Source organism: Ostrea edulis, chromosome 5, assembly GCF_947568905.1.
Source record: "Ostrea edulis chromosome 5, xbOstEdul1.1, whole genome shotgun sequence".
Taxonomy (NCBI): domain Eukaryota; kingdom Metazoa; phylum Mollusca; class Bivalvia; order Ostreida; family Ostreidae; genus Ostrea; species Ostrea edulis.
In genome coordinates this window covers 21,303,550-21,375,638 of record NC_079168.1, presented here as the reverse complement: position 1 = coordinate 21,375,638, position 72,089 = coordinate 21,303,550, and the positions used below count along the sequence as shown (strand labels likewise).

General features: G+C 35.8%; 3 protein-coding genes across 6 annotated transcripts in view; 2 read left to right on the top strand and 1 right to left on the bottom strand.

Annotated features, from left to right (window-relative positions):
- Positions 1 to 9,660, top strand: part of LOC125650488 (sacsin-like) — a 39,886-nt gene extending 30,226 nt beyond the window's left edge. For all 3 annotated transcript variants that reach the window (XM_048878847.2, XM_048878850.2, XM_048878848.2), the window contains 2 exons: positions 1 to 7,085; positions 8,152 to 9,660. The exon at positions 1 to 7,085 is cut by the window's left edge and continues 3,573 nt beyond it. In XM_048878847.2, the coding sequence (XP_048734804.2) occupies positions 1 to 7,085; positions 8,152 to 8,418 (7,352 nt within the window). In that variant the 3' untranslated portion in view covers positions 8,419 to 9,660. The remainder of the gene's footprint in view (positions 7,086 to 8,151) is intronic.
- Positions 9,661 to 20,182: 10,522 nt separating this feature from the next.
- LOC125650494 (glutamate-gated chloride channel-like) lies at positions 20,183 to 30,543 on the top strand. Of its 2 annotated transcripts, none has more exons than XM_048878857.2 (8): positions 20,183 to 20,263; positions 20,371 to 20,467; positions 20,575 to 20,633; positions 20,874 to 21,097; positions 24,186 to 24,268; positions 24,779 to 24,901; positions 25,094 to 25,458; positions 27,401 to 30,543. In XM_048878857.2, the coding sequence occupies exons 1-8, from the start codon at positions 20,222 to 20,224 to the stop codon at positions 27,665 to 27,667; spliced, it is 1,260 nt and encodes a 419-aa protein (XP_048734814.1). In that variant the 5' UTR covers positions 20,183 to 20,221; the 3' UTR covers positions 27,668 to 30,543. The 2 variants fall into 2 exon arrangements, with proteins under 2 accessions (XP_048734814.1, XP_048734813.1); XM_048878856.2 differs by having other exon boundaries at positions 20,560 to 20,633.
- A 6,244-nt stretch (positions 30,544 to 36,787) lies between these two features.
- On the bottom strand, positions 36,788 to 67,159 carry LOC125650490 (solute carrier family 12 member 3-like). Its single transcript, XM_048878851.2, has 23 exons — positions 66,415 to 67,159; positions 52,233 to 52,370; positions 51,592 to 51,763; positions 51,283 to 51,422; positions 51,056 to 51,169; positions 50,706 to 50,817; positions 46,628 to 46,755; positions 45,380 to 45,613; positions 45,066 to 45,173; positions 44,846 to 44,969; positions 43,763 to 44,020; positions 43,027 to 43,126; positions 41,162 to 41,273; positions 40,723 to 40,857; positions 40,504 to 40,610; positions 40,168 to 40,310; positions 39,921 to 39,996; positions 39,189 to 39,424; positions 38,598 to 38,712; positions 38,402 to 38,488; positions 38,002 to 38,113; positions 37,787 to 37,854; positions 36,788 to 37,296 (listed from the first exon to the last, which is right to left on the bottom strand). Exons 1-23 carry the CDS (start codon positions 67,012 to 67,014, stop codon positions 37,161 to 37,163), a joined length of 3,555 nt encoding a protein of 1,184 aa, XP_048734808.2. The 5' UTR covers positions 67,015 to 67,159; the 3' UTR covers positions 36,788 to 37,160.
- Between the last annotated feature and the right edge of the window lie 4,930 nt (positions 67,160 to 72,089).

The window sequence follows — 72,089 nt, the reverse complement described above, 5'->3', positions numbered from 1 at the left end:
TGTTATGCAGAGAACAGAAGTGGGTGTCTATCAGCAAGTCCATATTTCTGGATGTGAAATTTTTGATATCGAATATTGAAAGAATCGTGGAAGATGCAACGATCAAATATATGGAGAAAAATGGTGTTACATTGATAAGACTTGAAAAACTCGCACTTGAAAGTTTTGAAAATGTGTATGGAAGTCTTCCCGAAGAAATACAAATGAGAATAGTGTCTGTTGAGGCTTTCTATAAAAATATATTTCTCCAAAACATCAATGACCCATTTTGGTGTGACAGCATTTCAAGCATAGTTTTGTATGCCTTAGATAATCCTGACAAGAGCATTCTTTCCCTGATGCAAGAAACTCAGTGCATCCCCACGAGACCTAATGCCGCTTTAAAGAAGCCTTCTGAATTGGTCAAGAGTACTGGAAGTTTAGCAAAATTATTTTGCAATGATGATGAAAGATTTCCTGGAGCCGAATTTGAAACCTCTGCCAGACTAGAAGTTTTAAAATCTATGGGTATGATGGTATCTAAAGTCAGAGAAGACGTTTTACTGGAACGCATTTATTCAGTTGAAAAGATTGCTAATAAATGTGCAATATGCAGTATCCAAAGGTGTATATCAATTCTTAAATACGCAATCGACAACAAAAACCAAGGCGGGAACTGTCAGAACGAAGGTAAGGATATCGCCTTTCTTCCTGTTTTGTCCAAACCGCCTGACTGGATGCTTCCTTGGTACTTAGAAGATCGAGAGTCTATCATTTTTAACAAAAAGTGCGAGAAACATGCAACTGAAAGCATATCATTTGCGTTGGCTAAACCATCCGAACTCTACCATGATCGTTGTAAAAACATTGTGGGTTGTCAAAAATTATTATTGGATAATTCTCTGCTGCGGTTAGCATTTCATGAACAGCACATATTGACGTCATTTGGTGTTTGTTCAAAGGCAAATATAGAGACAGAAACTGTAGTGTGTCAGCTCATTCAGATATCAAATGGTGTTAACCCGTCATCACTTTCAGAAGATGGAAAGCAATCGCTGAAAAAAGTTTGTTCAGATATTTACGAATTCCTCAATAATGCTTGTCAGGCCGAAGACATTCAAAATATAAACATGTTGCAAGAACAACCTTGTTTATTAATTGAGGATGTTTTTGTCAGACCGAACAAAGTTGCTCTTTCCATACCAATAAATTGTTCTCCAGCGTTATATGGATTAGACCGAATTCCTTGGAAAAGTAAAAGTTCCTTCCTTCGATGTATTGGAGTGAAGACAGAATTCGAAATTAAGGATGCATTGTTTGCCTTACAAGATATGTCAGACAAAATACCGGGTAAACTTGATCAAATATCTTTAGAACTCGCATGCAACCTCGTCGAACTTCTTGCCAAAAAACTAAAAGTAAAATCACAAGGCGAAGTTCCGGCACAGTTGAGAATTCCAAATGAAGACGGGTTTTTCTCACCGATTCATGAATTGTGCTTAAATGATAGTACATTGATGAAAAAAGGACAACGTTTAAAATATCCAAATCCTAATATCAAGGAAGCTGACGCAAGAATTCTTGGTGTGCAATCGAAAGTCAGAGGGTCATTACAAGATTATGTTAGAAAACTTCAGCCGTTCGGTCAAAAGGAAGAACTAACAAATAGGATCACAAGAATTCTCGAACAATATCCTCAAAGTGAAGGTATCCTAAAAGAAATGCTTCAAAATGCTGACGATGCAAGAGCAACAGATGTAATGTTCATCGCCGATTTGAATGAGTACGGAACAGAGCAGACGTTTGACGAGTCGTGGCATCCATTGCAAGGACCAGCATTGCTAGTATACAACAATAGTTATTTCACAGAAAATGATATTGCAGGGATCCAGCATTTAGGAAGGGGGTCAAAATCGGAAGATCCTACAAAAACAGGTCAATATGGGGTTGGGTTCAATGCTGTTTATCATATCACAGATGTTCCATCATTCATATCCAAATCTCCGAACGAAGAGGATACGTTCTGTGTAATGGATCCGCATTGTAGATATGCCCCAGGTGCATCAGAATATTCCCCTGGTGCCAGATTTAGTGATCTAAATGATTTACGTGCGCCGTTTGCAGACGTGTTCAAATGTTATCATGAAGATAAGCTTCTTGACACCTCGGGCACAGTTTTCCGATTGCCACTTCGCACCGAAGTATTTGCCAATGCCTCGAATCTTTCCCAAAAAGTTGTAACCAAGGAGGCAATAGAAAACATGTTAGATCTGTTTAAAACGGAAATGGCTGAGTGCTTGTTATTCTTAAAAAATGTAAGAAAAATATCAATTGCATATATAAAGGATGACAAACTTGAAGTGCGTTATACATCCCAATTAACAATGTCGGAAGAAGACAAAAAAAGAAAAGCAGAATTTGACAAATATGTGAACGAGAAAGCAAGTTCTTTTAGGGAAAATAGAGAACTTTATATTTCGAATGAGAAAGAAGTTGCTTATGAAGTTACACTAAAAGATACATCAGATAAGGAAAAGAAATGGTTGTTATGTCAACGCTTTGGTTTCAGTGTAGGGACAGATATTCCAAAATCAGTACAGGAGGCATTTGAAGATAAAACTTTAGGACTTTTACCTCAAGGAGGCATTGCAATGCCTATTGGACACAGTGCATTGTCTGTTGCAAAGGCATTTTGCTTTCTACCTATGCCATGCACAACTGGCTTAACCATACACGTCAATGGTCATTTTTCTTTGGACAATGATTCTAGAAGAGGCTTATGGAAGGATGATAAAATGGAATATAGGTCACAGTGGAATTATCTTATCTTAACCGATATTATTGCCCCGCTTTATGCAAAAGCGATTGAAATGCAACTGACTGCAATGAAATTGGTTCCAGCTGGAAAATATCATGACTGGCAGCTTAGAATAAAATTAAAAGATTTTCATAGTTTTTTCCCAAATTTGGAGAAGGTAGAGGACCGCTATTGGAAACATTTAACCATGGAAGTTTACAAGAGTATTTCAAAACTTCAGTTAAAAGTATTCCTTAGTGGTCATTGCGTTGATAAAGATCAGTATGAATTACAATGTTATCCGCTGTCAGAAAACAATAGCAATAAGTCTCCAGTTATTTTCAATATTGAGTATGCTGAGGATATGAACATTACTGCAATATCGAAGGACTTAGGTATGTGTCTGGTAGACACTCCTGAATGGATCTGGAAATGCCTCGATCAATCTAATTTGCAAACTTGCCAGCTGTCTCCGAGTTCTATGATTGGATTTTTAAAATCCATTTATTGTGCACTTAATTGTATCGTCCAAAATGAGGTAAAATTGGATTCCACTTCGCTAAAAAAGCTGGACAATCTATTGACCTGTATACAGTTTTGCAAAAAGTGCAAGGATTTTGAAACAGAGATTGATGGACTTCCGCTTTGCTTACTGGAAAATGGTGTTTTAATTCAATTCAGTCAAAGTTCACCAGTAATTCTAACACCATATTATGAATTATTACCCAGTTCTTTCAACAAAATGTTGCATCATGGACTGCACACAAATTTTGCAGACGACAACAGCAGTTGTATCATTTCTCTTTCTATTGACTTTTTTGCCGAAAATTTGCTACTTGATTTGAATTATGATACGTACAGACACAAAAGTGTTCAGTGGAATCCGAAAACTGCTGGCATTCCAAATAAGAAATGGATTGAAAATGTATGGAGCTTTTTACATCATATTCTCCGAGATGTTAAAGATCGTCAAGAAATGTTGAAAATGATACACCCGATACTGCTTTGGTCTCTCATTCCAGTAAAACAAACTTGCGGCGCGAAGCGTCTTGGTAAATATGAGGACACTGCACAAAAACTTTTTCCCGTTGAGAATTCATTGCATATCATTGACTTAGAATCATTTCAACCAGATTTGAAAGCTGTGCTACAAAAATTGAATCTACCATTATTGGAAAGTCACTGTTTGCCAGGTCAACATCCATTAAGACAACTTATAGCTTCACGAAATCGTTTGAGCGATGTTTTGGAATGTTTATATCTTCATAAGCAAGCTATTTCTGAGAACGATGCGTTGCTGACTGATGACTGTGATAAAATATTGGAGTTCTTTGCTGGTGATCTTGACACTTTATCATCATCGACAGGAAGACAAAGATGCATAGATATGCTACGAGCTCTACCAATATATGCAACAGTCTATGAAGTGAGAATAAATCTGTTAGAAAACAGAAATATCTTGGTTCTACCTAGGGATATACCTCCTAATGGTATGAATGCATGGGCTGACAAATCTCAAATTGTCCTTTTGCGCCATAATGACAGACTCGGGGGAATTTATGAGCTCTTTAAAGTAACCGAACAGTCACTTTATGAGCTATATGGAATCCATATTTTCCCAACTTTTCACAACATTCCGAAAGACGACAGAATCATTCATCTTACTTTTATCAAAGACGAACTTTTAAAAACGTCCGGAGAATACACGAACGAACAAAAACAACTTATAAGAGGTTTGAAGTTATTGACGTTCGTTCCTACTTGGAATGGAAAAACAGAGACAGCTTCTGGATTCTTTGATCCACAGAATGATATCATGAAAGAAATGTTACACTGCGAAAAGTTTCCACCAGAGCCATTTTCTTCCAAACATTGGAATACATTCATGAAATTGGCTGGAATGGTTTCGGTGATAGATCCTACGCTGTTCATAGAATTTGCAAAAAAACTGGAGGAAGCTGGAAGAAATGGTCTTTCATCGGAAATAGAAAAAAAATCTAAAGTTCTTGTTGAACACCTGTTGCAGAGTAAAAATCTTCATGACGATGCATGCTTGCGGACTATTGGAAAAATAAAATTTGTGTATCCGTATGCTGTACATGACTTTTATTGCAATATTGCTTCACCCCCAAAGGATAACGAGAATGCACTGGTTGCGTATGACCGATCTGTAAGTTGGACATTCGAAGCTGTGGTATGGACGAAACATTCCATTGTTGCAGATTGGGCAACACCCATAACAATGCTTATCGAAAACAAACATGAATTACTTTTTCATCTAGGTCTTCAAGAACCTAGCATTGAAACAGTAATAGAGCACATCAAAACAGTTTGTCTGACACTCTCCAAAGTCTCGGAACCGGATCTGCATAGTCTGGGAATCGAAAATTTGTCAGCATTAATGGTCAAGTTCTATGGATTTTTAGATGACAAATTAGAATCACCACAGTTGGAAAAACTTAGATTTATTCCATTTGTATTTGTGGCTAGAATACCGAAACTTTTCCAGTGCGACAGATTCACACTCTCCTTAAGCAAGGCTCATAAATTAGCACCGTATGCAATGCCTCTACCAGAGAAATATTATGGGCATTTTGCTTTATTTGAAACACTGGGATCATCTCAAGAGGTATCTTACAAGACGTATGCAGATGTTTTAGAACGGATATTCATCGAAGCAAATGATGATTTACATGCAAATGAAATTCAAGCAGCACAGACAGCCATGGGAATGTTTTTTTCATTGATACCGTCTGATGCTGATACAAAACCTGTTGACATAAACATCAAAAAATTGTATTTCCTCTCATGCAACAACAAACTTGAAGAATCGCGCAAACTTATATACCCTGATTCCGAAAATCTTGAAGATGTAATCACAAAATCTGACAAGCAATTTAATGTTTTGGCTTCTCTTAGTGATATGGATAGAAAATCAGTGAGTAAAAAACTACAAAAGCTACCAAAGGATTTTCGACCATTGCTTTTGTCGGAAGCTATTCTCACAGACTGCAATTTACAAGAATTACGCGAAGTGGACATCGATCTTTCCTCTGCCGCAACTATATTTCTTACAAGTCCTGCATTCATCCATGGAATTCTAAGAATTGTTTGCAAAGAAAGAGCGATTGCTAAAGAAGAAATCCCAAATGAAGAAGTCATTAAGATACATCAGAGACTTGCGAGTATCAGTATCAAGATTGTGGAAAATCTTGAAACTGTGTACATATACGAGGGTAAAGTCATTTACCGTGAATCAAGGTTTTCATATGACAAATTCAATGTAAACAATGAATATTTACAATGCGCCATTTATTTTAGAAAAGATATGGAAACTACCGATGTTTCAGATTGGATCCAATTTCGTGCTTACACGATTGCCGGCATAATTCAGAGGTTTATAGATTGTCAGTTGCCTAACACATCAACACTAATTCCAATGATGTGTAAATATATTCATAATCCAAATGAAATTGAAATGTTACTCAATGAGAATAATATACCTCGTCTGGATACAAAATTCACAGCAACAAGCAACACATTACCGACACCAGGAGCACTAGTGGAAGAAAAGTGGTATAACATTCTAGACAACAGATGTCTTACATTTGACCAAGATGACTACGTAGCAGTGTTAATCGGAGTCGACTGTAGAGGGAACAGGGAATTCATATATGCGGTCATAAAAGACACGATACAATTCTCCAATGGCGCAGACCATGCCTCAGACATGTACAGAGAATACTTAGTGCAAGTTGCTCCGAACAAAATGCAAAAAATAAAAGCTTTTGACCTTTATCGATTTAATAGATCATTACAGTCAGAAGCAAGCAACCACACTATCTCTCGACCGCCAGTAGACAACAGATCACTAGATGATATTTTCAAAGAAATTGAAAGAACTCTGAGAAGAGCATGGAGTGAAAGCTTTCCAGAGGAGCAGAGGAAGAATATTTGTAGACGATTGATGTTTCAGTGGCATCCAGATAAAAATCCAGATGATGTAAAAAGATCAACAGAAGTGTTTCAATTCATAAGTAATACTATACAAGCTTTGAAGGACGAAGAAGAAAGTTGTCGTTTAAAAGAAAGTATTCCAAGACCACGTCCGAATGATGACGACATCTTTGATGACATTAGGAGAGTCATAAATAGAGATAATAACATTCATAAAAAACCCTTGAACAAGGATTCAAGACCTTCTGAAGCAAATCGATGGTTAGAACAAGCAAAACATGACATGATATTCGCTGTCCAAGCTAGGGTCTGTGATGGTCACTTCAACTGGATTTGTTACGTATGTCACCAGGTAAGTACGATTGCTTATTTCTTCTTAGTAAGTACCATTTCAAATAAAATCGCGTAAATATATTCGCCTCTGTACGTTGTTAATTACTTCTACCATAGTTAGATAATTTAACTACGCTCCTACAATCTTTCAACAACTGGTAATTTTTAGATATGATGCTCAGAAAAAAGTGGTTGAAATAAAGCGATTCCGGAATATATATTTTGAAAATAGTCACCAAAAGATCACAGCGCAGGAGTCATACTGTGGAAAACTATGAGCGTGGAACTACCTTTGTTTGTTTTCAGAGCTTGACCACTTTTGTTCTCTCTGTCCCTCTCCTACGCCTTTTTTGGCACCAGGTTGCTCATGTGGTTATCATACATAACCTTAAACGACCAAACACCGGATGGTGGTAAAAAGACTCTTCCTAGAATTTGTCCTAGTAACAGAGCTATGTAAATTTACGGAGAAAGTGTAAAGATTTCTATTCATTAGACCAAATTTATTGTGATATTACTACCTAAAGCCCATCACAGGGACGACCAATTCAACATTTGACGATCGAGTGATTGCTTTGTCTCGGAGAGATTAAAAAAATCTCATGATTATATATCACATAGGACTTATCGTCAGCGTGCTGGTTATGTATGATTTTCATTTTATTCAGTCTTGTTTAGCTCATGGTCGTCATAATGATCTAATTTACAAATGCAAGCTATCACTCGGCTGAATGCTGTTTGTACAGCCAATATTCATATCTTATGAACAGTCATTCAAAAAATTACTCTGTTAGACACCATTCTGATTCTACGCAGAAGTACCCTGAAGTTGATATTAAAAAGATTCTGGAGTCCCTCGTTGACAATAGTCTTAAGATTTTGTGTTTTTCCCCTTAATTTTGTATTCGTAATAGAGTTTATGAAATTGATCACTGTTCGTTGTCTTCGTCTTTTTCATTAGTAGAAGTGTAATGGGCAGACAGAAACGATGATAAACTGTTTTACTTATTTGATGCGGAGCCCCTAAAATGGTTTTTCTTGGATAGTAGTTCACTTTTACATTTCTTCTATTTTACGTCAATCAGGCAGCAGAAAAGGCATTAAAAGGATGGCAATATTATGATGATGCAGGAAAAGTTTTAACTTCGGAAAACCTCTACGATTTAGTTCGCTGTTGTCCAGAGGATCTGAAACGACCGGCAATGGAGCTCCAGGACGTTACCAGTAGCACTCGGAGGATGCGATACCCCGAAAACAGACACAAACCATGCAATGCCTACACAAGAGAGAATGCGGAGAAGGCAATAGAGTTGGCCTCTGCGATCGTTGACAGGGTTGACGAACTTATTTAACAAAAACACTTTGGAAAAGGAATGTGGTCAATTCAGTGCTGCTTGTAGAGATGGATTTTATATATAATGTTATATCATAAAATCATGTGGAACGTATTACACTTTAAACTTCAATGAACGAAACTCCTATCTTGTTTAAGAAAAGTGTATTTGTTTCTTTCATCTCAATGTTATTATGTTTTATAATGTGTAATGATTGGATTATGTATCATGCCAGCTTTATTTTTGTAGTACCCATCTACTGTATATAGTGTAACTTGTATTCCCAATTGTTGTCTGTCTTTTCTTTTGTTGCTGATAAAAATTATCTTTAGTTATATCTTTCTTTTTATGTTTTACAGTTATAGGTGCAGTGGCAATTGTTGTCATCCTTTATCTGACCAAGAAAATGATTGAATTACTGTATCGCGAATTGATGCATTAATATTGTGTACAAATTACACGATACGCTTTGAATTCATATTAATCTATAACGTTATGAAATAATATATGTCGAGCAATTCTGTTGTTATTTTTCTGAATCGTATTTCATTTTTTTACTTGATGATTATCATTGAAGTGTACATATAATTCGTAGTCATCAGATACCATCTATTTGTCACATTCATATTTTTGAAAATGTTTTAGAGTGTACTACAAGGGATGTAGATGTTTCATGCATGGGTTATTATAATAATTGATAACCATCTGTTATAAAGGTATTTGAAGAAGTGTAAGTTTTGTTCTGTACGTTGTGCTTTATTATACATGCGCTTTCAGTACATACAGAAATAAATCTACGTTAAATGTACATGCAGTACATTTCATGAAAAAAGCAATGTATATTCATAAATATGTGCATATTGGATAATTGCATTGCTGTTTAAAGAATCCGAATAATGCTATGAATTAACTGAAAATCTTTTAAATTTACATGTAAAACTTCCATTTCATAGAATATATCTGTGTATATATACATATGTCAGTGTTTATCATAATGATTTTATTGTGCACATTTTCTTACTAATATTTCCAGTCAATGCTTTGAATCATTCATTGATTGATGTTTAATATTTTGATTTAAGGGGGGGGGGGGCTGTTTAGTGTTAAGGAATAATTCCAGTTTTAAGGTGGGGTGGGGATGGTCAGTTCATTGGAACATTTGGTCATTCTTGCACAAATGCTGACAGTTATTCCTAATATTCAAGTTTTGAGTAATTATGTTAAGTAATTTTGAACCATAATAAATACTACTAATTGTAACGTATTTCATTTTCTTCATTTACGTCATGTGTCAGGAAAGGGGGGTACATGGTCCAGTGCCTGTTTTGCCTCGGGTTAGATTGACGCTCTATTAGGAGATAAAATGCGTCACGTGATTCCCGTCTAATCCAGACGATAACACGGCGTCCGGAACGTCTTTGTACAGTGTAATTGTGTTTCTGTCTTACATCTCTTTAAATATAGAACATAAGATCGATCCTTGACAAAACGAACCACTTGTTAGGTTTTTTACTGACTGCCTACAGAAATCGACTTCGCCTCGCCTTCTACAACCCAAAAAAGTTCTGTAGACAGTCGGCAACAAACCCTATAAGTAATATCATGATGTGTTTGTGGGGATTTGCATCGCGTTGGTGACGGCATCAAGTTCGAAATTTTGCAGCTTTGCTCAGCCTGCGTGAAAGTCGTTTACTCTGATGTGTAGCTTGTGTTTACCCCACTGACAAATTTATAAATACAGATGTATTCTGAAACACATATATATTCTGCTGCCCAAATGAGGGTCGAAAACGGTTTTTTTTCTAAAACAAACCCTGGTTCCCAGAACTCAGTAGCCAAATCATCTTTAGGGTGAAGATTGGTGGTGCTCTTTAGATGTGCAATAAGTTTTTGGAATTTTCTTTTTCACCTTGAGGGTAAGATAGGGTGGAAAACAACGAACAAAAACCTGGTGCTCAGTACATTGTGTCATGGGTACCTGTAAAGTGCGAAACGAAATCTACCGAAACGAAACCTAACGAAACGAAACAGATTGTATAACCGAACTCTTTTAATTATAATAATTAAAAATGGTATCTTAGGCCCCTGTGAAAGTTACCACATATAACATTCGCCTCCCCTTTGATGTAGGCTTTCGGCTTGACTGTTACAAAGTTTTAAAAGTTGGAAGGGGGGGAGGGTAAGCACAAAGTACATATCCGTAGTTGATTAAATACCATGTACAATTAGTTTTGGATCCATAAATTTCAGAACCGAGGGTTACAGTCTCAGAGATCTGGGGAAACACATTATACGAGGGGTGGGATCGCCGACGTTGAATCCGCCTTTGGGCATAGATACATTGTTTGAAGAAGCTCGTGTCTGAAAAAATTGAAAGCAGGAAGAGCTCCTAACCTCTTATTTTATCTCTAACTGCTGAGGTGCGAGTACTTTCAATAATGGAAAAACTCTATACATTTGGGGTGTTGCTAAGACGGGGAATTGAAAACGGGACGGAAAACGGAATTTTTTTGATGCAATGATATTAGGAGGAGGTCGGCATTTTGTAAACTGAAAAGGCTTAAAAACGAGGGAATTTTAAGCAGAAATCACAAAGAGAACGGGAGGGCATATTCAGAATCCACCGTTTGATATACTACATACAAATACACAATATCCACATGTATACATATATTTGTCTTTAGAATAAAAATACTGAAACATGTATTTATGTCCAAAAGCGGATCCAACGCCGACGACCCCATCCCTCGTTTAGTGTGTTTCTCCAGACCTCTGACCTGTGAGACTGTAACCTTCCGTTCTGAAATTTATGGATCCGAAGCTAATTGCACATGATATTTATGTACTTTGTGCTTACCCCCCCCCCCCCCCTTTCCAACTTTTAAAACTTTGTATCAGTCAAGCCGAAGCCTACATCAAAGGGGAGGCGAATTTTATTTATATGTGTAAACTTTAACAGGGGCCTAAGATACCATTTTTAATTATTATAATTAAAAGTGTTCGATTATACAATCTGTTTCGTTTCGGTAGGTTTCGTTTCGGTGGGTTTCGTTTCGTTTCGGTAGATTTCATTTCGGTAGATTTCGTTTCGCACTTTACAGGTACCCATTGTGTCATGTGCAACAAGCATATATTTGCTTTAAGGGTTGGGATCGCAACCATTTTAAAGGTATTTGAACAATTAAAAAAGTATGACAATTGAGATGACCCCGAGGGAATTTCCCATCAGAAGTCTCAATGCATCTTGATGTGTGCAACAGAAATATATATGGTTTACGTTTTAGGGCCTGAATTGTTTTAAATATATTTCACAAATTATGAAATAGAGTTTGGGATGACCTAAGGGCACGTGCCCAAAACAATATTCAATGCATCTTGGCATATGCAGCAAGAAATTATATGCTATAGGGGTGAGGATCTTATTTATTTTGAATATATATTTGAGGAAACATGGAATGAGGGGGTGTGGGAGACACAAAGGCACTTGGTGAACACTCGAGGAGAATAATCATTACGTTTTGACATGTGCATTAAGAATATATATGGTTTTATGGATCTCAATTGTTATAAAGATATGTACAGCAAGAGTATATATGATGTAGTGGTGGGGATCTCAACTATTTTAAAGATATTTAAGCAAGGGTGAAATGAGGGGGTGGGAATGACGCCAGGGTACTTGCGCAACAGAATACTCATTGTATCTTGACATGTGCATTAAGAATTATATGGTTTATGGGTGAAGATCTCAACTGTTTTAAAGATTGATTGATTGATTGTATATTGTTTAACGTCCCTCTCGATACGTTTTTAACTCATATGGAGACGTCACCATTGCCGGTGAAGGGCTGCAAAATTTAATCACATGCTCTGCGCTTGTGGCCTTTGAGGAGGGAAGGATCTTTATCGTGCCACACCTGCTGTGACACGGTACCTCAGTCTCATCCGAATGACCACCCCATTCAGTCGCCTCTTACAAGCAAAGGGTACTGAGGACCTATTCTAACCCGAATTTCACGGGATTTTTTAAAGATATTTGAGGAAGTATTAAATGAGGGGGTGGAAATGGTCCCAGGGCACTTAACAGAATATGTAATGCATCTTGACGTGTGCAACAAGAATATATATAGTGACACTGATTTTGACTACGGATAACTCCGTTTACCTGATATGGATGTAGGGTTCACGGCGGTTGTGACCGTTCGACAGGGGATGCTTACTCCTCCTAGGCACCTGATCCCACCTCTGGTGTGTACAGGGGTCCGTGTTTGCCCAGCTATCTATTTTGTATTGCTTATAGGAGTTATGAGATTGATCACCGTTCGTTATCTTCACCTTTCATAGTGTAGGGATGGAGATTTCAACTATTTTAAAGATATTTGAGCAATCATGAAATAAATTTGGAATTCCCAAATTCATACGACTGGTTATCAGTTTTTGGTCGTCCAATGAAAACGCGCGTCTCTGATTACTTTCGAAAAGGTCTTGCATTCTAGCTGTCAACAAAGATGGCCCATCAGTTTTGGTTGTACATGTATGTTGTTTTACGTCCATTCAAGAATGTTTCACTCATGTAGAGGCTGAAGTGCCACAAATGACTTATACATGGCGTTCACGACTGTGACAGTGAGAGCTCTTAATTGTCGACCGGGTATCGTTTCGTAAGCTCTAGTAGTTCATAAGTAACTACAGGAATACATCGATTGGTCATATTTGATTGAGTTTGTACTGTGGATGCACACTTACTCCACTTATTTATGAAGAAGTGTTTTGCACTGAGAGGTGAGTCAATGAGGTGAATTGAGTATTAAACATTTTCCATGTTCTTGGTAGTTGTTTTATAGTTCATGACATGTAGAGAAAAATCCTTTTGAAAAATACTGTCATGATTGGGATCAAATGTTATTTTTCCGTCATATATTTTGATCCAATATCCAGTGTTATCAAAAAAAGTAGAAATACATGCTAAATCTCATAAAGCATTCTCAATATAAGACAATTAACATATGATAGGCGTCACTTTAAAATTCCTATTTTCTGTCGAGATCGATATATATATAAGAATTATCTCTCCTGGGCGAAGTCATATATTTCTTGTTTATTTGTTGTAATACTTCAGATTTGTGTTACTTCGAATTCATTTTCCAAGTCAAAAATCTATTTTTTATGTTTAAGTATTGTTTTAATAATTATGTGAAATAGCGAATAGTAGCCGATTTCTAATTTTTTCTTAAATTATTCACTAAAATAATTTTTGACATCATTAATTAAATGCTTTAAATAACTCATCGTCGGAAACCCACGGTTGATTACGCTTCGTTCCTCTCTCCATCAGAGTGATAGAGAGAGGAATGAAGCGTAATCAACTGTGGGTTTCCGACGATGTAAATAACTGAGAGGAACAATATGTACTGACCCCTTCGTATTGAATTAAAAATGTCAATAATTGTATAACATTTCAAAGAAGCGATAGTTTCGCCAATTATGAAATTGACAGTGTTGTATGTAAATATGCTAAAATACTGTATCAGACTAGCTTCAACTTCGATACATTCGAGGCTAAACACGGGGTGGTGGAATTTCTGTGTGAATGAAAGTAATAATTTTTCATCAATTGTCAAGTGATTTATTGGTGCCAGTTATTTGGTGACATGAAGGTAACATGAAACGTTTTACCTGCTTCGGTCATGATAAAATGCAGTCTACAACATGTGTACTTTATGGAAAGAAGACAAATATCCCCGGGTACGCTACACGTCAGATGAGCTTAGATGACTGTCAATAAACAATGATAAGTACTTTTTCCCCAATGAAAAACCAGATTACACGTATTTATAGATTTTTACTTTTGTTTAGATTTAGATATGGTGGGTTTATTTCTATCTGAGATTGATAATGTTTAGGTTGTGCTCTAAGACTTTTATGAACAGGTAAAGACAAAGGGTCAATATGATAGGGTGATTCCCCTCATTTTTAGAAACATTATGCTACTTGTGTAGTACAGATAGATCTTATATGAATGTGAATGATATGCTAGTAAAATCCACGTCAGGTTAATCCATTGGTTGATGAAAGAAAATCACATCATCCTTTCAAGAAAAATTAAATTGCGCAAAGATTTAAAAGATGTTTGTCCCTGTTTTCAGAGTTAGGTCACGTCAGTGTCAGACTTGAATGAAGGGGGACAACAAATAAACACACTTTAGGGTAGTCTATCCATTACCATGACATCTGTCCGACTTTGACAAACAGCTAAAATTCTATTTGTAAAAATCTTTTTATCACAAAAATTTCTTCATAACGATTAAGTTAATTGTTACATGCAACAAAACTTCTCCAACTACAGCTGGTCCACAATCCTCTAATTGCCTTTTGATTGTTTTTTGCAACGAAATACCCGTCTTGATAAGGAAAAAAATCTTAATCATTGAAATTCTTTATATCTATGCAATACTTTGTATCATGTAAATCATGACTGGGGTCTTTTTTGGGGGGTGGGGTTGAAATTATATCACAAACAACCTCCCAAGTCACCAGACACAGCTCGCATGGATATATTGCAAGGGACTTTGAGACTTTTGAGTGAGCCGCATCACGCCTTTACATAACAGACATAATAGAAAACGTCCACTAAAACATATAATCCTACATGTATTTTCAAAACTCAATTTCAGTACAGAAATATGTAAACAGCATCATATGGAACAGAGGTATGGATTTTTTTCAATTCATTCCGTATTTTTACCGGTCAACGGGGAATTCTAACCCCTGTATATTCTTTATTGTATTTAGGAGTGATAAGTTCTCGTTATCTTCCCTTTTTCATCTATCAAGAAGATAAACTTTAATTCTCATTAGCATTATAAAACGGCCATCATTATTCTAACACTATATATGGGCGATTCATCGTTAATTAGAAGGGGTTGAAGGTTAAGACATACTACATTACCAGGGTGTCCGGGTAGCGTTCTCGCTCTCACCGCTACGACCCGACTTTGGTATCTGTGATCGGCAGCGGTTGTAAGTGAGAGGGTATGGTGGTCGCCCGCTCGGACACATGGGTTTCCTTTGGGTACTCCGATTTCCTTCCACACAATGCCCCCCCCCCCCCCCCCAGCGCCAACATTTAACATTTGTGCATCTATGGATTCCCCTTGGAAATAAGCTTTCGGGCTTTCAGGTGTTATCCTTGGCATGTATGTATATATACCGAATAAACATTTATTTATTTACATAACACACCCGAGCCTCAGCATATATCTATATAGTAGATACATGTAAATGAATATGTAAATTTAACTATTGAACCAACTGTGCAAATTTAGTGAAAATAAATCGATGGGAAAAAAACCCACATCGGGATTACTTTGATATGCATTTCTGATTATTTTTTCTTTCTTTCTTTAAATGTTTCATAAGTTCTACTTCCAGGTGCACAATCTGCACTCTGATTTCTTGTGTGGGGAGGACGTATATGAACATCAGTAGATGAGCACAAGGATGTTGTTCGTGAACTTTTAAAAAAGACGGATGCTAACTGTCGGGTTCAATTATCATGCCGAGTACTACGAGCTGTTGGACTTTGATACGTCAGAGGTCGTAAATAGCAGTGGTTCACATATCAGAGTTTGTGATTTAGGATTCTAAAATAGTTTAACCCAAACTCGTACAATGAGCCCCACAAACGCGATGCTCTATGGAATAAGAAAATTACTAAACCGGTGTATTTACAAGTAACTGCAATTCAATATTAATTACATCGATCAAAACCATACCTTTTTCAATTGGAACTAAAACATAATTTAGTAGAATATTCATCTATACAAGAGGACAAATATCATGAACTATTTAGCAATGTTTTATCACGTGTAGATAAAAATAATGTCTTTTTACATTGTACATACATGTGTATCCAATAGGGGGTCATCTTGTTAGACCCCCTATCGAATGTTTTTATTTTGTGTATATATGTTCTCTTTCTCAATGTTAATTTTATAGATGTATGTAACAGGGGGCCATCTAGTAATTTGCAGCATATGATCTTAATTTTTACTTGGTTTTAATGACCCCCTGTACTGCATATACTTTTCGTCATTTACTAAATAAATGACAATTTCTATTCTCAAACAACGAGTGCAGTCCACTTGGCTAGTGCGTTTGAGCTAAGGATCATAAATAAAGTTATACAGCAAAGGTTTAGAATAAGAGGCGACTTCCTGTTCCAAACACAGACAATCACATGTATGCATGTATATCAATCGCTTGGGTTCAAATTTACTATCACAGAGTAATGACGTACAACTCTAAATGCGTGTAGAGGGTACCTAGGAGCACCGATAAAATAAAACCATAAACCAAATGGTATAAAATTCTACTGCATATTCTGATAGATTCATACGTAATCAACCTACATTAATACCAAAGTTCACAAGTTCATCCCGAAACTCCGTATAATTCCCAAGACATGCAGACATTAAATAAGAAAATTTTACGTGAAATTAACCTGGGCCTTAGACTCTCTTTCCACTAGTAACTTGTTACTTGACTTGTATACAACAGATTTCGGGTGTTGTTAGAATCTAGTCTATCTAATATAGTCTATATCCAAATATATAGAAAATCATCTTGATGAATTTGCAAATACATTGGGAAAGATATAATTATAAATTTCTGATGTGAAAATTCAACATATGGTTTTGGAGGGGGGGGGGGGGGTCTTTCTGAAGTTTACATGCAAACGCATGATTCGATTTTTAATGCATAATTATGTGATTTTTACATATCTTGATGTTGATACTATGATTGGTTATTTTTGCATTTTATATTTACAATATACAATTTGAAATTCGAAGTATGTTTTTGATAATTGATAAGAAAATCTGCTTATCTATTTCATTTGTCTTTCAAAGGACCCCCATCAACATGAACGGCGAAAATAATGAACTGTTACAATGATCAATCTCATAAATCCCACAAGGAATACAAAATAAAGAGTTGGGCAAACACGTACATTTTTATTAGAATAAGGTTTTTCTGTTGTATCGTATTCTGGTGACCGTCTAGACGTACGCACCTCTTGTTTTAAAAAAAAAAAGGGCATCTAAGCACCTCCGTCATTACATGTGTAGCAGCACCAGGTTTATTAAGAATGCAATATACATGAATGTTAAAAACAGAAATCAAATTGAAAGAAACACTAATACTTGATTCTTCTTTGATTTCATTTTTAAACAAAATCTTTGATTAACGCCTTCTTGGATTACAGTATGAATGAAAATTGATGAGAAGTATCTATGTAGATAATGCCGTTAAAATAAAGCGAGAACTGTTGGTCCATTTAGACATTAGGGATAGAATTGATGCATGTATTTGGCCGCGGCTTTCAAAAGAAAACTAACATTGCAAAATCACGATAAGAGCAATACCATATTCTTGTTTTTATTAAGATTTTGCAATCTTATTGAAAACAATAATGTTACAACTTAGTACACGTATTTTACTTGAAATTATCTATCACTCTGGAGTCCCGAGGGGATCCGGGTTAGAATAGGTCCTCAGTACCCCTTGCTTTTCGTAAAAGGCGACTAAATGGGGCGATCCTTCGGATGAGACCGCAAAAACCGAGGTCCCGTGTCACAGCAGGTGTGGCACGATAAAGATCCCTCCCTGCTCAAAGGCCATAAGCACCGAGCATAGGCCTAACTTTTGCAGCCCTTCACCGGCAATGGTGACGTCTCCATATGAGTGAAATATTTTTGAGAGGGACGTTAAACAATATTCAATCTCTCTCTCTCTCTCTCTGGAAAATGTTTATGCATGAAAAAATATGTTGCTTACCTGCAGTATTTACACAACCAATCTGTCACAGAAATAAAACTTCTAATGACAAATATTCATAAAAATTCCAGTCTGTCACAGAAATACAACTTCTAATGACAAATATTCATAAAAATTCCAGTCTGTCACAGAAATACAACTTCTAATGACAAATATTCATGAAAATTCAATATTTTACATTCCCTCTATTTGGAACTTCTTACATAATCTTACTGCGCATCTAGAACAAATGTACCGAATTATGTACAGAAATCAGTGATTTTATAGATGTATGTAACAGGGGGTCATCTAGTCATTTGCAGCATATGATCTTAATTTTTACTTGGTTTTAATGACCCCCTGTACTGTATATACTTTTCGTCATTTACTAAATAAATGACATTTTCTATTCTCAAACTTGTTCTGTTTTGCCTGCTTTGAGCAAAACACGAGTGCAGTCCACTTGGCTAGTGCTCCTGAGCTAAGGATCATAAATCAGTGATTATTGTAAATAATAACTTTTATGTGACATGCGAGGTATTTGTCTCTCACTTTACCCTGACCTGTTGTTATGTCTGGGTGGAGTTATGGCTGTTTTCGATTTAATTTTATCCTTCTCCTTACTTGCTGTATTTCATCCAATCAAAGGTAACATATTTGTCACGTGGTCATTGTCTGTTTGTTTTCTATGTACCAGGAGCCACGCTAGTTCAGAGCAGCATTTTTTTTGGTACCCACCGTCCACCCCTTCTACCTCCATGTACTGTTATCATTTTAGCCATTTACGTTATAACTGACATGGCCTTGATTTCTTGTTGCTACCCACCCTTTTTTGTGGGCAGGCAATATTTTTATGCTAGTCTTTTTACATAGGTGTATGTAATAGGGGGTCATCTTGTTAGACCCCCTATCGGATGTTTTTATTTTGTGTATATATGTTCTCTTCTCAATGTTAATTTTATAGATGTATGTAACAGGGGGTCATCTAGTCATTTGCAGCATATGATCTTAATTTTTACTTGGTTTTAATGACCCCCTGTACTGTATATACTTTTCGTCATTTACTAAATAAATGACATTTTCTATTCTCAAACTTGTTCTGTTTTGCCTGCTTTGAGCAAAACACGAGTGCAGTCCACTTGGCTAGTGCTCTTGAGCTAAGGATCATAAAGCACTTTTACTGGTTTTCATATAAATAAAAGATTGGTTGGTTGGTTGTTCCACTCGAGGATTTTTCACTTATTCAGAGACGTCACCATTGCCGGCGAAGGGCTGTAAAATTTAGGTCTATGCTCGGTGCTTACGACCTTTGCAAAACAGGGAGGGATCTTTATCGTGTCACACCTGTTCTGACACGGGGACTCCGTTTTTGTGGTGCCATTCGTCATTTACGACAAGCAAGGGTTACTGAGGGCCTATTCTAATCCGGATCCCCATGGGAAAGGGGAGTTTCAATGATATTTCTAGAAACTGTGACAGACGGATGAATGAAAAATAGAAACTATAAAAACAATGAATGGATCGCATTGTGAATTGTTCAATGTTATAAACAGAATTACTCTGTAAAACGTTTTTGATAATGATTTGAACCACAGACGAGTGTTCTGGAGCACTTCCCACACTGTGTAAAACTTCCAGGTCTTAGTACATAAACAACCAGATACGGACTTCAGCTAGCGTACTTCCAGGTCTTAGTACATAAACAACCAGATACGGACTTCAGCTAGCGTACTTTAATTTGTAAGAAATGCAAGTCAAAACTTTATCTTGAAGAATTTTAACTGCATTTTGAAAATTTCTTTTCTCAGTACGTGTTATAGCAATAATTTTTTTTTTCACGTTTGAGAACCAAATAAATCAGGCACTCCCGATGACATCCAATAAATTATTCAGTGCATTTGGACAAGTACGATATGTACAACTTCCTAAATATATTCTAACATCACTCGTTTAACGATTGGTTGGAACATAGACTTACGAAAACCTATATATACTACATATTCATCACATGGAACTCTCTCTTCAGTCAAAAGCTGAACATTCTAGAATGGTAAACGTTTAAGCAGGGTTTTAATATTATGTTACTTTAAAATAATTACACGTATTTGAGCATGTTTTTCTGTATGATATACTCTGTGTTTTATTGCATTGTTTTAGATGTCTACAGCCTCTGTCTTGGCCTTTATAGTGCTCTTCCATGACATACAGTATGATGTTCTGTGTCAGGGAGTATTACCTCCATGGGGGATAACAGGTATTGATAAATAGTCGTATATCAAAGTCAAATTAAGTTTGTGATTAATTATATGTCGGTACGTTTAGACCCGGGAATTTAATAAGTGACAGATAATATTGATTTAGGTAACGACACGACAGTGGTTGTTTCCCTTTACGTTACACAGTTCAGAAGTGTGCTTTTTGTAAGTATATTTTTCCTGTTATTACCTGTACAATTTTTACGAAAATAAATAATCGACCAGATCATAGATTCCAAATGCAAAAATATTTCTATAAAGAAAAACTGAAGTATTTTCTCATTCAATAGTCACCTCTAAGGAATAGTAAAGCATTAGGTTTTATTTAATGATCTTAACATATGATTACCTAATGTATATGGTTAATACAAATGAAACTGACAAATTCATACACGACTACTCCAGGACGCAGATATGACCTTTGACATTCTCCAGACTTGGAAAGATCCAAGGTTTGAAAACGCTTCCCGCCATCCAGACGATTACACCATATACAAAGCAGAGGAATTCGAGACTTTTTGGTTACCAGATACATACATCGCTAATGAAATGCCCAATGGAGTTTTCGAGACCACACCCACTGACAACATTTATGCTTACCCAAACGGAAGTCTCTTCTTAACAACGCGGTAAGAAGAATATATTATATGTGATATTATGATGTCGTATATTTAGTCAATGATTTATTCTGGTAGGTTTTAGAAAACAAAAATTGTAAAACTGAAACTATCTGTTTTGAATACATGATATATCAATAATAAGTATAAACCCAATGCTATCTAAATATCAACAGTAGTTTAAATAAGAGAAATGTCACTTACGGTCAGTGACAAACATATTCTAAGACAGGAAATTAGTTTTTAACAATTATGTCTACATGTAATATATTCAGAGCAACAACATATATTCAGTTCTCTCCTTTGTGAACTTACAAATAAAGTGATGCACTGAAATTAGATGCAAACTCTCAATATACATGTACTATCTTTCCTGATATGGGAATATTCACACTTGGGAATGTGAAGTGATACCTGCTGCCTGTTGGTCTCCTAGTGGCCGAGTGGTTAAAGCATCGCGCTCACCTCTGTCGGCGCGGGTTCGAATCCCGCTCGCGCCGGTAAGTAAGAAAGTTTCCCAGTTTAATTTCGGAAGGTCGGTGGTCTCTTCCCAGGTACATTATATCTGGGCTCTCTCTTCCACCAATAAAAACTGGGCGCCACCAGAAAACTGAAAAAATGTTGATTGTGGCGGAATTCAGCAAAATCAAATCAAATCAATCTGGCAAGTCTCGTAAAGGTCACGTAAGGAAAGTGTACGAGGTTGTCGGGGAAATATAGTCATGTCTCAATTTGTATTGATGCAAAATTGTTCCTTGGTGACTATAAAGCAATGTAGCACCTACTGATGGTATACATGTAATGACTAATTATTCAGTGCTGCATCAGTGGCCAAGCGTTTGCCAACAAGGGATTTAATGGTATTCTTTATGATACCAACCACTGATCATGCATTGTACAGCACTTGATAATATCAAATATTACATGTATTAGTGAAAAACTAATAACATGCACATTCTGTTAAAGATTATATGTACGTGTCGAGTGACTATATCTTCCGAATCGCAGTTTAGGAATATGCTGTTTTAACCCCGTTTCTTTTTTCTCTGGGCTATTATGTGAACGAATATTTTTGAAAAGACAGAAACCACTCCAACTACATGTATTGATAAGGAAAGAGAACGTTTTCGAGTGATATATAGTGTACACTTTTTCTAGTATTTGCATTAATACATGTGCGTCCATATGGAATGGGTTAGTTTTTACTTCTTTTTTTCAAAGAAATTGTTTTCAATAAGGAAATATATTAATATGTATACATAGGATATTCCATGTTTTCTTGTTAGATATAGAATGTATTTCACGGGCTAGAAAGGATGTTTTTTTTTATTTAAGTGAAATAAATTCCATATCCAACAACAAAAACATTGAATTTTCTGTTTATTACATTTGTTTGGTTTTTCCTTAAGCACTTTATGCTGTCCCTGTATTGACATTGAAAACCTAAAATGAAGGTGATCTTACATATCGCGGATGAATATTGCGGCAAGTAGCCACAGTGTGTAAATAACAGCTGTGAAAATATCAATTTTTTATTTAATGGATTCATTTATCCACTCTGTATCTTTACTTAATTAGTCAAAATTATGCAGTGAATAAATTCAAACGAAGGTTTATGATAAAGATAAATTCAGCATACAAAAATATGCATGGATACGCGAGACTATATGTTCTGCGTATGATATATTTAGTTGATGTTATAGGGTTTCAACAGTTTCGTTTAAAGTCAGCATTTCGCAAGTTCTATGGTGGTTATTATGATTCAAACTATTAATTGGTTGAATGCTGTCTGAATCGTTTCATTTCCATTGTTAGACCGTTCTTTACATACTAATTTTGACTACGGATTACTCCGTTTACCTGATCAGGATATAGCGTTAACGGCGGGTGTGACCGGGAACCAAGGGATGCCTACCCCTCCTATACACTTGATCCCACCTCTGGTATATCCAGGGGGTGCGCATTTGCCCTTCTATCAATTTTGTATTATTTATAAGATTCATGAGATTGACCACTGTTCGTATTCTTTTCACTTGTTCATGTAAACACTAAATGTAAAGCAACGAAGAAGCCAGTATGATTCACTGAAAGACATGACAGTATTTTCAACGACGTTAGACAAAAACCACATCCACTCTCATAAAAAGATTTGATTATTTTAAAATATTATATACAGAAATGTGATGAAATTCTACTCCGGATATACAAATTCAGGATCGACCTGCATTGTTCATTATATCCAAAGTTCAATAAAACTGATGTTGAACTGGGGATTGACTTTTACTTCAATATAGAGAGTTCAATGTAAGCGACTTCAGTATACGTGGAGTAGACTCCATCAGGAATTGTTTGAATGTGTTTGTTTAATATAACATTGTTTCAAAAGGTTTAACTAGGTACAACATACAAAATGTGTTAGTGGTTGGTATAGGAAGCCTATTAATCATTTAATAGCTAATTAACAGTAAATAATTAATGTTGATCATATTATCAGTAGGTGGTTCAAATGAATCCATTTCTCAAGCGTAAGGTGCAAAATCTACCCTTTTCCGACTTTTACACAATACTATGACACATTCTGGGAAAATCACTTTGCTTTTCGAACTTAGGTTAAATTCATTTACTTGATTATTAATACTTTTTATGTGGATCATATACACATTTTTTGCTTTTATTAAAGCAAACTTTCTTCGATTCAGCTTGCATGTCTAGCGGTGGTCTCAAGACATTTTGATCTCCCCGTGCACATTTTCTTCATGAACACGACATAACTTCACAATGTGATATTTTTTTTCGGTTGAGTGTTATGCTTTGTAAATGTTGCATAACAGGTTGTCAAATGATACTGGGGGTCTGATTTAGGACAGACACTTAGTATCATGAAGTCAATATTTAAAGACATGATATATACAACTGTACACTGTTCGATTGTCTCGTAATTACACAGTTTCTGAATCACGTTTAGTAGAAAGCGATTTAAATGACAAGATTGATTGATATATAGATTCAGTATCTAAACATTTCACTACGAAATACAGTTGAACAACGTTCATTTTGCAAAGTGGAAGGTTCTGAAAAGGGTTTATGTTTTCATTTACAGGCACTCCATAGTATTTCATTGCGATGTGAAACTGTTTGCCTTGCCAATCAAAGACGAGACGTGCAATCTTTTCTTTAAAAGTGGTATAACTCACATGTTTTCTTTCTTGTCATGTTTAACACACTTGCTATGCTCACTATTTTGGAATATACATGCACAGGTTACAACTCAAAGATACATGAAAATGCAAAAAAAATTAAATTTGACAGACTTTTTAAACTTTGCTCAGCATTGCAAGATAAGCTTTTCTTCTTTCATCAGAACATACATGTATTTTAATATGATCTGCATTACTACCGAAAATTGTATATTTAAAAATCCACACAGAGCCAGTCATGATCAGATGGAAAATTCGATATGTGATTATGTGAAATTGTGTAGATGGGAATTCCGTTGAATGCTTAATGTATATTACGGGGCTTGGATTTCTTGAGAGAGAAACATTTTCCCAAACTTAAGTTTAAGTTTTCCTTTATTTGAGCAGTCAAAAGTTTGATTAACATTTCATACATAAGTCCAAGTTTCAACGTAAGGTTTTTTTCTTTGGAGAAATCCAGGCCGGGAATTCGATTATGCATACAGTTTTATTTTAGCTTCTTATTCATCCATTGATCTGAAACTAATGTGGAAAAAAGCTGCCGCAGTTAGATATTCGAAAAATATGGAGACGTACGCGGTTAAAATTCAAAGAACAGAAACAACACTTTGTTCACAAGGTATAGATGTCTACATGTATATTATATATATTGATTGCATTATAAGACGTTTTCCAGAGCTTTATGACTTATACGTATTCGCAGTCGTGTTAAATAGGCCATGGAATTTTACTTAATGTACAATTGAAATATACATCTAAGCAACTATATCAACTATATACCTTCATTTGAATTGAATTTTCGTTTTTGCAGAAGAATCGCAATCCTGTCTCCGTCTGGTGTTGTATGTTCAAAGAACATATCAGGTGATGTTTATACAAGTGTATTTACCAAGCACCTGTATTGTGTTTATCACGTGGCTGGGGTTTTGGATCCACCACACCGAAGTGTCGGGGCGAACTCGGATTTCAACGATATCATTGACTGCTATTATTGCAGAAAGTGTGGCCACTCTTGTTATAAATCCCGACCAGGTTCATATGGCTGCCATAGAAGCGTGGAATTCGGCGTGTTTTATAATAATCACTTTGGCATTTTTAGAATTTGTCATTGTTCACAATTATCACAGGCGACAAGAAAACAAGAAAATGTCGTTAAAAGACGACCAGGGAAAGCAGGTAGGAAATATTAACAACACTGTTATTGATATTTTTCTAGGTAAAACTGATTTCATGCATTGACGATTTCTGTGTATTATAGCACTGCTTTCTGTTTCCCTTATTAATATCGTATCAGTGTTACATTGTTACCTAAGGAAGTGTTTGTTACGGATAAAATATACTACTCAAAATTTGATAAGGATCACTAGGTTATATGTGTGTAATTTACCACTAACATAACAAAAGACATAAATTTGACTCAGAAACGTGTTTACTCAGGTTATGATTGAAAATTCATGAACGGCATGAACTTTTATCAATACGGGATGCTTGAAATCTGATAACAACACCAAAAGGCATTTCATTACAAAAAGTTAACAGCAAACCAGAGAAAGAATTACACAGTACAGTTTTTGGGGATAGTCCATCATTACACTTAGTCGATGAAGTGTCAATACCGGGTATGGCCTCCCCTTGCATCAATGACGGCTTGACAACGTCGAGCCATGCTGTCAATAAGCACCCGGATGTTTCCAATGGGAAGGTTGTTCCACTCTTCCACGAGGGCGTTTCCGAGCTCTGCCAAAGTCGTGGGTTGTGCTCTACGACGTGAAAGTGCAACCTGCAGCATGTTCCATACATGCTCAATCGGGTTCAAGTCCGGCGAGCGCGCTGGTCAGTCCATACGGACAAATGTCTGCTGTTGAAGGTACTGCTCCACCACCCTGGCGCGATGAGGACGGGCGTTATCATCCATCAGGATGAACTCAGGGCCAACAGCACCAGCGTAGGGTCTGACATAAACATCGAGGATCTCATCCCGGTACCGCATCCCCGTCATTGTTCCTCTCTCCAGGACATGAAGATCCGTTCTTCCATCACTGCTGATTCCACCCCAGACCATGATGGAACCACCACCATAACGGTCATGCTCACTGATGTTGGCATCATGGAAACGTTCACCTTGTCGTCACCACACTCGGTGCCTCCTGTCTGTAAAGTCCAAACAATACCTGGACTCATCGGTGAACAGAACTTAAACCCAATCGTTCTGTGTCCGAGTGACATGATCTTCAGCCCAGTCCAATCGCTCCCGCCGGTGTCAAACAGTCAGAGGGACTCGAACACATGCCCTTCTCGAGTTGAGACCTGCATTGTGAAGCCGATTCCGTATCGTCTGAGTGGACACATTCACCCCCGAGGCGTTCAGGAGGTCGTTACGTAGGCTGGTTGGTGTCCAGAAGGGATGGTGTCGTGCCTGAAGAGCCGCAAAATGGTCTTGGCGTTGGGTTGTCGACCACTGACGACCACCCCCATGTCGGTGTGCTGCTGTACCAAAGGTTTGCTGTCGGTTCCAGGCCCTGTTTACAACGCTCTGGCAGACGTTTAGTGCATTTGCAACGTCACGTTGTGAATAGCCAGCGTCAAGCATTCCAATACATCTGCCCAGTTGTTCTGTCGTCAGGCGACGCCTTACACGTTGAGGGGGCATTGTGTTGATAAACGTAGTGTAAACACTCAAGTGAGTTTGAAATTTTAGAAAGAATCAGACACCGATGCCTGAGTGAAAATCGTGCAATGGTAGCAAAAGCATAAACTGTGATGAGAAACGCATTTCCCATGGCATGAAATGCACGTGCAAGTTTGTTGAAGACGTTTTTGATTTCACTTGGACACAATATTGCCAGTCATGCAGTTATTATTTTTTTCAACAGAAAAATATCTATGATCCTTATCAAATTTTGAGTAGTATATGTTGACCTTTCACTTTTCAACGTCCGACGGATAAGGAACTAAAAATGTGATCAAAAGTACGGTTAAAACAACAGGGTTTTGCTGCCTTTTCAGTAAATAATGATTCCCTCGGGGATAAAAGATTTATCCCTTTTTTACCAATTTGTAACTGTATTATAATGCTCAAAAAGTATCTTTAATTATGTCAGAAAACACCTTTTTTCAGAAGAATTCAGAGACGCCAACTAATAGTACCAACAACAACTCAAAAGTTACACAAATCAACAAAAGAAGGAATCTTTCCAAATCCAAAGTATCACCGGAAGTGATCCATGTCGTAGAAATACCAAATGATACAACAGCCGACAAAGGAAAATCCGGGATAGCCCCAGAAACTATAGACCGAATTTCCTCTCTTGTCTATGCTTTGTTATTTATATCATTTAATGTTTACTACTGGTCATTCTTTTTAACTGAAGCGGACAAGAAATGAAAGTTAACAACTAGAAGGGAAAATTTACATGTAAACTTCAATATTTATTTTAAAATATCATTTTCAACCACGTTTGTAGTTGCTTGAGACATTATCCAAAAGAATAAGGGTCGTCGATGCAAATTACCATATGCTTTCAACAGAGCATTTACTTAGGGAATCACAGTGCAATTTGCTGTTTACAAGCCAGGAATCACTTTAGCCTTTCTGTGACCATGGCATGCATTATAGCTATGGTGATAGTGTTTGAGCTGTTTTGTACTCTTTGCTCCCTGTCTTATGAATACTACTCCCGTATAACACTGCCCGAGGAATCGGTCAACATCACTAACTTTTGCTTTGCTGTGCATTTCTGCACACATTAAACTAAAATTGTGAGTATAGATTACAAACTATTTGACAGTGCTTAATCATGAAAGCCGAATCAGATTTAGATTAAGACACCAAGCCAAACGTGGGAGATCAAATGATTCCGCTGCTTTTGTGATTCTCTAAATTAAGAAGACACCTTAATAAATTTCATAGATAATGTTACCAAAAATCAGGAAGTTCTTCAAAGAGTTACCAATATTATATTTGATAACACATCCATTAGAAATATCATTAATTAAAGGTGAAGATAACGAACAGTGTTCAATCTCATAACTCCTATAAGCAATACAAAATAGATAGTTGGACAAACACGGACCCCTGGACACACCAGAGGTGGGATTGGTAATTACATCATTTGAGGCGATCACAACGGTAAATAGTAATCCCCACAGAATATTAAATGACCCTGAACAGTATTCGAGGAAACAACTGTCTCAAATCTTCTGGTATAGCAGGGACTACGGCGGAGGGATAAGAAAACACAGACCGAAACGTCAGACTTGTTCTATCCTCCGTAGAACGACCCTGCATGCCAGTGCAATCGTTATATCTCTCATCGTCTGGGACCCATACCTCAATCAAGAAATGGTTATCCGAGAGATGTTATCGTTCGTTTTGTAAGGTACAAGGACCGCACCCGGGTATATGCAGTTGCAAACAAAAGTAACCAAACTTTTCACAATGAGATTGCATCATCAAATAAGTTAAAATTCAACACCAAGAGGAAGGACGTCATTGCACTCGAGACTAAAAAACTGTAGATCCTATTAGACTTTTAAAGGTTAAGCCTTCGCTAAGAATCTGAACACAATTCGTGATGAACCTGATCTTTCAATCCTTGAGAACAAATCAAATTCTGTGTGTTCATCTAAGCTTTACATCACATCCCAATGAATCTGAAACTGCTACTGGGGGCACGCTATCTAAAATTTTCAATGCAATTATGTGTCCTGTATCTTCTTATAACTCTTACTAGGTACACGGTACATGAAAAAGTGAATATAACGAACAGTGATCAATCAATCCCATGTATCCTATAAAGGATATGAAATGTAGAGCAGGACAAACACGGATCCCTGGAAACACCAGAGGTGGGATCAGGTGCCTAGGATGAGTAAACATTTCCTGTTGACCGGTCACACCAGCTGTGAGTCAAAATCAGTATCTTGTCAAATAAATGATTTTAAGTATTCATTTCTTAAATCTAATTTAAGTATTAATTGGGTCCACTTAGGTTTCCCTGCTGAGAATTAAGTTGATTTCACTCAGCAGACGACATAGGACCAACAATAACAATTGTAATGACGAAACCTCTACCTCGCAACTGACTACCGGTAAGACCCTAGATATGTGTATGAAAAGTGAAGATAACGAACAGTGATCAATCTCATAGCTCCTATAAGCAATACAAATAGATAGTTGGGCAATCACAGACCCCTGGACACACCAGAGGTGGAATCAGGCGCCTAGGAGTAAGCATCCCCTGTCGACCGGTCATGAGATCAAAAGCACAAAATTATTTAGCTCCTAGTTCGTTAGGAATAGTGTGAGCGGCTAACAATTCTGGTGTTTTCTGACACAGCTTACAACTACCGAACCTAGCCATCACGATTCTCCACTCCTTTGCAAAAGTCACAGAGATATTGCCAAAAGTCACCAAGACATTACTTGTGAAACCCAGTCACACAGACAAAGAACCCTGCCTGTGAACTAAAGGGATACTGAGCTATTCTGTTGCTCCGACTTCAAGTTCACTCTCAGAGTGAACGGAGTACCAGTAACTCAATATCGTGCTGTGGCTGTATCTATATATTTTGCCTCAATTTGACTGGAAACAAGAGAAGAGAACGAACAGAGACCAATCTCTTAAATCCTATCCTACACAATTGAGAGTACGACAATCACGGACACCTGGAAAAACCAGGGATGGGATCAGGCGTCTAGGAGAGTCGCCTTCACCTGTTGACCGGTCACACCCGCTGTGAGCCCGACATGTATAACTTGATAGGTAAAAGGAGGAATCCGTAGTCAAAAGGAGTCGTAAAGATTAACAATTAGTATGGAACACGTCAAACAGCATTCGACCTAATGATAGGTTGTATTTGCAAATTAGATCATTATAACGTCTGTAGAATTTCCTAAACGTTGACTTTACACAAGTCCCTGTAACAATATATTTCTCAATAGCCTTTCTAAGTATAAAAGTTGATCATACTTTCATGTATCGAATTAGATGATCTGTGGTGTCTTTTCTTTTGAGCTCATTAATTATGCATTAACTCCTAAATGGTTAATAGTAAATTACTGTAATATGATTGGCTAATCATTTGAGGCATTTCAATTCCACCCTAACCCTAACCCTAACTCTTTTACATTGCATATACGAATGTTAAGCAGGCTTAAAATAATACTTGTACATGATTCTATGGTATAGTCAATATACGTCACAATCGTTATTTTGTTTTTTAAAATGTCTGAAAATATTAATAAAAGCGCTAACGTTTTTCTTTCGTGTTGTTCTTTATATATATATATAAACATAACTACCCTAAGTGAAGAAATATTTAACCACAGAAAGCACAGAAAAGTTAACTTTATTTGGATACCCACTTCGGCCCCCGCCCGGGTTTGAACCCTATACCTGCGGAACTAAATCTCAGCATGTACATAACCTACGCGCTAGACCGCTAGACAACCCTGGCAAATAAAAAGGTTGCTTTTGATGACGATGAAATTCTTCCCACGCTGTCACACGCTACACGGTCATTGACAATGTAAATGGGATACAGTTATTTAACGTACATTCAAGAGGATCATACAAGATATATTGCATATGAAATATTTTATATAAAGCACGGAAATAGTAATGAACTCTTAAATAAACATAACTGCCCATAGTGAAGGCATATTTGATATAAAGCACAGAAAATTTAATCTCATTTTATTTGGATAATATTACCCTCTTCCACCCCTACCCGGGGTTGAACTCACGACCTAGCAGCATGTACCCAGCGTGCTAGACCGCTCGACCATCAAGGGAAGTAAAAAAAAAAACACCTTGTTTTCGATGACGATGGAAGTCTTGAGAGGTTATGATCCTATACTTTGGTCCGCCAATTAATGCAGATTTCTGACCATAGCAAGACATCACAAGGGCAAGATTTCTGACCATAGCAAAACATCACAAGGGCAAATCAATATAGAGAGCCAATGGGGTCAAAAACATATCCATGTAACTGTGTATTTGTAACTACGCAATGCAGCATTTGTTCAATGTAAATGAAAAAATGTTAAAGGTAATTTAACAATTGCAGTACTTATTAGTGTGATGTAAATCCAGTGGGTTGGAATGACTGTGTAAATGTTGTTATACAATGCATTGTCCGTAGAATATTTAAATAGAAATATATATTCGAAACTTAAGTTGTAAGTTTGTTATTATGGGCCGGCACCATTCTCTCACCAGAGGGCGCGTTACGCAAGCTTCACTTACACCTCTGTCAACGCTTGGAATCACGTGACAATATAATCATATGATATAAACAATCATTCTCGTTTCATCTCCCTTTAAAGTTCTGACAACAGGTGATTCATCAGGCTCTTTTTATATCCCACTGGCACTTTGATAAGTATATATTTACCATTTAGCTGTTTGTCTCTTATTTTACAAGGTTTATCGTAGTTTTACAGCCTTAAATCTCTACCACGTGAATGTCCTACATCCATACGCACGAAGTAGTTCCAAATTTAGGATAATAAAACAGCGATTTTAAACAATTTACAGTAAGCATTAATTTAATAGCACCAAAAGCATTTCATAATATGACTAAATCGTATAAGACCAGTCGCATTATTGAGCTACCAATACATTGTTACTTCATATAATTAACGATTCTTTTCACTTAGTTCATTCATATTCGGTTTTGATCAAAATTTCTCTAAATTTTACCAGCCTTCGCGTTGTAACTCACACTTTTAAAGAAAGGAATTCTTTGGAACACCTTTCCTGAAAATATTCAGTTCTAACACTTCTAATAAATTTGGTGCTTGCACCAATGTTTCTTGTTTATTCTTTAATAAATATAAATGCAAAGCTTGTTTTGAGGAATAGGTAAATCCATCATTTGTTCTATTGATTTTATTGAAGCTTTGCTGATTTGTAACCATTGTTTACACAACTCGAAAAGTGCCTCATGTAACACGTCAATTCATCATTCAATGTAAATCAACATTTGTAAGGTGTAGTGTCTCATTGTGACGACAGGGAGCGTGCGGCGTATCAGAGACGTACTATAATATTTGGGAGCTCTTCCATAGGCTTATACACTTGAGTATTTTGCATTCTGCAAGTCTGATATATACACGTATATTTAACATTTACTTTCCTGGGACACCTACTCCATCTTTGTGATTAATATCAACAATAATTATATACATGTATTTAGAGGGGGTGGAAAATATCTGATAGACAGGGGCTCTGGGAACCACCTCTAGACCCCAGTAGGTCCAGGATGAAGCTATATATGGTGCGGTCCAGAATTGGTGCGGCCCCCTGAAAGTTTCGTGTTTTAATGTATTTTGATAATGAAATATGACGTATCTAAAAAGATTAAAACTAATAGTATTTTCAGAACACACATACTGAAATCTAAATTCGGAATAAATAGTGCATTTTTTTTTTAGCTTCATCTAATCATGTTTGATTACGCTGTTGGCTACCAAACATTTGCCCATGCACAACAAATCACTCCTGGATATTTTGCTATTTAGTAAAGTTTCCCCTTTATTCCGGATCTCACAAATGATTTCAGAAGTATGCAAATTGATTCAATTTTTAATCATCATTTATCATTTATCATGTACTGGGCTTGATAAATTATTTTTTTAAATTAAACGTGGGAATTCTATTATATAGTTAAATTACCCCCCCCCCCCAGCGCTTCACAGCCTGCCACTGGAAAATCAGTCACTAATGTATATATTTTGTATGAATGTAGCTTATTAAACTTGATATATTACGTGAATCAAATGAAGAGGTAGACAATTTACACTCATTGTGTAAGGGGGCACCTGCTGTGATTGCAAATACTCCCTATATTAATATTGCTGATATTGTGTGAAATTGAACCATTTACAGTTAGGTGGAAATATCTGCTATGCAGAATAAATACGATATAGTAAACGTACCCCCATGTCATCATCTTTTAAACTTTCCCTTTGGCGTGTGATCCCTGATGAGAATGCAGCTAATAAGCCTAGAGAAAGGTTATGGTGCATTTCTAACATGCATCACGCGCCACCTGACTTCAAAATGAGGTACAAAGGGTAGAATTACCTATATCTCAAAACCAATTTTACATTTATACTTATCAAAGAACAAATTACAAGCTGACAACTTATAAGTTTCGAATACGCATTTCTGTTGAAAGGGAAAGGCAACCCTAACCACATTCTTGCTTTTATGAATAAAATATTACTTTCTGATATCGTAAATGAAAGTCCTTAATAAGAAAAACCCTTGCTTAACTTTGCTTAACGTTCATAGCATTACTAATCCATCAGATATCTTAGATTACCCGCCGCTAAGAGAGCGACCATTGAAGTTTGATTTATGACGTCACACCGTCGGTTCCGGTTTATTTCATCAGCAGCACTGTAAACATGACAAGTCATGAACAGTTAAATTTGGAGCCTTATAAATTTGAGCCCGTTCTTTTGCAAGAAGAAATTAAAAAAAGAAGTTCAGTCGAGTCGCGGACCAGGGAGACGGTACGTTTCTTCATATAAATGTCTCGAACCTCAACTTGTCATTACGCAAATGATGGATCTGCAGTTTACACAGTCTTTTCTTTTCAGATGACTTGACTGGGTCAGGAATTTCGAGAGAAAAAATATATCCACAGCTCTCCTTCGCATTAGTGTAATTAACTGCTTGACAGGAAGGCGTCAACCTATTTATTCGTAAAATCTACAACATGCACATATTTGATGATCTTAGAATCTCATAAAACCGGAACAGACGGTGTGACGTCAAAATTATTGATTTTTGGGGTCTAGTATACAAAAGAGTTCCACATCATGGCAGCCTCTATAGATAGCGGGGATTTCAATTTTTAATGCTTTCAAATTAGTACTGAAGCTTATATAGACCGTATAGTATGCCAAATTTTTATCATACACATAATCCTATCATTTCTCCTGTAAAAAAATATTTTGGGTTGCCTTCCCCTTTAAACATTCAACGGATAACGCATTACGCAACACTGGATTATCATTGCACTAATAAAAAGTACTGCAGCTGCCAAGTTACATAAAAGATTTCTACATTCACGTTTAACATTTCCACATTTACATCGAACGAATGGTGCATTGCATAGTTGCGAATACACAGTTACAATGATATAATGTTAACCCTGTTGGCTCTCCATAGATCCAAGAATAACGTCTTTAAAGTTACAAGAGTTACTGCTCTTACAGGACGGTTATCTTGAGCGCTGTATTGTTCGAAGGATGTTTGGGCCAATGGAATTTTTCTAAGGAAATATCCCTTTGTTCTTGTGAGCGTCGCGTCATTTTCACTTTCTTTCAGGGCGCCGCAGATGAAGCATTATCTTGCAGCTATTGGAATTATTTAAACCACCTCCACCCCTCCTCCTTGTTATGTTGTCATTATGGTAAAACTCTGTCATAATATGCAGTTTCAGACCACACAGAGTATGACTTTGGTCTTATGTAGCGATTACGTCATGCAGTACTCTATCTAATAAGTAATATTCATATGTGGTCATGTTTCATTATTTAAATTTCTCATTATGAAATCATATCAAAATCATATTTCAAACAATATCATGTTGCCAATCATTAATGTTGTGTGATCATTTACAATTACATAATTTTACATTGGAAGTTGACAACTCTTTAATTCAACCACGCTGGTGGCAAAGTGCAACATGCATTGACTCGTTATATTTATTTTATATGTAGACCTAATATGTACATTTAAATTAAGGTGTGGTACATTACGAACGATGGTTGATCAGGTTTCGATATCATACTTCGTTGGGCAGAATTAATCATGGATAAATATAACTGTACATATTTTACTTACCTAGTTTGGTTTCTTTCACCTCTGATTATGATTTGACAATTAGGTACCAAATCAAAATCACTTATCGTCAATAAAAAGATATGAACATAGATTACTAGTTTCAAATTTAGGTTTTTTTTTTTGTTTTCCATGAATTGGTACATAATCTGACACGAGAGTTTTCTTATTTCACTTTGCCGATTTCCCCTCTCATTTTAACTCTGCTTACTTGAATCTATATAATTTTTGTATGGTAAGTTTTGTGTGCGAGGTTTTATGCCACTTTCCCTTTTTCTGAACATCTACATGTGCGTTATTTTCACTTTTGCCTTATGAGGAAAGAGTTTAATGAAGTCAGGTCGCCTGCTGCCTAGTCCATTCACTAGTAAGTGCATTGTCTGTGCATCATGAAATATTGTTTGAATGCACAATGTGATCTTGTAAAGTAGGTACCTACATTTTTGCATTTGACGGTTTTGTTTATTGTTACTAACCACTAGTACAGAACATGATCTGAATTCTAAAGTAAATGTTTTGAATGATGGATGTCTATTGAATTGGTGCAATAAACGATATGTTCCGTGGAGAATGAATCACAATGATACTACAGTACTACACGTTCAATACAACCTCGCATTGGGTCAAATGCTGTCTGACGTGTTTCATACCGATTGTTAAGCCGTTCTTGGCACACTGATTTTGACTGCGGATAACTCCGTTTACCAGATCAGGATATGGGGCTCACGGCGGGTGTGACCGGTCAACAGGGGATGCTTACTCCTCCTAGGCACCTGATCCCACCTCTGGTGTGTCCAGGGGTCCGTGTTTGCCCAACTATCTATTTTGTATTGCTTGTAGGAGTTATGAGATTGATCACTGTTCGTTATCTTCACCTTGCATATGCTGTATATCATTCAAATTTCTTTGCAAGTCAAACGAACTAAATTTTTTCCAAATGTTCTGAACGTCTAGAGTGGAAAATTCTCGAGTGGGACGTTAAACACTATACAACTAACCAGCCAAATCTTCTAGCTTGGTTGCAACCTCCGGGCACTTGGCAGTATTTTGTGTTATACCTAGATAAACCTGTTTGTCTTGACTTCATGAATAGATCACAGATCCCCCGGAAGTAAGTCTTTGAGCGCATTACCGGTCACCAATATCTTTAGTTTTTAATAAAATAATGTTTTCTTATATATTCATTTTTATACGTTTGTTATGTCCAATGAATTGTGAATTTCAGTAGGTAAAATTTACTGAGTATATGTATTATGCCCTGTTCTCATTTAGACATCATTTTAGCAAATAAATATCTCAAGGCTTCTGTCAAACACCTTGACTGCACTGCATGAGCTTGTTAAACCTAAACAACGCTCGGCAAACCATTTTTCTATATGATTTATGGACACAGATGTTACTCGATATATTTCCTTTAAACATTGATTATAATGGAGAACATACCTTGCTTGTTTTTCAACATAAAACACAAGTTCTTTCAAGTAAATTGAAAGTAGATATTTCTGTCCTTTCTTGTAAAAACAAATGACTGACATGTCCTCACTTAAGTTAGTAGAAATTATTTCCGTTATTATTTGAATGTCACAGATGGTCGAAAACTAAGCATGCTTTTTGACTTAGAATAACTATTTTAAAAAAAACAATTTATGTTTACGTTGCTTTATTTGTATGTATTTCTTCGCATATGTACATGCATATGAAACATCATAAAAAGGAACAATCACCATTTTCAAGCAACCATAAAACACAGTGCCACAGATTGTGATTATAGTCGCTTTTGAGCAATAGAACTATATTTACAAATAAATGCTAATTATGAAATAGAACTATATTTACAAGTACATGCTAATTATTATTGAAAAAGTTGAATAGAACTTACTATATTTACAAATACATGCTAATAATGAATGAAAAAGTTCAATAGAATTGCCTTTACAAATATATGCTTCATTGTAATTATGAATGAAAAACGTTTTCTGGTTTTCCCCTCACTAATATTCCACCAGTACTGTTAACTCAAGAATAATATGTGAGAACATTTTCTTGGTTTCCTCTAAGGAATAGTGTAGGTGGCATACCACGTGATATCATCTCTAACCAAGCCATGAATAAAGCTGCTGGACAAGCCTCTCGCTTCGGAACCGGAAGTGTCCTATATAGACGATATGAAATAAAGCACGTGACTATTAAAAGGCGGCACACTACACCCAGAAATAGTTTCTCAAATCAGTAAGAATTGATTTAATTATAAAAGATATGATGATATACAATAAGTATACATGCCAGAAAGGCAAATATATATATATATATATATATATATATATATATATATATATATATATAAATTTGGATAAAAACATGATTTTCAAAAAAAAAAATCATTTCAACACATATGAACAAATGACTCTGAGGGATTTGAACTCGAGATTTGCGGTTCACCAGCCCAATGTTTTAACCAATGAGCTACGATGATAGACAAACAAATCGATCGATATAAAGAATTTCACAAAACATTTAAATCGCCATCTTGTGACGTGGTGTCATACAGAGAATGAGCTTTAGTGTAGTGAGCCACCTTAAAGTAGATTTTCTTCGGATATGAGAACTTGAACAATGTCAATCATCAAAGTTGCAATACTCACATGACAATGAGAGAAGCTTCAGGAGAATGAATCAACAACTGCTCCTTCAATTTAATATTTCTGTAGACCTGTAGTAAGAAAACACGGAGACAAACAAATGAAACTTTTCAATAGGCGAGCAGATTTGTTTTAATGTACATGGTATTTAGGTACGAATACATGTAATGACGTTACATCTTGTGAGCAGTATGCAGTATAAATTTCGATACAAGTACCTTTTGTTTATTTGCAACAAGATCAGAATCGGATATTTTCCATGGATAATCATCGGGAGATTCGTGTGGCCTGAGTCGCTGGTGATGAATTAAGCTTTCAAATTCTTTATACCTACAACAAGGTAAAGCTTTAAGTGAAACAAAGCGAATTTTTACATCAAAGTTAATTAAAAGATGATATTTCAATATGAGCATATTTCAATGCATTATCAAATACGTTCATTTGTTAAAACAATGAAATCTAAAATACCTTATCAAATGTAGATAAGATTCTGTATATGTATGGGTTTTTGAAATTTCAACTTTTCATGATTTTACACGTACTGTGAAATACTTCGTTGAATATCGTATAAAAACCCCATCATTTTTTTTCCCATATTGTGAGAAATGATGAACTTACATTGTGAGCGACGGCTTTTTCCACATGTCTGGTATCACAGTCAGCTGAGAATATTCTATTCGGAATTTTGACAGCAAAGACGACATTCTAACAGGTTTATAAAAAAAACATATGAGACGAAGTGTACCTTAATATTGCTGAATTTTTATAATTACTGAGAGAATGAGATTCTGTTGAAATACTGAAATACATGTACCTGACTTCATCTTGATAATGATTTCCTTTCTTTGTGCCAGCACAAAATATTCGCAATTTACAATTCTTCCACGTTTTCCTCTTCGATAAAATGTATGGTATCAACAGAGTCAAGCCTGCAATTACAAAATTATTTAAAAACATAATTCTCAGTAATTACATGCAATGTCGAGACCAAAAATATATGTCAATATCTGTCAAATGGCTACTGTTTTCATGCAAGAAGAAAAAACTATATTTTATACAAACACTTCTCTCAGACTCACTTTGAAAATACAGTGTAGTTGCAATATATATGCGAAAATATATATTAATTAATCACTTTTAAGACAATGATCATAACATACATATATAATTTTATTGATTAGATATATAAAAAATATACATTCAAACGAATCTTTAGCGTATTCCAACATTTTAAACATTACACCCATTTTGTGCATGCAGTAACTGTTGTGTTGTTTTGGTTTTTGTCTAAAATGATTTGTTTCTTTAAAAATCCTTATTAATTGCATTCTGAACGTAATGAATTTATCAATGCACATGAATTCATATACAGAGAGAACCAGCACAGTACCCAGACCATTCTTACCTCCATCGTCAAAGAGCCACCAGACGTCTATTGTACCGTATTGGTCCTCTTGGAATCTAGAGGTAAGTGCGGCAGTCGACATTGAAGATAACAGAGTGTTTAGTTTAGGTCGATCTCCTTTGGTGTTGCCATTGGGAGCGTCAGGGCTAAAGGCTAGGTTTTCTGACCCCTCCTCCACAGTGTTCAGACGTTTTAACTTTACTTGTCCTCCTGTGTGTTTGGAGCTGTCTTTGAGGCTTTGAAAATAGAGTTTTCTCTAATAAATGCTTGTGTATTCATATATACATGGACGATATCTTTATCATGATCTTTCACACTAAAAAACATGTACACATATATAATACTATACACAACAGGTTTTCTTCATCAAACTATTGTTATATTTGAAGCCGACAAGAATCCCGTATCTTGGTTAAAATGTTAGATAATTTAACTAAAATGTTGATTTGAACAATGAATGTATCAAAACAAACACTAATTTAGTTTCATCGTTTTATATTGGACAATAATTATCGTTCTTTTTATATAGTTGATGAAGACTACCACAAAGAAATACAATTGTTCAATTAGAGATCTAGACTGATAAAAGGAAGGTGTTTTCCCGAGATTCAGTAAAAATTTAATTTTTTTCCCGTAAAGCTAATATGTCAATGTGCATATTTTTTTTTAAATGAAACTCACGGTACTATTGAGTGCTGAAAACAGGACGCTATGGATTGTATTATCACATACCTGTAGGAACCGCTGGGTTTCCTCTCATCAGGGTGTGAGGATGGAGAGTGTTGTTTTGTTGGGTCATCATCCTCATCTAATTTGGAAAAATAAGAAGTTACAAAAGAGTTCCTATTAAGCTTTTGAACAAGGTAGATCTATCATTAAAAACTTTTCACATCACGATTACATATATGCATTATTACATCCTCCTTATATCATAAGTCGGCATTGAATCCGAAATGTTAGGGGAAAATAGAACATCTACCTTCATCGTCATCAGAATTATCGTCATTCTCCTCGAGATCGGGATCATCGTCGTTTATCTCGCTTTCATCAGGTATTCTATTAATATCGAAGCCTTCCGCGATTCTCAGAATTCCCACTCCATATTTCAGATCGAACGCATCTCTGGAATTGTAATTTTACCAGTATCAGTAAACAGAGATATCAAAATTTTTCCTACATGAAAAAAATACATCGAAAACACTTGCAAAATAATAAAATTGTTTTGTAATCTATGTGGCTGGTTTGTATTGATCTATTCAGATTCAAATTAACTGTATAATCATATACATGTATCTAAAGGATAATTAATACAAACTCGATGATGTTAAAGTAATCCTCCAGTTCATCGGGATCGGATTTCTGCCAGTCAGCCTTGTATCCAAGAAACAGTGTGTTGGGGCGGAGCTTACCTATCCCCAGGGCCTGAAATCGAAAGGTTTACCTACATGAGTATACTACAAGCTTGGGTAAATCATTTTTGGAAATTTCAACCAGCACTAAATTTCACACAAAGATCTGAAATATCTAAATTTACCTGAAGGAGAACTTGAGTTCCGATTCTAAGTGTTGGTGTTACCACAGCGTTGTAAAATGCTTTGATTTTCCTACTCTCAAACCACTTATACGCACCATGCGAACGCAGATTCTTTACATGATCAGACATTTCACCCTAAGAAGATAATATACATGTATACTCATAAACTTATGAATTTTCATGCCTTGGGTATACCCACGAAATGAAATCCCCACCGAACTAGGAAAAATATATACAAAATATCCTGCTTATTTTTCTCATGAAGAATATACCCGCACGAAAATGAGTAATTTCACAGTTAATGCACACAAGTACAATGTATATTTATGCTCTGCACATACTCATTACATTTACCCTATATTTCGGCTAATAAAACAAATGTGCATTAAGTAGATCTTGAATAAAACAACCCTAAATCATAGACGTATTAGATACTCACGGTAAACACGTGACCTGTGATTAAAAGACTCTGTTTCTTTGTAATGTTTGCAGCAAAATCTATTAACGCTGGTCGGTTCCTGGGATAACCCGATAAAACCAATATTTGTGGCCTAATAAAACAAAATTTTGAATTGCTTTCATGAAATTGAGTACAATACTGAAATTAGAGAGAAATCAGTTTCTGACCACCTTGATCAGCATAAAGCATAAAATAAAGCAATACATATTGCAGAATGCGATCTCGTGGGGATCCGGGTTAGAAAAGGTCTTCAGTACCCCTTCCTTGTCGCAAGAGGCGACTAAATGGAGCGATCACTCCGAGGAGACCGCGAAAACCGAGGTCCAGTATCACAGCAGGTGTGGCACGATAAAGATCCCTCCCTGCTCAAAGCCCGTAAGAGTCGAACATAGGCCTAAATTTTGCAGCCGTTCACCGGCAATGGTGACGTCTCCGTACGATATATATAGATAGATAGATATTTATCCATTGGCAACTTTAAAAGTTGAAAGTACAATTACTAAGTTAAAAAACATAAGAATATTAGCAACATATAAAAGTGATAAGAATGTACATGAAAATACAAGGAATAATTTTAAAAGCATTTACATATAATAAAAATATTTGGAGATAAATATTAATAACCGGACGTACATAAGGTAAAAAAACCCATCCAAATTAATCAGCAATGAGTCTGAAATAAGGATTAAATGAGTGAAAAATGAGTGAAAGATTCTCGAGAGGGGCGTTAACCTGATGTACAATCAACCAATCAGAATGCGATACATAACATACATCTACATTAGTCCATGTCCGTACACTCCGGTATAGTGACAATGATTTTTAAAAGTTCGTTTTATCTATTTCCACTTTTACGTCCAAACATATGACTATAAGGGTCAACATCTGCACATCAAACAAGCAGGTATAGTAAGTATAATGTTAGATGAGAGTTAGTGCCGTGGATAAATTCACAATATTTACAATGTACATATGCAACATTCAAAAGTGTAGCATGTTTGTTTCATGTGTACATGTTAATACTTGTATATAGTTCATAATTCTTTCTGGTGTAAAATTGCTTCGAAAAAGGAGAAGGAAAGATAATCAAGGGCAACTGAAAAGTGAAAGGTGAAGATAACGAACAGTGATCAATCTCATAACTCCTATAAACAATACAAAATAGATAGTTGGGCAAACACGGACCCCCGGACACACCAGAGGTGGGATCAGGTACCTAGGAGGAGTAAGCATCCCCTGTTGACCGTTCACAGTATGAGTATGAGTATATAAATATATATATATATCTTAATTCAGATTTCAATATAAGTTATCTTTATTATGGCATATATTTTGCTTGAATTATAAGTAGTTGATTTCTTATATCATATCGTAGGTTGTACGCCGATGTATTTTATACTCTGATTACAAGTATTAGCAATTCTTGTTCAATATGGGGATTTCTCAGTCAGAAATATATCGATGATAATTTATGCTCATTCAGTTGTATTTCACCATATTGTACTTTTATCCTTCCAGATATACATTGAATCATTTTGATGCGACAATGAAATTGATAGTTATAAGGACACCCACTATCTAAAGAGGATTAGAAAATCTGTATTAAATCGAGACTTTGGTGAAAACTGAAACTTTTATAATTTGCGATTGAATCCATGAGGAAAATCCCTCAATTTCAAAGGTATTAAAATCTTATTAGCTGTATTCATAAACAACTTGCCACACCTTCATAAAAATTCATAAGAATTAGAAATAAAAACATACATATAATGCACACAACTATAATGAAGTGTATTTCGGTTTCTCGTGTATCAGTTAATTGAATGACTTTAATCAAGCTGTACCTGAAATTCTTGACGTGTTCTTCCACCTTAACCAAACGTAGAGTTCGCTGTAGAGCTTCTCTATAAACGTGAGCCTGTGTGGAAGACCCCCAGTTTACATCTGAGTAAGAAAAAATAAAATAATAATAAATGCAGTTTGAATACATTTTATCAGAGCAATATAAACAATACAATGCGACACTATTACTGTTCTATAGATCATACATACACCAGTAATCATTAGCGTACATTTGATAGTTTCTAAATCATAGAATAATACAAAATCATAAACATGTAATACAAAATCAGCCATTATACCTGTGTTTGAATAATATGGAGTCATTTGGATTAAGACCATTTTGAAGTATTATTCATTTTGCCTGTATACCGTTTCCAGAGTATGGTAAATTTGATTGAATATAAATGCGTTTTGACACACATCCTGCATGTGCGTTACACAAATTATTGGTCGTAACTTATCCGTATCTTATTCAAAATGAGTGATGTATTTCTTTTTCAAAAAAATCGTAAATATATTATGTACTACTTAGATTGTAGATATACATGTACTGTATCTACATATATGTATATGAGAAAGTTGGTAATCACTGCCTACCCATGTTTAGTGAAATCTTTTGGTTTTTTTAATTAGCTAAAGAAAGACACAAGAAAAGCAAATCTTTCACCAGCTAAACATGCTTACATTTCAGAATAACGTTTCCAAGTTACTTTTCAAAATAAAAGATGATAAAGTTACCTGGTTTTTTAGTTCTGACGGAAAGATACAGGGTTCCAACGACAACAAATGTTATTAGAGCAGCCCACCAGTTTATCAGAAACATGACTGCCAAACATATCAGCGACCCGATGAAACTGACCCATTTGTTGTAGTACTTGAAGCTGGGTCTGAACCCAGGCGAGTCGGCCAGGGAAGCGTCAAAACATGAATAGTTGATCAGAACATAGGCCATCAGGAAGAAGTTAGAAATGATAGGTGCAATCAAGTCAAGTTCCCCTGCAAAGTAAGAAATAGATACATTTTGGAGGAATTCTATACCGGTGATAAAGTATTCGACGTTAAGATTTAAAAAACTCACATGCATACAAACAGGAAGAGACGTCAGTCATGGTATTAATAGAAACATGACAAAACAACAATGGAACGGAATTTTAACATAAACTTCCCATATTTATGTAGCAATATTTCATTATCACCTGAATATGGTTTTATTTCTCTCGACTGATTTTGATATACTTAGAGCATATTCTGCGTAGGATCAATTTGTAAACCGAGGCAGACTACTGACAAATAAGTTAATGTTACAGGGGTTTCAACAGTGTCGTTTAACGTCAGCATTTCGCAAATTCTATGGTCATTATAATGATCTACAATATGTTATGAGGATGAATGCTGTCTGACGTGTTACATACCGATTGTAAGACAGTTATTTACATCCTGATTTTGATTACAGAATACTACGTTTACCTGATCAAGATATAGGGTTTACAGTGGGTGTAACTGATCATCAGGGGATGCTTACTCCTCCTAGACACATGTCCTCACCTTGGTGTGTCCAGTTGTCCGTGTTTGTCCTACTCTTGATTTTGTATTCTTTATGAGAGTTATGACATTGATCACAATTCGTTATCTTCGAAGATTTCTCTAAATTATTATTGATCCGTTGTCCTTATATTAAAACAAATCCTGATACAAAGTTATCAAAGCGTTGAGAAACAACTTAAGGACTTTTGTCGTAAGACGTCCATGCCACGCATCCTACTTCTAATACATATGAATCGTCGTAAACATAACCAATTTTAAAATAGGTTTTAAGCTTACCTATGCACACCATGGCTACACAAATGAAGAAAGTTAGGAAATAGCCTCGTCTTGGCTCACCGCCTTTACCATACCCTTTGGCGAAGAAGTGGATTACTGGAAATAGTTTGTCTTTTCCTAAAGCCTAATGAAAATGTCACTTTTAAGTGTATTGCAAAAACGCGGAGAATGCAATTCAATATGGAATAGAAGTTATGTATCTACTTGGAATTAGAAATACCTGAAAAACTTTTGGCGCACCGACCATACTAGCGAGTGCTGATGATAATGTTGCAGAGAATATTCCCGCCAAAATAAGAGGCTCAAACGCGGAAGCTATTCCGATTGCCTAAAAAAAATAGTGATAGGTATTGGTCAATAGCAAGCTCTAGTAAACATTCTTCCTTATGGGTGCTCTATGCCCCCAATTCACTGTACCGCAACTATTTCTTTTGTAAAACATTATATAATGCAGCGTGTCTTTATTATCCTGGTTGTTGTAATGTACATGTAATGAAAAAAGAGATTATCTAAATATCGGTACGTCTGTCTTACCCCTTTATCAGGCACCAGTCCTCCTTCACAGGTCATGTTAAATTTCTGACAATCTTGTACGAGTTCCATGCTTGGCGCCAAAGTGGTGTTCGTGTCAAGTAGGAAATTCAAGACCTGGCTCCCCACTGCCTCCCGTACAATACAGGCACCACTGGTCCAGGCGATACCGAGGTAAACGATGGTGGTGATTATTATAGCTAGAATGGTTCCCTTTGGAATGGCGCTTTGAGGATCCTGCATGCGTTTGAACATGATTTACCACGTTTTTAATTTTCAAAATTTCAAGATATCATTTATGTTCCGACGTTAGAAACATTGTCGAGGAGACTTTGCTTTGTTTTTGTTTGAGGCGGGCAAAACATTTGTTTAATCTCTTTTGAAAACTAAAGTAGGAAACTACAGATAATGAATCATGAAATTGAGAGAGTTTTATATCACAGTTTATTACATTTATGCATACAAGGAAATGAAATTCAAATATTTTTTCTACAATTACTTATGACCAGATCAGAATTATCCAGATTTTATCAGCTTTTCTTAAGACACTGTTTTGCATTGAAAGACAGTATTTCAGCACAATCGGAAGATTTTCTTCAGACATATCAATTTTTCTGAATTACATTTCAGTTTGGATTTATGAATTGTGAAAGAAATAAAGGATATTATGTTATTTAGTCTAATTGTTTTCTAATGTACATCCCTATAAAACCCCGCTATTGTGTTTGTGTAAGTAATATCAAGGACTTGACAAAATTCAAATGAACAAGAAATATTTTATTCCATCTAACACTTGAATTATAACGTACACTTGTAGCTAAATTCTGCAACTTTCTTATCCTACATTTGGATTATATTTTATAATGAATATTTTTCCAAACACATTTTTCATACTTTCTAAACATTTTTATCCATTTCCCCCCATCTACTTATCTGTGGAATTTGAAAGTGTATATTAAACATGGTCTTTAGAGATACAAAATAATGCATCAAAGTATTTTAAGAGTAAGTGAAAATACAGTTTGTAGAATTATACTTATATACATATATATTCGTATCTATAATTCCAATGGTACAACACACTAATGATAGTTTTGTACAATAAGCTTGTGGTCAGGCCTTGTTATTCTATATTTGAAAACATTTTTTATAAATTAAGGCGATTTATTGTATTTTGACGAAAAAATCTCCCAAATTCCTTTTTGTTTAGTGCCCAATGTCGTGGCTTTTCCACTCTTCAGTTATACTTACTTTCAAATCCCCAGATATGTTGGCTCCGGCTAAAATACCGGTCGCTGCTGGAAAAAATATGGCAAACACGGAAAAGAAACTTTCTCCGTTCTTGAAGTCTGGACCAAAGTTAGTTGAGAAGACTTCAGCTGCAAAAAAAAACAAAAACAACCCAAGACTGTAAAAATCACGAAATGTTTTGGTTATCATTGTGAATTTTGGCTTGCATTTGACAATTTAATTTATTTTTGGACAAATCTTTATTTAGATTCATTTCCAAATTAAGGATTATCTCCCTCATGCATAGCTCTTATCCTTAGATGAATATGACTCCACTTTTTGGCACTCTGTTTTTCCCTAAAATAGCTCTTACAAGTTTATTGTTATTTCGGATTTCAAACATTTCGTTTGAGCATCACTGAAGAGACATACTTTGTCGAAATGCGCATCTGGTGCATCAAAATTGGTACCGTATAAGTTTTACATTATGACCCCTGGGTCGAGGCCTCTGCTGGTGGACTGTTAGTCCCCGAGGGTCTCTACAGCCCAGTAGCTAAGTACTTCGTTACTAGCTTGAAAATACGGATGTATATTTAATTGCTGTTATAAAATTTAGAAATTCATTTCAAAATTAAGGATTATCTCCCTCATGCATAGCTCTTATCCTTGGACGAATTTGGCTCCACTTTTTTGGCACGCTGTTTTTTGGCTATATTTAGCTCTAAAACTTTTTAATTATTTCGGATTTCAAACATTTCGGTTGAGCATCACTGAAGAGACATTATTTGTCGAAATGCGCATCTGGTGCATCAAAATTGGTACCGTATAAGTTTTACATATATGAAAATGGCACGGTGTACCCCCTTTCGGAACTGGGTCTGCGACAATCTCTCACCCCTTCTACTTTGTCGTGTGCGATACCCTGAAATGCACTGTGTCCTAATCGTCAAACCACAAAACATTCTTTGTACAAAATGTAAAATGATTGGTCAGTAAAATGCATTACGTTACAATTTGTGTTGATTTACAGAGTGTATTGTGGTGACGACTTTAAATGAATTTTACTTACTTACTAATGATAAATTTAATATGGACGAAATTCAATACATGAAAAAATGCTAAGGAAGCATAGTTATAGTTTAAACTATGATAAAGCTGAAAGTCGTTAGATGTTTGAAACTCATATATTGATAACCATAGCATACACAGACGCCCCCTTACAAATATGATCCAATTTTAAATTCGAAAATAGAATTATATCCAAATACATCTAAAATATATACGTCTTACTTTGACAAAACTCAGTAACTTAAGGGGGCTTTCCCCGGACCCACTGAAGGCTTCAAGGCAACTGTTCAGTTCCCCAACCTTTTATTTCAACAACACCCCTCCACCCCTTCCGAAATTTCTGCATCCGCCACTGCAGAAAGTTTTTATTACCAGATTTCTTCATTACGTCCTAAACATGAATTCAATTCATATGAATGATTTGTATAAATGGTCAAGATTAACGTTTATATCTCCAAAACCGTAGATTTTTGTATGCATATTAGATTTTTAGCTGTTTTGTTTCATTTTATTTATAGAATACCGTAGTATTGATACCCAACATTAAAATTAGAGCATATGTACCTTTAACATGATTTAAAAACTATCATGTAGTGGGCGACTTAGTATATACAAAGGTACAGGTGCTGATTTGATTTGAAGAATGCTTTTACAAAGTACATTAGGATAATGTACTACACCGTCATCTATTACATAGTACATGCATCTTCTTTAGAGTATCTCTCGATTTCATAAAAGTACATAAAATCATAAGCTCCTCTAAAAAAGCTAATATTTAATATGCCGTGCTCCAAAAGCTCTAAATCAAATATTTATTCATATTTCTTTAGCACATACTTTCGATAAGTCTTCTTTTATGAAAAATATGCATCATGGATTATAACACCCTCCTATGATGTCATCAGATTTTGAAAAATCGATGATTTATTTAGGTTTATGCATGATAGGAAAATAAATTTTGCTGATGTTTATTCCTATAGTTATTGTAAAAAAAATCTTAATTAAAATAAACTATTTAAAAAGTCCACGTTATAGATAAATAATATATGATATGTTTCAAAATATTGAATCCAAGGGCGATAACTCTGTTTTTCATGATATCTTTATCAAGTCGTCTATTATGCGAGAGATTTCCTTTATTTCAAGTTTTCTTACAGACATTTTGTATAATTTTGTGAAGGAACAGTTTCATGAAATTGTTATGAATGCTATCATATCGTCATAACCAGTTTTTAATAAGTTTGATAATGCTGTTTAAGGAAAATTGCAATTTTCTGACGTTGATATATGATTCTGTTTATGTACGTCTTGCATCTTAAAAAGCGTAATAACCTATACATTTTATTTGATAATTTGTTAGTTTCAACTCTAATAAATGGATATAAATATACTTTTAAAACTTGTATCAGATAAAACTGCGAATATGGAGTTACCTCAACGATGGAATAGAGTAAAACGCAAAAGTGAGATTTATTGATTGATTGTATATTGTTTATTCAAAAACTTCTACGTGAGAAGAAAAAATATCTTGTTGTGGCCTTCAGTTTGACATTTAGATATATCGACGACGTTTTTTTTCTATTAACAATAATAAGTTTCATTCATATGTCGATTCGATATATCCCTGTGAACTCGAAATAAAAGACACCACGGAGTCGTCCACTTCTGCTTCATACTTAGATATTTTATTGAAAGTAGACATTAACGGCAAACTAACAACTCAACTGTATGACAAACGGGATACATATTATTTCAGCTTCTCCATCGTCAACTTCCCATATTTATGTAGCAATATTCCATTATCACCTGCATATGGTGTTTACATATCTCAACTGATTCGATACGCAAGAGCTTGTTCTGTGTATGGTCAATTTTTAAATCGAGTCAAGCTACTGGCAAACAAGTTGATGGTACAGGGGTTTCAACAGTCTCGATTGAAGTCAGCATTTCGCAAATTCTATGGTCGTTATAACGATCTAGTTCGTCAATACAACCTATCATTGGGTCAAACGCTGTCTGACGTGTTTCATACCGATTGTTAGGCCGTTCTTGGCACACTGATTATGACTACGGATAACTCCGTTTACCTGATCAGGATATAGGGCCCACGGCGGGTGTGACCAGTCGACAGGGGATGCTTACTCCTCCTAGGCACTGGTCCCACCTATGGTGTGTCCAGGGGTCCGTGTTTGCCCAACTATCTATTTTGTATTGCTTATAGGAGTTATGAAATTGATCACTGTTCGTTATATTCACCTTTCGTTTAACGTCCCTCTCGAGAATATTTCACTCATGGAGACGTCACCATTGCCGATAAAGGGCTGTAAAATGTAGGCTTATGCTCGGCGCTTATGGCCTTTGAGCAGGGAGGAATCTTTATCGTGCCACACCTGCTGTGAGACGGGACCTCGGTTTTTGCGGTCTCATCCGAAGGACCGTCCCATTTAGTCGCCTCTTACGACAAGCAAGGGGTACTGAGGACCTATTCTAACCCGGATCCCCACAGGAGAAAAGTGTTATTTTAGAAATAATATATCGTTTTTGAGTGTTATTGTTATATGACATGAAGGGTGTTATAGTAGATTTGATCACGTACCAACTTCATGTCATATCCCAATAACACTCAAAAATGATATCTTATTTCTTATATTTCTGTTTTGATTTGTGTACTTGTCTAACTTCCATACTTATGTAGCAGATGACCGAAATACACAAAATATAGTTCGTTAGATATTTATCGAATAAATAATTAGGATCAATATATGAGAGTATATAAGATATAAATATCTAATTTAAAATGTTAAAGAAAGACGAAACAGGTGTACAATAAAAGTAATTTAGAGCGTAGTCAACTGAATTGAAGACTAAAAGAGTAAACTACATTCGTGATGTGATTTGGTCGCGATCAGCAATGGAGAAACGTGATGCGGCGTTGGCCTACTTGAAGTTGAAAACGCACTTGTTGAACATAGATTTCGACAGAATATAAGACAAAGAGACTAAGCGACATGAGATTACAGATTAGATCTACCTTTGTATCCAACAATTCCATTCCACTGCTGCTCTTCTTTTATCGGTATAAATGTTCCCACAAAATAATTAATGATTGCAATCACCAAAATCACTAGTAGGCCAAGTTGTGCCTGTAAAATACACGTGATCCATTAGCAAAATTTCATACCTTATTTAAATATCAAAAAGAAATGAAGAATATAGAATTCACAAAAAGGTAATCTCAATATTGAGTCCCAGTTCCAATTAACTTTTGTTTTTTAAAATGATAAGTAAAGAGCATGTATACTCCATGAAACAGTCTTCAAATAAATACATTTTTTCTTCAAACCACCTTTCATATAAAAAGTTTGTTTTACAGCCGATTACCTTTGCTTCCCACTCCATACCAATAATGACAACTGCAATGAGGAGGACACTGGTTGCTGTCCCTATAATTCGGACATCATTCAACGCATTGCCGGTTATGGTCACCCCGTGATCCTGCATGATCATGAATTATTCAATATGAAGCGGTTATAGAAATAATTCTCTGATGAAACGAATCCTTTAAATAATCTTTTCGGGTAAAACAAATTTTCCTTAATGACACTTACTGACATTAGTATTTGAACCGTTTCTGCAAAACCGACTATATACATAGCGGCTCCTATCGCATTGGCTAACGAAAACACAATTCCTATAGAACCACCAAATTCCGGTCCAAGACTTCTGGATATCATGTAATATGCACCACCTAGAATAGGGCATTGTAGTAAAAGCATAACATTACTTTTCGAACTTTTTTCATTACAGCTTATGACTTGTGTGGGATGGTTATATTCTCATCATTTGTAGACGTTAAACATTGAGTAAGTAGATTTTCACGAGTGGTGTACACTCGTATCTGTTTTTTAAGTATATACCTCCTTTGACTTCTCCGTTAGTACATATGGCAGACATAGATAATGTTGTGATGGTGGTTAGCACTGAAGACCCGCAGATGATGACGGTCGTCAGGCCTATTCCAGCTTGACCAGTGATCCAGGTCAATCGCAGGAACAGCATCACACCGAAAATGTTCAACAGACATCGCACCTACGGGAGACCAAAGACCCATATAGTAAATCCCTTATTTTTTCTTGACAAAAATGAAATGGGCACGATGAAAAATGCAATACAGTTGAAATAATAAATAAATAAATAAAAAATAAATAAACAAGCATACCTAATTATTCAAAATAAATGATTTCGTTTTCGTATCTGGTTATTACTAAATTATTAAAGAAAGAAAATGTGATGGACAATTCTTTCATTTAATGTCCGTAAACTAATGATGAAATGCAATTAGAATATTTGCTAAGATGTGAAACATAAATACTAGGTCACATTTTCTTCCATGAAAAAAAACAAAACCCTAACATCTTTCTGATATAATCTCAGAAAAACATGTAACAAGTTAGTTTACGTCAAATGACGGGAGTCTAGTCTATCGCAATTTTATTTGGAACCCTGATTTGTACACACAAGAGAAAAGATATATGATAAATAACACCCCGGGACTGACCAGTACACCTTGGATCCACCCGAACTTATTTGCGTCTGACTCCTCCTTCTTCTGGGGAGGGGGTGGCGCCGCTAGTGAATCGTCCAACTCATCTTCAAACAGTTTTTTGGGTGTGAGGGGTGTGCGGGGCTCCGATTTCTATGATAAAAAGAAGAAAATCTGTCAACGTGAGGTATGAGAGTTTTGATCTTGCTTAGACAGGAAACACTTCTGTACGATAGCATAATTGAATTGTAATGCAATAATTGATGGATAAGAATTTATTGATTATTAAAGTCATATGAAAACTTCTGAAGCTTGAAAAATATCTCAAAGCACGGATGCAAGTTTGGTAACTTAAGTGACTATGATCTAAAAGTTGTTCCCATGTGTGTTTTGTTTGATCAAAGGTAAAGAACACAATAGTAGGCAAATAAATATCTCCGTAATAATTTGACCTTTAGATTATGACATTGAGTAACAGCAGTCGACACACTTGGATCATATTCAAGTTTTGTGGGAGTCTAATCAAAATCCATTCGATTATTAAAAAGAGATACGAGTTCGGACGGACAGAAGCGGGCAAAGCAATGCTTACATGCTCTCCCGAAATATTGTGTTCTGACTGAAATGGTTCAAATCTATATACACTGTAATTAGTAATCTTTATGATTGTTTCAATGTTAATTACTGTACACGTAGCCGTAATATATTTAGTAAGTGAAGATGTACGCTTGTACAAAAAAAATCTTGCAGTGTGTTTGTATATTGTTTATTTTTATGCCCCAGTAGTCGGAGATTCAGGGGACACATAGTGTTTGTATAGTGTTTAGTTTTATGCCCCAGTAGTCGGAGATTCAGGGGACACATAGTGTTTGTATAGTGTTTAGTTTTATGCCCCAGTAGTCGGAGATTCAGGGGACACATAGTGTTTGTATAGTGTTTAGTTTTATGTCCCAGTAGTCGGAGATTCAGGGGGCACATAGTGTTTGTATAGTGTTTAGTTTTATGCCCCAGTAGTCGGAGATTCAGGGGGCACATAGTGTTTGTATAGTGTTTAGTTTTATGCCCCAGTAGTCGGAGATTCAGGGGACACATAGTGTTTGTATAGTGTTTAGTTTTATGCCCCAGTAGTCGGAGATTCAGGGACACATAGTGTTTGTATAGTGTTTAGTTTTATGCCCCAGTAGTCGGAGATTCAGGGGACACATAGTGTTTGTATAGTGTTTAGTTTTATGCCCCAGTAGTCGGAGATTCAGGGACACATAGTGTTTGTATAGTGTTTAGTTTTATGCCCCAGTAGTCGGAGATTCAGGGACACATAGTGTTTGTATAGTGTTTAGTTTTATGCCCCAGTAGTCGGAGATTCAGGGGACACATAGTGTTTGTATAGTGTTTAGTTTTATGCCCCAGTAGTCGGAGATTCAGGGGACACATAGTGTTTGTATAGTGTTTAGTTTTATGCCCCAGTAGTCGGAGATTCAGGGGACACATAGTGTTTGTATAGTGTTTAGTTTTATGCCCCAGTAGTCGGAGATTCAGGGACACATAGTGTTTGTATAGTGTTTAGTTTTATGCCCCAGTAGTCGGAGATTCAGGGGACACATAGTGTTTGTATAGTGTTTAGTTTTATGCCCCAGTAGTCGGAGATTCAGGGGACACATAGTGTTTGTATAGTGTTTAGTTTTATGCCCCAGTAGTCGGAGATTCAGGGGACACATAGTGTTTGTATAGTGTTTATTTTTATGCCCCAGTAGTCGGAGATTCAGGGGACACATAGTGTTTGTATAGTGTTTAGTTTTATGCCCCAGTAGTCGGAGATTCAGGGGACACATAGTGTTTGTATAGTGTTTAGTTTTATGCCCCAGTAGTCGGAGATTCAGGGGGCACATTGTGTTTGTCTGTCTGTTTGTCTACAAAAACTTTTTAACTTTAGCTACAACTTTTGAATGAAAGGTGAATGGCTATGTGAATACCTTGTGACAAGACCTTTCTTTTGGTACCAAATGTTTTGACCTTGGAGTTTGACCTACTATTGAAAACTTTAACCTTGACCATGACTTTTGAATGGTTGGTGACAGGCCTTTCACATTCCACATGTGTAATCCTTGTGACAAGACCTTTCCTTTGTTACCAACAGTTTTGACCTTGGCCTACTATTGCACAACTTAACCTTAGCCATAACATTTGAACGGTTAATGCTACGACTGTCATATGTTACGCGTGTATTCCTTGGGGCAAGGCCGTTCTTTTGATACCAAACGTTTGACCTTCTGCCCTTAAACTTGGAATTTAACATACTTTTGAAAAACTTTAACCTAAGCCATAACTTTTGAATGCTTAGTGACAGGCTTTCATATTTCACATGTGCATTCTATGTTACAAGATCTTTCTTTGGATAGAATCAATTTGTTGCAATAATGGGGCATCAGTGTTTCACAAACACATCTTGTTTGTTATGAAATGATAGTATAAGACTTTTTAAGCCAGTGACGTATATTATATCATAAATTTACTACGTTCAGAAAGCGTGGTATAAAGTCTTCTTTAAGTTATATGTAATTAGAAACATAAGAATGTTTGCATATCTTATTTGCCCAAAGCTGTAGAACTACATTCATTACAATGTTCTCAGACGTGAATAATTGACTAATGTCACTTGATATTTCTCAAATGCAAATTTATTACTGAAAAAGTACAGTTATGGCGACAAAGCTTTTACCTTTCAAAGTGCACCACCTTTTTATTAACGCCGACTTTAAAAGAATAAATCAACTATTTTTATGTTTGCATTGAATACATTAGCTAAAAGTTGTAACATTTTAAATATGTGAATTTTTTTTACCACCTCATCAATTACACGATTGTTGTCTACGATAAATGTTCCAAGAGCGGTTGTTAGTAATGTACATGTGCAGTGTACGTAAACTTCAAGTATCGTCTGCCAAATCAGCAATTTCATTCGAAGTAACTTACTTAAGAAAAAAGACCTTTGTGTTTTCCGAGAGGTGCTACTTGTTTTTGATTTACATATGATATGAGGACCTTCTGTTCGAGAAGTGGAATTCGTGTGATGCTGAATTTTAGAATATCACGTGTACAGTCTGTCCTCAAAATTGGCATTTCATTTTCTTCTAACTCACCGACCACTAAAATGGTAATGTTCGAACATGCTATCCATTTCCCCTCAACAATGGTAACTCATTTGTAGATCATTCGTTTCGTAACCGAGAGGTCGTGAGTTCGAGCACCGCTTATGCCATGGCCGCGTCAAACCTAAGAAGTAAATATAGGTAGTGATTACTCCTTCCCCAAACGCTTGGTATTTAGTGAGAATTGGTCTTTCAGATATGACCTTAAAAACAGGAGTCCCGTGTCGCGGCAGGCGTTGATACAGTTATGGCTCTGAGAGCTAGCCATAGGTCTAGAATTGTGGTTCTTCACCTACAGCTAGTGACGTCTCAATATGAGTGAAACAATTTCGACGGGACGTAAAACAATCAATCACGTGAACATTATTTACCCATGTGCTCCCATTCTACCTAGAAAAGACCATTCGAACTTATCAAGATCAAGTTACACAGCAGACGACCCCTGATCATTAAATCCTCTACACTCGGTGACCCTTCTCCGCACTTCAGGGATGATCATATATGAGTTTAATTAATTCAAGTCTTGTTATGGGTTACCATGACTACTGTTTCAAATTTCCATTTTATGCACTTGGTGTCTTTTCCTCGTGCCCGTCAGTCTCCCCCATCTAATCCGACGACACTTTCTAATATTCTAACTGATGTAGATTGTTTTTCAAAATTAAGATATTCATTTCAGTATCCATGCAGTACGATTAAAACAAATATCCTTTCCTTTCAGTAAGTAAACTGACTCAGAGGAGGGGGTTCTGGTTTTATCTGGTCTTGGTGCCTGAATCTCTGACCCAATAAAAACGAATATCACACATTTTTAGAGGCTTCATAGCTCATTCCTTTTGGACCAAAAACGAAGGTATTTGAAGTTTCAATAGATCATTATGATCCGTTCAGCCTTACAGAATGGTTTTAACATTTGGTGCTGAGATTGAGTCATGAAATTCAGTATTGGAAAAAGTCACTGGCTTAACACAAAATCTATGTTGGTATGACCCTGTGGATCAGAATAAAAGAAGGTAGTTATCATAAAGAATTAAAATTATTACGTCCGACTGATGTGATGTGTTCTATTCAGTTTGGTCTCCAATTAAAAAACAATGATGTAGTTTTTTGCTTGGCGTAGAAATAGTGCTGTTTTTATTGCTTCGTTTCTTCAAATTGTTTGTGCTGAGAAAGGAACAGGTCGTCCTGAAAATTTGACAATTTCCATTGCCTGCTAGTAGCGTTCGGTCATTTTAGCGCTTCTTGACTGACGACCGATCCTGCTAGGTTTGCTTTTGCGCAACGACCGAAGGCGGGCATATCTCCCGATGTCAATAACATGTTTTATTACATATTTTTGAAAATTCTACGCACTTCTAATTGTACAAGTGCTTGTTTACACGTTCGGCAGCAGACACAGTGTACAAGGTCGATGATGATTTGTAGACAGACGTGACGGTATTTACAACCGAAGTCTTCCGAGATTTACAGTACTGGCTTTTGTGACTCAGTAGAAGCCCGGGTACTTAACTCCCTCTAGAATCTATAGCGAAAATATCAAAGTATGTAAATCTTAAGAGAGAGTGAAATTAGAATTAGGCCATCAGAATCCCCCCTCTTCTGCATTGATTTGTTTGACGAGTGCTAATCCGTTCAGGAAGAGAAATAAACCACCTTTATCTAATAAGGAAATCAAGTAACAAAGGATTACATTCTATAGACACATTCTTAATCAAGACTCTACTTAAGGCTTTGAGCGAGCATCTGATATGGTATGGAAATTCCTTATCGTCTCCTTCTCTCGATAGAACGACATGCACAAAAAGCGATATTGCAAGCTTACGTATACATGTAGAATATTGCCATTACAAATGTATACAGTTATTGACTTTTCACGAAGTAGAAATCTCGCTCATCAACTGAAGGAAAGTAATATTCACCATTAATAAATGATCAGGAATAATGATGCTATCTGATTGGTCCAGAAGATCTTTTCTGATTTATACTGATAAGGGCGTTATCAACCGTTACCCATCATTGTCAAATCACAATCAACTACAGAGTAAAATAACTAAGAATACATTTTATTCCTGTTATAGATTTTAGGTTTTGACTGTCGAAATATTGTTGTACGTAATGTGTTACAACGCACATGTTTTTATTGAATGAATAAAAACAAATATTGTTAAAACTCTTTAAAAAATCCTAGTCATTTGACTAGTTATTGACTTTTTATTAGGTCTACTTGTGAATATACGGACCTGGTCAGGTATTTGGTTGACCGATGCCGTATAGTCACGAGTAAATATCATCAAAAGCAACCATAGGAATATCACTTATTTTGGATTTTCATATAGCGAGGCGTCATCCGATAGCAAACGTGTATAATTCATTTTAAATGGCTGCATCGGTTTTCTCCGAGACAAAGTTACATGCATTTTCATGAACAAGACATACCAGAGATGACAAAGTGAGGATTTGAACGACGTCTAGTCATAATAGTTCATGGATGTTTACGGTACATAGAGCGTTGCTTTGTATGGGAAGTTATTCGGAGCAGAAGCAATTCTAATGTTAGAAAATATCTGAAAATAAAAATCCACGTTGTCTGTATTAAAAGGGTATAAAAACAATACAAGCATGAGGTTAATTTCCGTTTAATCGACTTTACCGATTACCCACCTGTCCACGTGTGCTTTCTTTAAATACCAGTTCTACCATGCTTAGGAGAATAATATTTTTTTCAAACAAATCCCCTATTGTGGTTTATATATTTTCCCTCCTTTTCGTCATTTTCAATAAATGACATTTTTCATCACTACATTAGTGTTGATTTAATTGATCCTTACTCAGCCAAAACAGAGCTGCGGTGAAATTGTGCAGCATGAAGAAACCAATAATTTTTATTCATGCATAATATTATGTAACAATTTTCATGATCAAAATACATGTAAAGGATGTTGCATAACAAGGGATCATGTATCGCATTTGGATTTTATTATAATAATTACGAATAAATAGATCGGGGATATTTTACGTAGAACATTACGACAGGTGTTATCACAACTTGTAGAAAATTTAAGGTGATTAAGAAAACGCTCAATGATGGTATGTAATCATAAAACAGTAAAAAATCAAATCAATATTGACTTGTTTGCCAAGGATAACCCATAAAAGTCCAAGAAAGTGCATATTTCCGATGTGGTCTTACACTACCGTATAGCCGGGGTTTTTGCGGGTAGATAATTTTGTCCAATTTAAGGCAATTTTCTAAGATTAACCACAATAAAAGTCGCTAATTTTCAGTACATCGGCATTATATATAGTTTTGGTGGTGTCTACAGAGAGAGGGTACCAATCTAAGATGACAGTGTACTTAGTGCTTAATACCTTATCATACGCCCCAACCCAAGGAACCAGAAAATTCATATTTGAAGACACACACACCCCTTGAGGTGTTATTATTTCTATCAAAATTAGATTAAGCAGGGGCAAGTCCGTGGACGATTTTGAAAACATGGTTCAGTCTAAAGTAACCGAGTTTGTCAGATACAGGTTCACTGTAATATAGTACATGTATATTCAAAGATACAACAAGAGCTCCACAAGGTGGGGCATATTTCATTGCAATGGACATCTAATAGCCTTTTCTATCAAGTATCGCAGTGACCTTAATCTTTGGATCCCAAAATCAATAGGCAATCTAATTTTCTTCCTCACCTGATAACAAAACTACGTGTGAAGTATCAAATCAATCTAGCAAAAAATGTGGCTTGCGGTGTGTCTACAACAAGCTCTGTGTTACTCACACTCACACGAACACCTCTGTAACTAAACTGCAAGGGAATCTGAGAATAACCTTACGGACTTATATTCTGCAAGTCCTCCTGCTTCATTTTGATACCTTTAAACCAGGATATGAGAAAGTAGGTGATTACAGGAGAGGAGAGGGTTGACCTTGACTTTTTATCTCACCATCTTCCACTGAGTTGATCTTTTTTACTTTGTCCTCGATGATATAAATGCCCTTTAAAAGATCGTCTATTCGGACGTCTATGTATCGGACCTGTTCTGATGACTTCCTAACATGCAAAGTACCCAGTAGAAATTAATTTCATAAGGAAATGCTGCTCTCATCTCTCGTGCAGAATACTGCGTTTTCTTTCATGATAAATATGTATATGTTTTAGCGAATCAGGGAAAAGAGCAAACCTCTAGTCATTCTGGTCTACTAGTATCATGAAGCAGGCAGCTATTTTTGTGGCATTTTACATGTTTTGATTCCTATTATCAATATTTTGTATCTTTCGGGAATAGGGGGTGATCAGCTTGCACAATATGATGCCAAATTGATATGTCCAATGTTTACTAGTCCCCTGACCCCTAAATATATATTTTCCAGTATTTTGTATATACAGCTGTATATTTTTATCGCGTCATTTACATAATAAATGACAAGTTTCATTTTAGTTGGTGTTGGCTTTTGCCTGCCGCAAGCAAAAACAAAACAAAGCTGTCTCCTTGGCAATGTTTCTAACCTCGGAACATAAATCATGATACATGTTTATGCACACACTATTGCATGGTGGGATGTAGTACGTTAGATTTGCTATATTTTCGTGGTGAAAACACGGTTTTTGTTTCCATTGAATGAAAGAGTTTAATTTTCAGAAGAAATATATGAAAGATGATTAATACTTCTAGGAACAAATATTTTTTTTGGATATCATGATTTGTCCGAAATAATTTTGCGACAATTCACATCCATACTCTGGTAAAATCAAATTCGCTTAATTCAAATTTAGCCTGTTAGACTAAAATATTCGTAAAGATAGCTACTAGTAACCATGTACTCGAAACTGAAACAGCTATAGCAAAACTACTGCAGTAATATGCCAGCCGCAAGAAACAGGTTGCTGGGTTTGAATATGATTATTTATCAGGTTAACATAGATGGCGAGGGGCCCATTTTCAGATTAGAATATGCTTTGATATTCCACACTTCATGCCAGCTACTTAACCGTTGCAATGTAAAGTACTGAGCCAGATTGTGAAATTTTTCAGAAGGGGGATGTGCGTGGTGCAGTCCCAGTTTATACATTTTCCGCTCGAAAAGAGGTGGTGTTGGTGGAGGAGACCAAAATGGTAAAAGCTGGTCTTTTATTGTTAAAGATGCTCAACAAAGGGGGTGGGGGGGGGGGGGGGTTGTTGCATACCGCTGAAATTACGAAGAAACTCTCAAATTTAAGAAGGTGAATATTAACTATACAGAAATACTCAACTCAGAGTAAAACACGTGGACAGAAGAGTGAAATTTAAATCTGAAAATGAGATTATAGTTCTTATGGAGAAACCATGTATTATAGTTTTCAAGAAAGAAATTTGAGTTTAAATTACCGAAATAACCAATCCATATCCACGAGTAGGAGTCATTTTGAAGATCTCAACATGACATGATTTTTCAGGTATCATGCCTTATGATATCCACAATTTATAAATTTTCAAATTTTATCTAAAAATCGTAAGTAACTGAATATTTGCATTAACGAAAGAAGTAATTCAGAGTGGATATTCATGATGAATGTCATAATTTTCCAGATTCCATGAATTGACAAATTATTCTGTTTTTAAGTAGTCCATTAATTGCAGCTAAATTTACCAATCTTAGAATCGAGAACGTTTTCAAAATGAAATTCCACTTGCGTTTTTTGTTCCATATTTCGTTTCAGTGTTGCATAACAAAAGCGTAAAATCGACGCACCCATGCATGAGAAAACTAGTCACAAAGCGTGTCTGGAGAATATTGTTAGTAAACAACAACACTACAAATCATGGGCAAACGCGCGTGTCCCTCAATGATTCTTAACCAAAATATAGTGAATATCTTAAGGTAGCTCATTAAACTAAATTATTATTTAATGGCTCGTTAAAACACCTCTTATGAAGTATGATTTCATCATCGAAAAAGTGATACAAGCTCTTAAGTATTTTATATGAATTTTTTGTGATTTATCCCAGAATGATAAAAAAGGTACTTAGTTTGCAAATAAGATACTCTAGAGTCTAAATTTCGCTGTGATTTGATGGATGATATGAATATCTAAGAAAACATGTCTAAACGACTCAGATAGACGTTCTAATTTTTTAAATTGAAAAATATTTAGAAAAATTGAAAACGTTATTTGCCAATATTTTCTAAATCTACGGATAAAATCTTCAGAAAATCACATTCCCTTGATGTAAAATGGTTTACAAATTAAACGACTTTATAAAGGAAACTAATTTTTTGATGAACAGTGCGTACAGTTAGCAACAATTTGATTATTTTAGTAATTTCTATCAATTTTTATCGGGATCAGTACTTTTTTCTCCAGTTTGAATATAGTGATTATACATATATCTAAAATATGGCCTGTTTTATTAGATAGTCATATCATGTACCAAATCACAGCGAAATTTGGACTGAAGAATCTCTTATTTGCAAACAAAACACCTTTTTAATCATTCCGGAGGAAATCACAAAAAATTCATATAAAATAATTGAGAGTTTGTATCACTCTTTCGATGGTGAAATCATACTTCAAGAGGTGTTTTAACTAGCCATTCAATAAAATTTTAGTGTAATGAGCCATCTTAACACGTGTACTGTTCAAGAACCCTTTAACCTAAGTACCATTAATCATATATGGTTTTAATGTAGGCCGTATCAAGTCACATGTAACGATTAGAATACGTTTGATATCCACATGGGAGAGTTGTATATATGTACTTTGGAACCATACTGATTTCGTTGATCGCGATCATTTGATGTTAAATGCTTTCATAGATATTTGTACAATCATGAATCTCTGTCATAGTGTAAGAGGCAAGGTTATTTTTCATCATCGTGTGCTTCAACTTGTAATTCAATCCCGTGGGGATCCGGGTTAGAATAGGTCCTCAGTATCCCATGCTTGTCGTCAAAGGAAACTAAATGGGGCGATCGCAAAAACCGAGGTCCCGTGTCACAACAGGTTTGTCACAATAAAGATACCTCCCTGCTCCAAGGCCGTAAGCGCCAAACATAGGCCTACATTTTGCCTTTCACTGGTAACGTCTCCATGAATGAAAGAGTTTTGAGAGGGACGTTGTTTTTTCCGACAATGGACATTAAAACATTCAAACTTGAGTTTGAATCTGCAATGTCAGGTGATTAATTTGACAATCCTTTGGTAGATTTATGGATATGGTCATAAATGTAATGGTCCAGTGGTGCAAATAAATCATATACCACAACCGCTACCGTGTGAATTATAAAGCGCCGCACATAGATCAGATTAAGGGTCATTCTTTATGTAATTATCATAATATTACTGAATTATCAAATTGATTTCGGAAATATAATGGGAAAATTTATGTCAATATTGAAATATATTCTGACATTTTATTTCTTAACTGTGATATTAAAGCAAATATACAGAGTAATACGTGGTGAATAAAGTGCGTGTACCGCGTGTCACATTGGGGTTAATTATTTCAATACAATTTGCTTAGGACTATCAGTACGGTGTAACATACGATCTTAAGTATAGAAAGTCTGATCCAATCGCATTTGAATAACAAAAAAAATTTGTTGGATTATTTCGATTCTATTTTGAATGAGGTAACATTATATGAATTTGAAATACGCCACAACACATGTAGCATACGGATGATTATATACATAGGATCTCTCATGGTTTGTACAGTAGTTTTATATGATTTTGACTACGGATAACTCCGTTTACCTGATCAGGATATAGGGCTCACGGCGGGTGTGACCGATCGACAGGAGATGCTTACTCCTCCTAGACACCTGACCCCACCTCTGGTATGTCCAGGGGTCCGTGTGTGCCCAACTATCTATTTTGTATTGCTTATAGGAGTTATGAGATTGATCACTGTTCGTTATCTTCGTCTTTCATATCCAACGAGTTGTGTGTTCTACATGTATCACCCCGGATTTCTTTTTATCACATCCACCAACGTAGTTGTTTTACTGTTTGGCCTTCAAAGCCGCGTAACACTCTGAAGCTACGTCATGTCAACACTATTACGCACAAAGAAAAAGTGCCTGGTACAATACGCAAATAAATATTTTTTTAGAACATTTCTTTGATTGTTGAATACATAAAAATAGCGTACAAATTTCCACAATATTAACTTTTTACTCTTTAATTGTACTATTTCATTACTGTTTTGTAGCTAGTCAGTCATTTGAATCAGTGTCCTTGATAACACGTGGTCTTTTTTGTATGACGGATTTGCATCATTTTGGCTGTTTACAACATTTTTTCCACCAAAAATGTTACCATTCGCAAGGTTTTGGACTCCTTCTGTCATTATTGTGTTTGTGGCTCTACTATTATTTAATGTATTTCGAAAAGGCGCATTATTTTGAGTGAATTGAAACTGAGTCGCGAATTACGAGAGTTCTTGTGGAAATGTTGAATTCAATAGATTGATTGATTGAATATTGTTTAACGTCCCTCTCGAGAATAGAAATGAGAAATATTTATATGTTGGGTTTCAACTGCTGTAGTTATTGATTTGATTGGATATTTTTATGTCTAGTTAACTGTATGATTTGGTTGATAGGTATATTATTTTCATTTAATTTTTTAACTAAATGTTTGCGAGCACTGTGACTTGTTAATATTGAGGATACTGAAGATGTATAACCTGACTGAGTATCTTCGTTTTTATTTACATTGCAGCACTAAGTTGTTGGTCTACTATGAATTTAACATGCACAATAAAATTCTTTTGCATAGACTGATTTTTCTCTCGATGTCAATGGAGCACCAAATGAACTGAAGATATCTTTCATGCGCGCACGAAATGGTGATGGACATTCGCGTATGTTCGTGGAAATGCAGGCAGAAACCGTGACCTTTCGTACGCTACGTGATCACGCCGGCAACGACTGGGATATTTTTGCATGGACCTACGGGTAGCTACCGTGCTTATCCATGTAGAAACCGGCGTCTTACATGTACGTGTCTGCTTAGTGATAAGACCGTGTTGACAGTAACATTACGTCACAGTACCCAAAGATATCAAATCACCCCAGATGACTAGAATTTTGCATCCGACGCCGACCGGCTCCTGATTCGTGAATGTGTGAAAGGGGCTTAAAAATCATTGTGCGCATCCATTCTTTTATAGAAAGCAACAATTCAATTAAAAAGATTTTAATATGGGACAAAAATTCATCCTAAATTCCTGTAAGAATTGTGATGTGAACATTTCAATTATTTGTGAGATGTATTGCACTGTTTTAGCCAATCACGAGAAAAACATTTCGGTTATTTAATTGTCTAGTCTTATTACCAGTTAAGGAAACACATCTGTATTTTTATGAATTATCTGCGTCAATCTTCACATCAGTCTCGACGGAATATAACCACCTCGCAGTGTTGCGATGGATATATAAATATAACTCAATTTATCATAACTCAACTTTGAAGTTTTTGTATACGGTCAAAGATCCGCCGACTAGTGTGAAGACAATTTATCAAATGCATTTGTAGTCAGAGGTGCGTGGACAAACTATCTGTCAGAATTCAAAGTATGGAAATGACGAAGATAAGCATACATAGGTTACCTTTGAAATTGTTTAATTAACTATTGAATATCCCTAATGAATATTGGCATATTATTGCTTTAAAGAGAAAGTTAACCCTTGAACCACATTTACATTGCGCAAGAGACAGATTAATTCCCTATTGATTCTTGTACCTAATGAAATGCGCTCTTATATATAGACAGACAGACAGACAGATACATACACATCTACGTCCGTAGTTTTTGTTTTGTTTTTTGTTGTTTTTTGTTGTTGTTTTTTTGTGAGAAACACACCTTTAAACTGTTCAGCATGCAATTAATCTATGAAAGTTTTAAAACATAAATCATAATCGCGTGCACATTAACATTAAAAATGCACCATTCCATACTTGCAAAACATGCTCCACATTATGCAAAACCAATCAGTATTGTTGCAGGGCCATTCCTTTATCCTCTTTGCGCAGTGTAATGCACTTTAACATACTGACACGGAAGAGCGCGAAGTGAATTGACGTACGATATGATTCTTTATAGTGACCTTACATATCACTCTACGTAGTTCTGGTTAATTTTAAGCATTGTTGTTGTATGTTTTCTTTTGTAAACCATAGGCTAAGATAAATTACTTAGGTGTGCAAAGTAAAAAAACAACAAAAAAAACACCTGACGTACACAGACATGCATTACATGTTACATTTCTTGGAATTAAAACTATCCCTTACATTACACAACCCGTGTCTCTCTGATTTACTGTATCCCTTACATTACATAACCCGTGTCTCTCTGATTTACTGTATCCCTTACATTACACAACCCGTGTCTCTCTGATTTACTGTATCCCTTACATTACACAACCCGTGTCTCTCTGATTTACTGTATCCCTTACATTACACAACCCGTGTCTCTCTGATTTACTGTATCCCTTACATTACATAACCCGTGTCTCTCTGATTTACTGTATCCCTTACATTACACAACCCGTGTCTCTCTGATTTACTGTATCCCTTACATTACATAACCCGTGTCTCTCTGATTTACACTGCATATTGCTATTCTCAGCCAATTTCTTTGGTTTTGTCTTGACTGTTATGCAAAGTTTCTCGAATATGGTTATAAAGGTTATTTGGGGTAAAAAAAAAAATTATAAAACGACTTTAAATATGCATAAACTAAAGTAAAAAAAAGAAAGAGAAATAAAAACAATTAGATTAGGTCTCGTACCTTATTTCAACTAAACCCATATAGATACATGTACAAATAATTCTTTCTAATCTATGCTATGATTGGATTTTAAACAGCTTGCTTTTTTTTTTTACAGAGACTCTTAAATGTCTATATTCCTTGTGTCCCCTGTGTTTAAAAATAAATCAGGGTTTATCATCCATTTAAAGAAACTCAAAGTTCTTTATGGACGAAGAAATTGTCCCTTTAGGAGCTTTATTCTGCGAAATGCCACATACACATCCGAACCTTACAATATTGCTTACCCGTTCGTCATCACGAAGTTCATCCAATGTAGGCCTTTGTCTGAGCTCCCCAACAACCTCATACAGGTCGCGACGATAGTGGTCGGCATGGGGAAGAGTTTCAAATGTCTCCTGGGAGTCAAAGTCCGAGCCAATCGATATTACGGAGTACTTCTTTGCAACTCCTGGTAGATTTAGTGGTTCAATAGAAACTTTCCGACTCGGTAAAACAAGAGGTGGTGGTATGTTTACACCAGAAAATTTTCTGCCTGGTGCTAAAATGTCCGAGTATTTTCTTTGATTCACAAGCAAAAAAGGATCACAAGAAAGTTTTCGATGCTGCTGTTGAGTAAGTTGGTTGGAAAAGATGGATACTTTACGACTTCGGTCTTGTCGCGATGAAGTAGTCGATCCATCTTCCGAGATGTTATCCAATGGCGGTATGCCAGCGTACGATACCCTTTTTTCCTTTACAGGGACGACAACAATTTTACGAGAGGCGCCTCTATCGTCGTCTTCTGGTGGTGTAATCTCTATTCTCACCTCACTTACATTTGATTCTTGGTTTACTGCCTGGTCATCTTCCACCGGTAGTTCCTCGCCTTCTACGTTTTCGCTCATTGCAATTTTTTTAAATTGAAAACACGAAACCTTTCCCCTATAATAACCAAAACATTACCTAAAATTCTACGTAATGTAAGAGGTCCGAATACTTCAGCAGCACTTCATACACGAAATGCACAGGTGACAAACAAAAATATTAATAGTGACAATTATACAGCGTCATCACTTTCCTAAAGACAGTCCATTCGTCCGTCATGCGTAACCAAATTCTAAAATTAATTCCAAACAAAAATTAGGACACTGTCGGTTTATTAATTATTTTTCTACGATAATTCATAGAGGGGTCATTAGCACAATGACGTCCAATTTTTCTAGTTTATTTGTCAATGGAGAAAAACCCATGATATATGGGGGGAAAAAACGATCTTTTAGACAAATTTTGTTTGTTATTTGTTACCTGTTCGCTTAACGCACGTCAGACAGGTACACTGCATGCGCAATATGGACCTGCAGTGTCAAATAATATCAGTTAAGGTGAAGCGGACGACGCTAATGATTATATTATGAACAAATATCAACGTGTTAGTAGAGGTTTGACATATTTACAGCTATTAACTGGTGTCAGGCTGTCATTGTAAGGCTTCATTCTGTACGATGAAAATACCAACTGTCAAAGTACCGGTGTGTATTGGAATTGTACACTATATAGGATTGAAAACATGTACACAAATAAAATGCAAGGAATTTGATTACTTCTTAACGCACTTGTTCGGGTAATTAAGAGCGTTTTCAGGTAAGCTATATAATGTTTTGTCTATTTATTATTTGGTTAACGGACACGGAAAATACCCGTTACACGGTTTGGTGCTATCTTACTTACATGTAGACACGTGACCATTTATAAGTCATTGTACATCAGTTTGTAAAACTTTATTAAGGAATACCTTTTTATCAAATTTAGAATTGTACTTAGTGGCAGATGCATGCTGAAAATAATCCTTCCTGGAAATTTCGTCACCGTATATACATGTACACATGTAACAAAGTGGACTCTTAGAGGAAATGGACTTTACTCCAACAACTCTTCTTCACGAGTCTGGAGTCTTTTCTCCAAAAATAATAAAAGGGAGCATATCCCTGCTGATCCATAAGAAATAATGGCATTAATGGAATTGTCGTTTTTTTTTAAAGAGTAAATTTCCATGAAATATCATTACTCACTCAAGCCCGGTGGCCATTTGCTTACAAGAAACACATTTAAAAGATACAGATAAGATAAATATTAAAAACCATACTATATATAACCATTATGTTTAAAGAGACAAAGCCCCTGGTGGTTCTTCAATAGTACATCCATTGTCATATAAATTTGAAAACAAATCTTCAAGCAATAGCAATATGTCTTTCCCATGATAAAACAATTGTCATTTGTTTTGTGTATATCCCTCCCCCCAAACTATCAGCTACAGTCTCGGGAACTTACATATTTAATATAACTTTCTGCTCCTTTCTTACATGTACTCTCATAACCCGCTCCGGGGGTAATGGCAAAATAACAGATAAAGGTTAAAAAAAACAAAAAACCCACACACTTGAAGATGCAATATTCCACCACAATCTCTGTATTTTAACGACGGCTCAAGCACTTCTCTACATCTAGGTATCCCCTATTGATATTAGTATCGTGGATCCATCTCATGGATTTAAATTGATTTGTGTGGAAGCGATCCTTTCCCTATCATTGTTAAAGTGATAATCTCCCACATTCCTGGACTCAATCTAGAAGTATTCCTATTCCAAAACATGGAAAGGACCACGCAGATCATACCAATATCCTTAAAATGTATTTAAAATCTTAGAACAGATTATCAATGAATCATTGGCATGGTTTGTTGAAGCTATTAACATTTTAAAAGATATACAATCAGGTTTCAGGAAAAATCCAAGCACAACCGAATAACTACTATGGTTTGAAACCTATATTCGCTGTTGATACATGTCACAAAGAACATGTCGTCTCCATATTCATTTAGAAAAAGTAAACGATACCACATCGCAATACGATATCTTAGAAGAGCTTTACAATATTGGTCTGCTAGGAAAATTAACAAACTTTATTAATTTATTTTGAAGTAAAAGACATTTTAACATATGGTTAGGATTTAAATTTTCAGACAATTTCGAACAAGAAATCAGCATGCCACAAGGAAGTACTTTATCGGTTACATTATCTAGTACCAAAATAAATATACAGCTGTCGTATAGCTGAAGCACTTAGACGACTTGCATGGAAGTCTATATGTCGATAACGTTGTTTTCGATCATAAGTCAAGAAATTTAGATGCTATTGAACGAAAACTACAACTAAATTTAACAAAATTCAAAATTGGACTGATGTAAATTGTTTTTTAAGTTCTCAAGAACTAACGCCGTATGCAATAATTTTTGTTCTAAACGGAAACCCCACAATGACCCACATTTGCAATTACATGGTACTCCAATCAAAATGATTAAAAGGTCTAGTTCTTAGGCGTCACGTTTAGCTAACCTGACCTGAAATCTCAAGTGAGCTTTTCTGATCACCTGTTGTCCGTCTGTTAACTTTTCACATTTTCGACTTCTTCTCCAGAACCACTGGGACAATTTCAAAGAAACTTAGTCAAAAGCATCCTTGGATGATGCAGATTCATGTTTGTTCAAATGAAGTGTCACGCCCCTTCAAAGGGGAGATAATCACAAAAATAGAGTGAGGTCATTTAAAAAATTGCGACCGCTGAATAAATTTCTATAAAACTACAGGAGATAATAGGTTTATTTATCATGTGTTGCAATCCACTTAAAAATATTTATTAGTGGGAATTCCAAGACATATTATATGAGGAGTCATACATGTAATATATGTAGTCTATGATAGTCTATGATAGATTCTATTGTAAATGGTTATAACTTGATATAATATATTGTAAATGCCTCTACAGTATCATATACTTCCTCACATATGGTGTATGTGAGATACTGAATCTGGCCCTAGGGATCACATCCCAGCCCTACCTATGAGATCAGAAATAGTCAAACAGCCTTTGACTGATTTAGACCATACCTTTAAACAACTATTTTTTTAATCTGCGAGTTCAGATACATGGACTGATATATGGAACATGACCCCTTGGGGTTATCATTGCCCTCTTGAAATCAGAAACAGTCAAATATCTTGAAAACGGTTGCGATCCCTACCCCTAAACCATATATTTTCTTCATCATTTCACTTAAATGCATTGAATGATGTGTGTGGTACCCCGGAGATCATCACAACCCCATCAAGATGCATTGAATAGTGGGTTAGAAAAGATCCCCATGGGTCAATCCCACCTCATCATTTTATGGTCTGTCAAATATTTTCCCGCCAATCATTTTATGAATGGTGAATATCTTGAAAATTGTTGAGAGTCTATTGTAAATGTTTGCAACCTGAACACAAGAAATATTGATATTAGGCTTCAGCATCATTCCTGTACCTGCTCTCAAATGTGATTTATGAGGAATATTAAATCTGACCCGGGGGGGGGGGGGGGGGTGTCATGCCCATACCCAAAAGATAAAAAAAAAATAATCAAATGCTTGGAGAAAACGCTAAACCATACCTTAAAAGAAATATATTTCTTCATCTCCGAATCAAGACAAAAGAACATAATACACGGATCATTTAACATAGGGGTCATACCTATCCTCTTGAAATAAAAAAAGATCAAATATTGTTAAGTCCAGTAAAATTAATAACATAATAAAAAGATTTAATAATTTATTTAATATTTACAATTAGCAGTAAAATACAGTAAGTGAAAAGTTACTAATTTACAATAATCAAAGTTCATAGAGCCGTGCCCATTATTTTGTTATTTATTGACGAACTGAATTCACACATGAGGATGGACCTGATTTAGCGCTGTAAAAAGACTATGGTATTTAAATGTTTTGCATACTAACACTATATATAGTAGTGTAGTAAATACTACACAAAGCAATTTGTTTAAGACTGAAACAATTAACTTTTCATTAAATGAAAGTATATATGAGTATTGCATAACATTAAACAATGCGTGTATAAGATATAACAAATCATTTGATACCCCCTCCCCCCCTCCCTCGGTCAACATACTTACACGTTTGAATAATTGTATAAAAATAATTAGGCTTCCGCTTTTTTGATACATTATTGATTTTAACAAAATAAATAAGAGGCCCATGGGCCACATCGCTCACCTGAGTCACCTTGGCCCATATCTGAAAACTTTACATATATATTTGCATGTAAAAACCTTAGTCCCTATTATGGCCCCAACCTATCCCTGGAGGCAATGATTTTTGCAAACTTGAATCTAAACTATGTCAGAAAGCTTTCATGTAAAAATCAGCTTTTCTGGCTCAGTGGTTCTTGAGAAGAAGATTTTAAAAGATTTTTCCTATATATTTGTATGCAATACTTTGATCCCCCCTTGGGACCCCATCCTACACCCGGGGGCCATGATTTGAACAAATGTTAATCTGCATTATGTCCAAAAAGCTTTCATGTAAATTTCAGCTTTTCTGGCTCAATGGTTCTTGATTGATTGAATATTGTTTAACGTCCCTCTCGAGAATATTTCACTCACATGGAGACGTCACCACTGCCAGTGAAGGGCTCCAAAATTTAGGCCCATGCTCGGCTTTTGACCTTTGAGCAAGGTGGATCTTTATCGTGCCACACCTGCTGTGACGTCTCATCCGAAGGACCTCCCCCATTAAGTCGACTTCTACGACAAGCAAGGGGTACTGAGAACCAGTTCTAGTCCGGATCCCCTCGGGAGCGATTTTGTTATTAATATTTGTGAAACTTATCCAGAAGCTTTGAATGAAGCAAATTTACATAATTGTTTTCCCGTACAAAAATTGATTTTTACATAATGCTATAGATTCAATAAAACCGAAATCTTTATTTTGATAAAATCTTAAATTTCGTTTTCATTTTATCAATGATTATGGTTAAAGTTATATGATACAAAACTATCATACATGTAATAGCACATTTTTACAACAAAATAAAATTTTCAGATTTAGAGCTAACAAGATCATCCAAAAATGTAATTTTTCGTCTC

What these genes read in the sequence shown, in the direction of transcription:
- LOC125650490 (XM_048878851.2), bottom strand. Translation starts at nt 67,014, where the DNA reads ATGAGCGAAAACGTAGAAGGCGAGGAACTACCGGTGGAAGATGACCAG. An exon ending in GGTGGATCCAAGGTGTACTG is followed by an intron (nt 51,764 to 52,232) that starts GTCAGTCCCGGG and finishes GGTCTCCCGTAG; the next exon opens with GTGCGATGTCTGTTGAACAT. An exon ending in CGGTTCAAATACTAATGTCA is followed by an intron (nt 51,170 to 51,282) that starts GTAAGTGTCATT and finishes ATGATCATGCAG; the next exon opens with GATCACGGGGTGACCATAAC.
- LOC125650494 (XM_048878856.2), top strand. Translation starts at nt 20,222, where the DNA reads ATGGAACTCTCTCTTCAGTCAAAAGCTGAACATTCTAGAATG. An exon ending in ACCTCCATGGGGGATAACAG is followed by an intron (nt 20,468 to 20,559) that starts GTATTGATAAAT and finishes AATAAGTGACAG; the next exon opens with ATAATATTGATTTAGGTAAC. An exon ending in AGTTCAGAAGTGTGCTTTTT is followed by an intron (nt 20,634 to 20,873) that starts GTAAGTATATTT and finishes CGACTACTCCAG; the next exon opens with GACGCAGATATGACCTTTGA.